The following is a 72,089-nucleotide window of genomic DNA, read 5'->3' on the forward strand; positions in this document are numbered from 1 at the left end:
GTGGCTCACATCTGTAATCCCAGCACTTTGGGAGGCCAAGGCAGGTGAATCACTAGAGGTCGGGAGTTAGAGACTACCCTGGTCAACATGGCGAAACCCCGTCTCTACCGAAAATACAAAACGCCGGGCATGATGGTGCATGCCTGTAATCCCAGCTACTTAGGAGGCTGAGGACTTGAGCCAGGGAAGCGGAGGTTGCAGTGCGCTGAGAAAGCGCCATTGCACTCCAGCCTGGGCAACAGAGGGAAACTCTGTCTCAATAAATAAATAAATAAATAAAATAATAATAATAAGTTTATATAATCTCATTTTGAAGTCAGATTACATGTTCTAAAATCATTATTCATTTTAATTTAATCCTCTCTATTGTTCCTAAACTACTCTTATTTAAATTAATGTACCATTATATGTGTATATTTAAACACAGACCCAAATACACACACATAAACACATATCATAGAAAGGTGTAAATATGAGCTTTAAAATACAATTAACCTCTCAACATATTAGTAGATGATACACATACAATATTGATTTTACTGTTTTATTTTGAGCTTTATAAAAATACTTTTATATGTAAGTAAGAATCTAAATAAAAATTGTTAATTGGAATTTGGTATGTTTGATGCTTTGTGTTTATGAATTCTGATTTTCTTAGGAATTGTCCAGATATCCAAAAAAATTTACTCATTATTTTCAAGGTCTCAAAGTCAATTACAGAACTAAGAAATTAAATTTAGGTTGACGTTAAAGAAAAATACACTCACTGTTGGTATTAGAATTTTGGTTTTATGCAAGCCGGGCTCAAAACCTAGGTGATAGTTTGACAGGTGCAGCAAACCACCATGGCACACATTTACCTATGTAACAAACCTGCACATCTTGCACTTGTACCCTTGAACTTAAAACAAAGAATTTTGGCTTTATAATATTACAGTGAAAACACTTACATAGTCCAAATAGAATAACTGTATACCCACATATTTTGTGGCTTTACCTGAAGTTTGAGAGAACCAATCATTTTGCAAAGACATGGCTTACTGTAATTCAGTTTCTCATGATTACCTTAAACATTTAATGAGAGTAACGTTAGCTTACCTGAGCAGTGAAAACAGTATACAGGAAATTTAGCAAGTTCAGCTTAATTAGTCTTTTATGAGAAAATAATCCCAAACCATGCAAATGGTTTGGGAAAGGACAAGTGGGAAGGCTATGTGGGGTGTGAGTGCCATAAAGCAGGGATGTCCACATATATTTTTATCACCATTGTAAAAAAAATTTGACACCTCCCAATTGTTCGATATTTTTATAAAGTATGTAATACATTATAGTATTTATTATGTGCATTTAACATATTTATAAGTAGAAGCTTATAAAATAAATCAAAATGAAAGAAATTGAATTTTAAACATTTACTTTCTATGTCCCACTGGATCATCTGGGTACCCATAGGTCTCTGTGGAGACCATTTCTCTATTACCAATTTAGATATTCCACTCTGCTACTTAACGCACTAGATGGTTCTCTCTTAACCTCTATAATGCTCAGCTTTAGGCAAATAGTGCCAAAACAGTTCCCAAAATGTGAGTTCCAATTTACATTTCTGTAAAAAGTGTATGAACCTTCCAATTGCTCCTTATCCTTACCAATATTTGGTATTTTCAACATTTTATACTTTGGTATGTTTATGTTCTACAACCACTGGTTTTTTTTATTTTTTATTTTTTATTATTTTTATTTTTTTTATTATACTTTAAGTTTTAGGGTACATGTGCACATTGTGCAGGTTAGTTACATATGTATACATGTGCCATGCTGGTGCGCTGCACCCACTAACTCGTCATCTAGCATTAGGTATATCTCCCAATGCTATCCCTCCCCCCTCCCCCCACCCCACAACAGGCCCCAGAGTGTGATATTCCCCTTCCTGTATCCATGTGATCTCATTGTTCAATTCCCACCTATGAGTGAGAATATGCGGTGTTTGGTTTTTTGTTCTTGCGATAGTTTACTGAGAATGATGCTTTCCAATTTCATCCATGTCCCTACAAAGGACATGAACTCATCATTTTTTATGGCTGCATAGTATTCCATGGTGTATATGTGCCACATTTTCTTAATCCAGTCTATCATTGTTGGACATTTGGGTTGGTTCCAAGTCTTTGCTATTGTGAATAATGCCGCAATAAATATACGTGTGCATGTGTCTTTATAGCAGCATGATTTAGAGTTCTTTGGGTATATATCCAGTAATGGGATGGCTGGGTCAAATGGTATTTCTAGTTCTAGACCCCTGAGCAATCGCCACACTGACTTCCACAATGGTTGAACTAGTTTACAGTCCCACCAACAGTGTAAAAGTGTTCCTATTTCTCCACATCCTCTCCAGCACCTGTTGTTTCCTGACTTTTTAATGATTGCCATTCTAAGTGGTGCAACCACTGGTTTTTTAGAGCACTTTTTAATACCAAAGAAAATAAAACTGATGTCAACAATAATAAAAAAGCGACACTTTAGAGTAGAGTCTTTTCATTCTGGATAGCAATGTTTCTCAAGGTCTTGTGACTTTATAGAACACAGTTTATCAGTTCTCTGTTCTTGATGTTGTTATATTTCAATAAACTATTATTCTTAGTATTATGTCCTTGTTACACATTAGCAGAATTTGTCCCACAATTTTGCAGAATGTTTCATGAACAGAAGCGGTTTTTATAGAGCTGCAATACTGAGAAGCTTTGAGCTTTGAAATTATATCAGAGCTTTTGAGATAACTTGCTATTAGAAATCACATGAATAAACAAGTGGGACTACATCAAACTAAAGTTTCTGCACAACAAAGAAAATAATCAACAGAATGAAAAGGTAACCCATGGAATGGGAGAAAATATTTGCAAACCATGCATCCAATAAGGAGTCAATATCCACAATTAGAAACTTATAAAATTAATACCCACAATAAGAAACTTATAAAACTCAATGTCAAGAAAAAACTAGCAAGTAACCTGATTTTAAAAATGAGTAAAAGACACTGGGTAGTTATTTTTTCCAATGAAAATGTGCAAATGGTCAAAAGGTACATGAAAAGGTGACTGTAGTTAATAATATGTAATGTATATTTGAAATTTGCTAAGAAGGTAGATCTAAAGCGTTCTCATCTCACACGAAATGGTAACTATGTGAGGTGATGGATATGTTACCTGGCTTGATTGTGGTAATCATTTCACAGTGTACACATATATCAAATCATCACATTACCCATCTTGAATATATATAATTTTTGTCAATTGTACAAAAAAATCACATTCCAAGACCAAAATAAACAGACATTAATCTGGGAGAGATCAAAGTACTTTGTAGGTAAAAGAGCCTCAGGAGGAGGCACTGACCACCAGTTCCTTTTACTTCTATAAGAGCTAATCAAATTTTTCTTACTTGCCCAATAATGTATTTCTATCCATTTTTGCATTATTATACATTTTGAGGTAATCTCGTGGGTACAAAAAGTTTACAATTGTCATATCTTAAAAATAATGAAGAAAATGTGGTAAAAATAAGTTGAATAGCAGATGAAACCAAAATTGTCAGCTTTATTAAGAGGGGAAGATAAATTGCAGGACTTTGCTTGTGAGAGTGAAATGAGACTAACAGAACTCCAGACTTAAGGAAACCTATCCATCAGCCTAGAAGCATATTTCTCTAGTCTAGAAGACGCAGAGAGCCTTCAAGTTACACTGCTTTGAGATTTCTTCACAGTGAAGTGAATATCAGGAATAGGGAAGGACGTTGGGAATTCTCTGCTTGTGTTCTTTGCCCCTTTCTCTACTTTGTTGTTCATTTCTTTCTTATTGAAATGAAAGAACTAGCTTGGGTATATTTTTGTTTATCTAATCATATGGACAAACAAAAGCACTTGAAAAGCACTCCTAAGTTTGCGGCTGATTTTTTAACTTGGCCTATGGTGATTTTACGCTTAATACATTTTTTTTTTCAATTTCAGTATAATCAGATTTTGTCTGAGGATTTTTCTTTGGAAATGACCTAAGGAAAGAAGTATAAGAAACTTGAATAAAAGGAGAGATATATTATGTCCCAGGTTCAGATTCAAAATTGTAAAGAATTAATTCTACCTAAAATAAAGTATTAATTCACTGTAATCCAAATCAAAATACTTAGCGTATGTTTTTTTGTGAAGTTTGGCCAGTAGGTCTTAAATTTACCAGAAATAAAGTACAAAAGAGGATCAGAAAAAATATATGTAAGGAACGTTTTAACCACATCTTTATTATATGAAAAAGAGATTTGCTGTTGCTTCTCTTTTTCCATTAAAACACCTATCCTAGGGGGTTGAATGGAAATTGAACAGACATAGGTTACCATTACACTTTAAAGTACTTTAAGAGGAACATTTCTTCCCTTTAACTGTATTTCGGTTTAAGTTGGTCATTTTTCTCCTAAGCGAAGGAAGAACCTCGTGCTTTCCCCATCACGGAGAGGGGGCGGAGCATCCTCTAGGAGCTTGGAAGAAAGCTGCGCCCAGCCAGTCTTCGGGGAGGAGCTGCATTACACACAGGCTTCGGAGGCTTCCGTGGAGAAGCTTGGAGGTAATGGCTGTCGTAAATGCTAGTTATTTTCAGAGAGTTCTCGAAGATTTGGAATAAAGGTGAGAAAAGAAGAGAGTGCTGCTTAGGAATAACGGGAAAGGAGTGTCGTTCTGTGAGGGTCGTTGTTTCTGTGAGGGAATTAATATCTGTGTTTTGTGTTCCTTCAGATTATTTTAAAAGTCCACAGTCGGGGAGGTGGTAATCAACATTACACCTGTGGAAAAATATTCTTAAAGAGGTAGCAAAAGCTAACTTTTTAATAGAGCATTTTATGTTTCCATCAAAAGGCAGTGGTGGCTGAGATAAATGATGAAACAAAACTTGGGAGTTTAATCTTCCTTATTTTGAAAAAGGTTGTAATAGTCTTAAATGAAAAATTAAGTTGTTGGGGATGTTGGTTTTTTATATTACTTTGAATGTGTTGTGTTTCTAACAAATCTTACTGTTTTGGTGGAGTATGTTAGTAATTTAAAGTAATGCATAACTGTGCAAATTCGAGTATCTCTGAGAATTAGTTTGGTTATTTGTCAAGGGATACACAATGACTTAATATAATAGCTTTTTAAATAATGTGCAAAATATGATCTTTGTCTGTACTTCTACCTATCTCTCAAGAGAATTGTACATTCCTATTTGTACTGCAATGGAAAAAATCTAAAAGATCATAACAATAACAGACGTGCATTAGTATAATAAAACACAACAAACAATATACTTAGTAATAAAGGATGCCTGATAAAAAAGGATGTCAGGGGAAAAAGGAGGAAATTTTCCACTTCTTTCTTCCACATTTTACTTAGCATGTAGTTTCTATGTCGGCATAGAAACTGAGATGAGAACTTAAAATCATGGGGAAAAGCTACTTTCCCCAAAATAGCGTAAACTCATATATAAACAGGGAAAGGTGTTCAAATATGTGGCTAAATAAATGTAATTTTAAATAGTATATTCAAACATGTATGTGATGAGGAAAAAAATAAAAAGGATTAGACATCAAATGTATGCCGTGAACAACTCAGGGTTTGAGTACTGATGATGTGTATTTTCATCTTTAGATTTTTATGTACTTTTAGATTCTTTTGGAAACGATAATGGAGCTGAAAAGGGAATAATCACTTTTGTTACAGACACTTGAGCAAATAGCCACACACACATTCCATTGTCTTTAGCTGCAGTAGGATTTTTCTATGGGTCTGAGAAGGCTCATTACCTGATTGCTTGTGCTTTTCTTGCAATTCAACTATTGAGGCTATAGTCCAGACTCTGGTTCAAGCAGAACATATTTATCTTTATACTCCTGAGGAATAATTCGTAAAATGTTTTAAACATATTATGACATAGTCATATAGGATAGTATATCTATAATGTTGAATACTACGCAGCTGTAAAAGGAATGAGTTAACTCTAAATGCAATGATTAGAGTAAATGTCCAAGGTAGTTTCTAAAAATAAGCAAATTGAAGAATGGCCTGTATCATGTAATCCTATTTGTTTACCAAAAAGAATGTGCATGCATTCGTACAGTGTATGCAATAAAAACCTGGAAATATACATGCTACTTTATTAATTGGAGAAATCTGGAAATAATACATGCCACTTTATTAATTGGAGATATAAGTGTTCTTATATCTCCACACATATCTCCAATTAATAGACAGAATATTTTAACCTTCTATGTATTACATTTCCCCATTTTAAAAATTTCATTTTGAAAAGAGCAAGCCTGAATAATTTTCATCATGAGAAAAACATAAAATTTTAGAAATGTGGAAAAAATTTTGTAAAGCAATTCACAAAAAGATGATATGGAAAATAATTATTGATATGGAAAGATGTTCAAATATATTACTGGAGGAATAAAGGGTCTAGTTTCAAAAAGCTTCCACATTGGTAAGTCTCTACAGAAAAAAATCTAGAAATATACAGAGCAAACCATTACATTTTGACCATTGTTGTGGAGATTTCCTTTCTTCTTTGGAAATCCAAAAGATGTAGAAAGATATATACAATTTGCATGAGAGATATTATGATGAAAAATATTAAAATGAGAACATTATGATCCCATTTTTGTATAACACATGCACAGAACTCTTAAACTGAGAATGAAAAATTCTAGAAGCCTGAGTGTCTGCAGTTCTGGTTCTGGTCACAAGATGGTGCTTGCCAGGTTTACTAAGCTTTGTCCAGGCAAATATTTTTATGAAGTGGACAAAGCAATGAAATATGTTTTGTATTAGCCGACTATGAGACAGCATGTAGAGTGTGATTGAAATTCCATTCAAAATATTATAAATATCTAGAAGAAAAATCCCCACCAATAACTGACATGAAGACTCACACAGAAATCATAAAAAATGCTGCTACATAGAGTCTGGCCCATAGTAGAAACAAGTCAATTGTTCTTTCCCTTCTCTCTTTTCTCCACCTCATAATTTTCCTGAAGGATATGATTTTAGCATGAACGAAATAACATAACTGACCCAGAGAGCATTTCATATTATAATAACATGAAGGAAAATAGATGGCATCTACATCACAGATGAGATTTTGCCTCATTCCTGTGTTTTGGAATGACAGCCTGTTAGAGTTTAGGTAGGGAAATTTATTTACACCTTTTCCATTTCATTGGTTTGATTCCCTGCCAGCCGAGCCCCAGAAAGACAGGTCAACCACAGAAGTGCTGAGCCAGGTAAAGACCCTGCTGGACAAGCAGCTGGAGTGAGAATCAAGACAGCTGGACCACAGGACCAGACCCAGCAGTATCCATGTAACAGTGAGTAAGACTCTTCCCATTTCACAAAACATTTCACGGTATAAACATGTTGAGAACTTGGAGAACAATGTATTTTGCTTCCGGCTCTACAGTCATCATAGCATTTTAAATTAAAAGCCACATTTCATGTAAGGATTATGTTAGGTTGAGAATTTGGGGTGTACTTCATTTTGTTTCCTGTTCTACAGCTATCATGTTTGTAATTAAAAGTCATAACTTCTAGTTTTTGGAAAGAATCCATATATTATACCACTATGAAGAAATCATGCAAGAGGCTATGCAGGTGTCTCCCTGAGGCCTGACTCTGTAGTCCTTGACAACTATACTAGGTTGTCATACCATAAACTAGATAACATAGTTATAAAGGTTTCTTAGAACCTGCTTAAGGTCTTATGACCTTCTTGAATCACCTGTACAGTCATGCATGGCTTAACGATGGGGACATATTCTGAGAAATGCTTCAATAGGCGATTTTATCTGAGAACATTATAGAGTGTACTTGCACGAACTTAGATGGTATAGCCTACTACACACTTAGGCTATATGGTATAGCCTACTACACACTTAGGCTATATGGTATAGCCTATTGCTCCTATACCACAAACCTGTATACCATGTTACTGTACTGAATACTATAAGCAGTTGCAACACAACTGCCTACAGTGGTGAATACTGAATACTGTAGGCAGTTGCAACACAACTGCCTACAACATGGTGCTGTTGTCTCCTAGAATAACAATGCCCTTTTCTGGAATACCTCCTGAAAGACCTGCTCTGTGCCTATTTTACGATTAACATTTTTTTTTCTAAGTTGAAGGAATATACTAAAATAAGATTAAAAAGTATAGTAAGTACATAAACCAATAACAGTCATTTATTATCATTATAATAGTATTTGTATATCCAAACATATCTAAATATAGAGAAGTTACAGTAAAAATATGACATAAAAGACAAAAAATGGTATACCTGTATAGGGGAATTACCATGAATGGAGCTTGCAGGACTGGAAGTTACTTTGGGTAAGTCAGTGAGTGAGTGGTGAGTGAAAGTGAAGGCCTAGAATATTATGTATACTACTGTAGCTTGAACACTTAGGCTACACTAAATTTATAAAAAAAAATATTTTTTTAATAATAAATTAACCTTAGCTTATGGTAACATTTTACTTTATAAATGTTTAAATTTTTAAATCTTTTAACACTTTTGTAATAATACCTTAAAGCACTAACACATTGTACAGCAGTAAAAAAAATAAAATAAAATAATTTCTTTCTTTATATCCTTGTTCTATAAGCTTTTTTCCTATTTTAAAAAATTTTTTATTTTTTTTCTTTTCAAACTTTTTTTTGTTAAACACCAACACACATATTAGCCTAGGCCTACACAGGGTCAAGATCGTCAATATCACCATCCTCCATTTACACATCTCGTCCCACTGGAAGGTCTTCAGGGGCAGTAACACTCATGGTGCTGTTGTCTCCTAGAATAACAATGCCCTTTTCTAGAATACCCCCTGAATCAAGACCTGCTCTGTGGCTATTTTACGGTTAGCATTTTTTTTTTCTAAGTAGAAGGAATATACTAAAATAAGATTAAAAAGTACAGTAAGTACATAAACCAATAACAGTCATTTATTATCACTATCAAGTATTAGGTACGTCACATAATTGTATGTGCTATACTTTTATGCCACTATCAGTGTAGTAGGTTGTTTACACCAGCAGCACCACAAACAGGTGAGTCATGAATTGTGCTTCAGTGTTACAATGGCTGTGACCGACATCACTAGGCAACAGGAATTTTGCAGCTTTATTATAATCTTACAGGAACGTCGTCATATATGCAGTTTGTCATTGACTGAAATGTCACTATGCACGACATGACTATATTCTCTTAAATAATATTTTGTAGTGGTTTAACAAACTTAATTCTTTCCCAGCAACCATCACAAATCCGTGCCTCATAACGTTGTGCTGTCAGTGAGATTGTTGATGCTGAGCCTCATTGTGTCCGTGAGCTCTCCTTTGGTTGCCTTGGATAGACAGGGCAGTAGTGGCAGCTTAGAAAAGATTAGAACCCAGCATTCACTTACGATAACTCAGAGGGTTGCAAAAGGCCAAATTATCCAAGAACAAAAACAATGTCCCCGATACTGCCAAAGCTCCTCCCACACAATTCCTTTTTTATTACACAACAGAGAAAATAACGATGGGATATTGGGTTTGTGTTATAATACTTCTCTTTTTTGTACCCCCCCAAATATATTCCACACATCTAACCCCACCTATCTGATACCCATTATTCGTTCTTCTGACTTGTGTCTTGTCTATATTCTCATCGTCTACCTTCATCCTACTTAGTAAAGTAAATTTTTTATCTGATCTCTTTTCTTCTTTGCCATGTTTTAATGCAATCCAATTATCACCCATTGAAAATACTTTATTCAAGCTACTTTGTGAAGGTTCAGGGGGATAAAAGAGGCTACAACAGACGAGAACCATTTACTATCCCCAGATAAATAGAATGAGGCTTCTTAAAAAACAAAAACAAACAAAAAACAGCTTTTCTAGACAACTAAGTAGCTAAAACTCTTTTTATTATTGTATTTTTAAATATATTAATGGCTTAATATTTAATATTTGGACAATCTAGGTTAATATAGAGATACAGGTGACCCATGCATCCTTGCTGACTATGCTATCTAGGATATGGGAGATGACAACCTAGCATTGTTGTCAAGGATTGGACAGTTTTTCTCCGCTGAGCTAATAAAGGTTTCAAACCCACACTGTCTGATTTTTTGGCTGTCTGAAAAATTCAGAAACATAACCATGTCATAATGCCTTGGTGATAAACTCTTACAAGCTAAACATTGGGTCCTGCCAACAGAAATCCATATCTCACCAAAGAACTCTGTGTCATTTTAAAGTTGCTTACCAGGAAAATTTTGACCCAGGCTGACCCTTCTGTTATGAGTCTCTGGAAGAATGATGGCTTCTTTCTTTAGAGTCCCCAACGCAGACAGTTTTCTTTTATTCCATTTGATCATTACAGGAAGAGATGTGTCAAATGCAGCTCTGTGTCTCTAACCTGAATAGCGAGAATGTGGCAGGAGATGTGTTTACCCACTCACTGTGATAACAAATGGGGTTGTGAGGGCCTCACCAACTTTACCTAGTTTTATGATTTTTTATAACATTATCTTAAGAGACCTAAACCTCAGAATCATTATCCATTAGCAATGTGTAGGTTCTAATGCTTCCTGGGAAACAACACCTGAACATTAAAGGCAATAAAAATCTAAATTTAAATCTTAATTTTGTGAATATTTTGTGAATAAAAAAGCTCAGCAAAAGAGGATAAAAATGCAACTTTCCCATACTGAATTGGCAGCTGCAAACCGCAAAGCACAGGAGCAAGGAATTGCCAATTGTTAATGAGGGTAGAATGAAAATGGCAATTCTCTGTATAACGAATGATTTTCAGCCCCTGTCCAGGAATCACCATATCTGAAAGGGAAGCTGCTGCCAGGCCCCTATAACACAAAAGAGACTTCTCATAACTGATCTAAGGCCAAGTTAATGCTATCATGCAGATACGGTCAGTGCAAAAGCATAGTGCAGGCTGGGAGCGGTGGCTCACACCTTGTAATCGTAGCATTTTGGGAGGCCGAGGCAGGCAGATCACCTGAAGTCAGGAGTTTTAGACCAGGCTGGCCAACATGGTGAAACCCCATCTCTACTAAAAGTACAAAAATTAGCTGGGTGTGGTGGCACATGCCTGTAATCCCAGCTACTCAGGAGGCTGAGGCAGGAGACTCACTTGAACCCAGGAGGCAGAGTGAGCTGAGATCGTGCCACTGCACTACAGCCTGAGCGACAGAGCAAGACTCTGTCTCAAAAAAAAAAAAAAAAGAAGAAAAAAGCATAGTGCATGAAAATACTTTTTAATTTGTGTGGGAATGTAGATGGATGTAAGAGATAGAAAGAAGTCAAGGATAGTAAGCATGGTAGTTGCTGAAGATGGTTGTAGTTCACCAATATGTTCACCATCAGAGACATGAGACTAAGCAACACTCACGCTGGGGTTATTTCTTTTTTTTTTTTTTTTTTTTTTGAGACGGAGTCTTGCTCTGTCGCCCAGGCTGGAGTGCACTGGCGCGATCTCGGCTCACTGCAAGCTCCGCCTCCCGGGTTCACGCCATTCTCCTGCCTCAGCCTCCCGAGTAGCTGGGACTACAGGCGCCAGCCACCGCCCCCTGCTGATTTTTTGTATTTTTAGTAGAGACGGGGTTTCACCGTGTTAGCCAGGATGGTCTCGATCTCCTGACCTCATGATCTGCCCACCTCGGCCTCCCAAAGTGCTGGTATTACCGGTGTGAGCCACCGTGCCCGGCCACGCTGGTGTTATATTCACCAATTTCCTCACAGTTTGAATGTGAGCGACATCATCTTTGGTTCTACCAAAGAAACATGATTCCAAGCCCAGGAGGGAGTGAATAGTGGTGGAAAGAGGGCATACCTCCTGTTTTGGAGTCAGACTTTGGCTCCGATTTTGTCTCACCCTCTTCCTAGCTTTGTGACCGTGGCATTAGCAAGAGTGCCCTTGTTTCCTGGATCTCTATTAGTTGTATCATTTATTTGCTTCTTAGTCAATTTAAGTAGAAAAATGCCATCTTATTGCTGTTTTATATTTGCATCTCTTTGATTATTAGGGAAGGTGAATATCTTTTATGTATTAGTTTTAATCTTTATTTTGAATATTTGGGTTTTGAGGAGTCCCGATATATAGCACCTCCCTTTCTCCACTGAACAAACTGGATAGATAGATATAAAACAAATGGAGTTGCAGATGGAAGCCAAAATGTCAACATTACAACAGTACAAGAGGAAGAGGAAGTTGCGGGGTATTGATTATTGTGAGAATCAAATGGGCTTATATATTAACTATTATTTTATTTTATTTTTTTGAGATGGAGTCTTATTCTGTTGCCCAGGCTAGAGTGCAGTGGCGCGATCTCAGCTCACTGCAACCTCCACCTCCCGGGTTCAAGTCATTCTCCCACCTCAGCCCTCTGATTAGCTGGGATTACAGGCACCCACCAACACGCCTGGATAATTTTTGTATTTTTAGTAGAGATGGGGTTTCATCATGTTGGCCAGGCTGGTCTCGAACCGCTGGCCTCAAATGATCTGCCCACCTCGGCCTTCCAAAGTGCTGGGATTACAGGCTTGATAACAGAACTCCAAATTTAAGCAAACCTACCAAAATAGCCTAGAGGTTTGTAGCTGTACAGGAAGGGACAGAGATTCCTGTGGTGGCACCATATGAGCTTGCCCTCAAGGAAGTAAATATTAGGAGTGGGGAAAAATTATACTCTCAGAACATTGTGAATTGTCTATTTATGTCTTTTGCCCATTTTTACTCTGCCATTTATTTCTTATTAATATGTAAGAACTACTTTAGTGATATTTTTGCGTTGAAAACAGTTTTGTCAATTTTGTTCTTATATTTTCAAATTTGGTTTATTGTGTTTTTGCCAATAAGAATTTTTTTGTTTCCAATTTCAGGATATTCAGATACCTACATATCTCTTTAAGGATTTTGGTTGATGTTTTATGTTTAGAAATGACTTTAGTTGAAAAAAACGATGAAACTTTCTGAAAGATGAATGAGAAGACCTGAATAAAAAGAGAGATATACATCATGTGCCAGGGCCAGAAGAATTAAAATTTCAGGGAATTGCTTATCCACAAAATAATGTATTAATTCATTGCAGTACAAATAAGGATGTAGAGGGGCTTTTTAATAGAGCTTGACCAGTCGGATCTTGAAATCGTTTTTAGAAATAAGTTGCCAAAGTAGGCAAGAAAAATATGTAAAAGATGTTCTTTACTGAGTCTTTATTATATGGTAAAGGCATTTCTACCTTTGTTTTTCCCAGAAAATCACACACTCTTGTAGTTTGAATGTAAATTAAACAGACACATGTTGCCATTCCGCTTTCAACTGCTTTAAAAATGATGATCTTTTCGCTTTAAGGGAATTGCAGTTTAACTTGGTGATCCTCTTCCCTTTGAGGGAAAGGTCCCCTTGCTATTCCCATCACTGGGAGGGGGCGGAGCCTCGTCGGAGCCGCTCGGAAGGGAGCTGTACCCGGCCAGTATTGGGGGAGGGGCAGCATTTCAAGAGGCTGCAGCTGACAAGAAGCTTCAAGGTAATGGCTGTCTTAAAGCCAGTTATTTTCTGGGAATTTCTTCGGGCCTTGGTGTTAAAGTAAAAAAAAGGAAAGAAAAGAAATAGAGATTGTTGCCTGAGAGAGGTGGGAATGGAATGGTTTTGTTTGAACTGCTGTTATTGGAACGGAATTAATCCTCTGAATTTTTGTTTCGCCCGATATTTTTAAAGTCCTCCGTGTGGGAATGGGCGATCAAATTACAGTTTCTAAATTAAGACTTCGGTGAGACGTGCTGTTCGTGTTAATTTTTTACGTGGCACTACATATTTCTATCTTTGTTACAGATTTTATTATATTTTGACTTAAACACATTATTCTACACAAAAAATGATAGAAAAATGTAAACACACAAAGAGAATGACATATAGGGACACAAATATAAATGTACATGAACATGGAAAGGGATTCAGATATGCCGTCGAGTGGTAACACTTGTAAAGATGTATATTCGTTTTCCTTAGGAAGGGAACTAGACTCCCGAGTTAACAGTCAGCATCTCTGAGTGTTCATCTCTGAGTGTTCAGATTATGGAAGTTTTTTTAAAATCTATTTTTCACTACTTCCAGCATTTTTAGAATTGTTTCTATTTGTGCTTGTTTTCATAATAAGAAGAGCAAAATAAAGCCAAAACAGTATACCCATTTTGTTTCAAATACATAAACACACATAGACACCACAGACACGCTCCCATACTCCCTTGTCTTTTGTGAATAGTGGAATTTTTCCTGGACCTGATCAAGTGGGTAGCCTGGTTGCTGTGTCAACTACAGCCTTGCATGTGTCCTCCCTGCAGCCCGCTCTTTCAGTCCACAGGTACAGCCATGGTCAGCAAGAACCACTTTTCTATATCATCTAAGTGTAAGAGTGAGAAACGGATAGGATTTGGTTTATTTCTATGAACAGTTTTAAACGTATTATGTACTATGGTGCATCCATACAATGGCACGTTATATAGCTGACAAATGAAAGTATGAACTTGTAGTGACTTGAAAAGGTGTCTGAGAAGTAAAAAGAGCAAACTGCAGAATGGTAAGCACCATATTATGTCATTTAAACATAAAAGACTACATTAATACATGTGTAACCAAATCAGAAAAAATATAAACCAGCCTGCTAATGGAATTATTTGTGCAGTTGAAGAGATAGGGCAGGCTTTACTATCACTATTTTTGAAAAATTCTTAATACATATTTAGCCTTTTTTTAAAACAAAATCAGAAAAAAGATTGAGGTAAAATGTTGCAAAGTTGGGGGAAAATTGCATTTGAAGTGATTCACTAAAAAATCACATTGAAAACACTTAGTAGTATGCAAAAATGTTTAAACCATGAGCTTAAGCAGGACAAAAAGCTGATTTGAAATAATATGCATTCATACGTTTATGTAAAGAAAAAATATGGAAAGATATACAGGAAATAGTATCTTTCCAGAATTATACTTTCTTTTTATATATCTTTCTCATATTTTCAATTTTCAGTAACCATGCAATTATTTTTCTGCAATCCGACCATTGGAGGTGAAGAGATTCGGATTCCATTTTTTACGTAATGCATAACAAAACTAAATTTGAGGATGGTATATTCTAGAAGCCTGAGAAAGCTGCTTGCTGGCAGGATGTAGTTCCCACCGTTCTCCCACAAGGATGTTGTAGTAACAGTTCTGTTTCTCGTCACAAGATGGTGCTTGCAAGATATCCTAAATTTTCTCCAGACAACTATTTTTATGAAGTGAGCAAACAAAACAATGAAATGTATTTTATTATCAGACTATCTGACAGCATGTAGAGTGTGATTCAAATTCCACTCAAAAAATTGTATATGTCTAAAAGAAAAACCCCACCCAAGAACTGATGTGAAGCCTCAAACAGAAATCATTAAAAATGCTGCTACATAGTCTGCCCCATAGTAGACACAAGTCAATTGTCCTTTCCCTTCTCTCCTTTCTCCACCTTGTAATTTTCCTGAATGATATTATTTTAGCATGAGCCAAATAACATAACTGACAAAGAGAGCATTTCATATTATAAGAACATGAAGTGAAAATAGATGGCATCTACATCACAGATGAGATTTCCCCTCATTCCTGTGTTTTGGAATGACATGCCTGTTAAAGTTTAGGCAGGGAAATTTATTTACACCTTTTCCATTTCGTTGGTTTGATTCTCTGCCTTTATCAGAGATGCACTTGACATGGGAAATCTGCATGTGATGCCAGGTGAGCCTCTGAGAAACAGTGGAACCACAAAAGTGCCAAGCAGGGTAAGGGCCCTGCCAGACAAGCAGTTGGAGTAAGAATTAACACAGCTGGATCTTAGCGCCAGACCCACTACTATCTGTGTGACAGTGGGTAAGGCTTTTCCCATTTCACAAAGCATTTCATGGTAAAAACATTCTAAGTTGAGAATATGGGATACAACTGATTTCACTCTCGCTCAGTAGCCATAACATTTTAAATTAAAAGCCACAGATTCTAATGTTGGGAAAGAATTATATATGCTAAACTCCTGTAGGAAAAGTATGCAAACAGTCATAATGATGTCTAATTATGGAAGACTTGGATGCCCCAGCCATCTGCCTGACTCTCACGAAACCCTTAAAAACAATCCTTTCCAATGGGTGGCCGTGGCAGCCATTATGAATCTCCGACTTCTAAGTTTTTTCTCTTAAGAAGGTCGTTGTTGTCTGGATTAGTCCAGGGGATGCAGACCCCCAGTATCTGTGTCTGGCTGCCTTGGGTATACAGGGCAGCACCGTTAGCTTAGAAGAGTCTAAAAAGAATTCCCCTAGAATAAGCCTTGAGAGACTCCAAAGTACAAAAATATTCATTAATAGGAATAGTGTCCCCAACATATTCCCCAGCTTTCCCTGGGCATCTCTCACCACCCTCTCATACACACGTATATTCATTCCTTAGATGTAATAACTATAATAAGGGCTACAAACTGGGGCATTATAGAACTACTCCTTTTCTTAGATTTTTAAATATTTCCCCCCCAACCACAATATGTTTATTTGTCTTGTGCCCAGTATTTATTCATCTTTTGTCTTCTCCATTTCCATTGTCCATCTTCCTACTCCTTTGAGAGAAGAAATCCGTTTGCTTATTCTCTTTTTTCTTTGCCTTTCCTTTAAATGTATACCCTCTAGTATTGCCTATTTGAAATTACTTATTCAAGCTTCCTTGTGAGTTTTCAGGGAGGCATGAACAAGCTACAGAAGAAGAAAACTCTTTAGTAGCCCTAAGGCAATAGAGGCCTCTAAAACCACTAGTTTTCTGGTTAAACCAGACAAACGCAGACCAGTGACCTAAGAATTTTTGTTAGATGATTGAAAGTTCACTGACTGATTTCTAACCTATATCCAGATAATAATTCAGATCTATGGTCTATTTGAAACCTTTTTCCTGTCCCCTTCTTTTCTATGTCTATATCGACCTCTTGCTTCACACTTAAATTGTCACTGAACTTTAAAAAATTATTCTAACCTTGTAATATATTTTGATATCTGGTAGCACTAGTTGTTCCTCCAGTCCACTAATAAAGTCAGAACTAGGTCCTAAACCCATGTCTCTATATCTGTTTATGAATTTGGAATACGTAAAAACTTTGCCATAATACTTGCCTGAGGAACTCTGAGGTTTAGATATTGGATCTTCAACAGTGTCTCATATCTCCTTACTAAAGAACTGATAAGTACCTTTATTTAGAGTGGTGGTGTGTCCAGAGTTGGTTCCTTCCGATGGGTTCTTGGTCTCGCTGACTTCAAGAATGAAGCTGTGGACCTTCGCAGTGAGTGTTACAGCTCTTAAAGGTGGCACGGGCCCAAAGAGTGAGCAGCAGCAAGACTTATTGTGAAGAGTGAAAGAATAAAGCTTCCACAGCGTGGAAGGGGACCCGAGTGGGTTGCCACTGCTGGCTGGGGTGGCCAGCTTTTATTCCCTTATTTGTCCCCGCCCACGTCGTGCTGATTGGTCCATTTTACACAGCGCTGATTGGTCCATTTTACAGAGTGCTGATTGGTCCATTTTACAGAGTGCTGATTGGTGCGTTTACAATCCTTTAGCTAGACACAGGGGGCTGATTGGTGCATTTTTATAGAGTGCTGATTGGTGCATTTACAATCCTCTAGCTAGACACAGAACATTGATTTGTGCATTTACAATCCTCTAGCTAGACAGAAAAGTTATCCAAGTCCCCACTAGACCTAGGAAGTCCAGCTGGCTTCACCTCTCAATCCCCGCTCTAAACAGGACACCCGAACTGCTGTTAGGAATTGGGCAATGACCGCTCTAGCTACTTCCTGCTGGATAGGGGTGAAGAAGGGGCCCTGCAGTTGTAGTGTCCTCCAGAGGGGAACTCTTTAGGCCAGTCAAAGGGCCGGCAGGTCGGTCCATGGGTCCTCAGTAGAAGTTGCTAGTTGAGCTCATTTGGGGTTCCATTTGTAAGACCATCTGTAGCTTGATGGCCTTGATCCTAGAAGAAATAAATTTGACAAGGAGGTTAAAAATATAGGGCCCAAAGGCGAGTAATAGCAAGATGGCTGTCACGGGACCTAGAAAGGGGAGAAGCCATGTCGCCCAACTCCAGAGGTTGGTATAAGAGTTTGAAAGTTGTTGTCTGATTTCAGAAGCCTTTTCCTGTAAACACCAGGCAGAATCTCATACTATCCCTGACTGGTCAGTGTAAAAACAACACTCTTCCCCTAAGAAGGTGTAGTCCTCCTTTCTCAGCAGTGAGGAGGTCTAGGCCTTGGCGGTTTTGGAGAGTCACTGCTGCCAAAGAGTCTATTTGGGATTGTAGTGTAAGGATAGATTTCATTATTTCTTGCAAACTATCTGAGAAATCCTTTGAGAGTGTGTGGTAGTAGGATAATTAAGTAGATAAACTGGCTATTCCAGTTCCTGTAGCAGTAGTCATTCCTAACCCTATAAGTAGGGGTATTAGTTGTATGGCTCTGTACTGACGGACTTGAGCTTTGAGGGGCACTGATAGGGTCTGATTTCCTGGGGCAGTGTTAATGTTGGGACTTAGGAAGATTAAAGTGCAGGTGCCTGTCCAGTTAGTGGGGAGGCAGATATAGGTTGATGTTCCACATAAGAAGAATATGTCTTAGCTGGGTAGACAGAACTGGTTGTGTATGTTAAAAAGGTGTGTGAGTCTGTTGTTTTCATTTTCCCATACTAATAGAGTACTTGCCAAGGTAGCTCTGGTGAGTGGCTGGAAAGGGGTGTTGGGAGCAAACTGAGTGGCTCCCTGTGTTCTATTTTCCCATTGGAGAAAAAACTAGGAACCATTCGAGAGGGTGATTGAAAGAGGGGATGAAAAGCCATTCACTAGTGGTGGGGGCACTGCTGCAGGGGGGTCTGGGGTGAATGGTCACGCAGGGAGTATGTTTGCCATTACAAAACCTGGACTGTTTGTTAGTAAAAGGATTCCATTAAAGGGGCAAGGAGCGGTGTTAAAGATAAAGCTTATGTAGGTTTTCACTTATCTTTTTTAAGGAGGAAGGGGTTTTTCCTCAGGATCAGCAGGAGGAGCCTTTTTAGTCTGGGATGTTTCCTTCTGAAATAGGAGACACAAATCCTCCAACGGTTTGCAGGTGTATCAAGGCTGGTCTGGCAGATCCTGGGACTCCTGAGCTGACGGTCCTGCAGGTTCCTCAGGGGATGTCCAAAGTTTAACTCGGGTGTGGTGAATCCAAGATTCCACTCCTGCCACCTAAACTGCAGTGGGGGTAGAGAGGATTACTGAGTATGGTCCTTCCCACAAAGAATCCATAGATGGGGAGGTAGAGGGGAGGGATTTGACCAACAATAGATCTCTTGGTTGAAGCAACTCCATTCCCTTTTCTCTGTGACATCCTTCAGGTAGGTTTTTGTACTCCTAGAATTGGGGTGTTGCAGGGACTACTGCATTTTCTTACTAAGCCTTGAGCTTTTAAATGTCTAACAATATCCTGTAATACTTTATGAGCTTCAGGTCTTAAGGGATATTGCTTTTGATAAGGAAAAGTGGTGGGGTCTTTTAGCCTGATTTGGACTGGGTGGGCATTTTTTGCCCTTCCGAATTGTCCTTCCAATGCCCAGACTTCAAGGTTGATTCCCTCCTCAAATAGGGGACAACAAATGGGTAACTTGTTCCCCATATTCATGTAGATCATAGCTTCAGCTTTGGCTAATATGTCCCTCCCTAATAAGGGTGTGGGACTTTTAGGCATAAGAAAGGCATGTGAAAAGAGCAAAGTCTCCCAGTTACAAATGAGGAGGTGGGAGAAATACCTGGTTACAGGCTGTCCCAGGATTCCTTGGATGGTAACGGGCCTTGAGGACAGCTGTCTAGGATAGGAGATAACACTGAGAAAGACACGCCAGTGTCCAGGAGGAAGTCAATTTCCTGGCCCTCAATGGTTAAACATATCCGGGGCTCAGTGAGGGTGATGACATGAGCTGGCGCTTGTCCTGGTCACCCTCAGTCCTGTTGTTGGATCATCTGTTTGGGGCTTCTGGCCCAGAGAACCTTTGTCCTTTGGGGCAGTGTGCCTTCCAGTGATTGCCTTGGCATAGTGGACATGGGCGAGGAGGCAGCTTGTTTCTTGTTGGACAATCTTTTTTAAGGTGTCTTTGCAAACCTCACTGGTAACAAGCCCTACCGGGTGATTGGCCTGCTCCATTTTCTGTCCTCTCTGAACCACCAAGGTTTGTTTGTCTGAAGGCCATGACTAAGGCTGCAGCCTTTCTCTGATCTCGCTTTTCCTTTTTGGCCTGTTCCTCTTGGTCCCTATTATAGAACACCGAGGTTGCCAGGTTTAATAATGCCTCCAGATTTTATTCAGGGTCCAGGGCTCACTTTTGGAGGTTTCTCCTGATACCTGGGGCTGATTGGGTAATAAAATTATCTTTTTGGATCAGTTGACCCTTGAGGGAGTTGGGTGACAGGGGAGTATATTTTCTTAAGGCCTCCCATAGCCGCTGGAGAAAGGCAGAAGGATTTTCTTCCTTTCCCTGAGTTATGGTGGACATCATTGAGTAATTCATGGGCTTTTTCCTAATTCTCCTTAGTCCTTCTAGAACACAGGTCAACAGATGTTTGCAATTCCAGTCCCCATGATCTGAGTCGAGGTCCCAGTAGGGATCCATTACCGGGGATGGCTTGCTGACCAGTAGGGAATTTGTCCCTTTCTTCAGCTGTCATTCTATCATTTACTTGACTAAGATACCAGATATCTTCAAACTCTTGGGCTGCAGCTAAAACTGCATTGTTTTCATTAAAGGCCAGGGTTTGATCTAACAATAGCATGACATCTCTCCAAGTGAGATCAAAGGTTTGCTCTAGGCTGTGTAGGACATCTATATACCTATCGGGATTGTCTGAAAACTTCCCCAGGTCTGCCTTGATCTGCTTTAAATCAGAGAGGGAGAAGGGGACATGTACCCAGGTTGGGCCAAATTCCCTTCCCCCTACAGCTTGAAGGGGACATAACCGATAGCCCAGGGGTTTTTGTGGTCCCTTGGAGATTTCTTTGCTTGCTTCCTTCTGGGTGGGGGAGATTAGAGGAGGCTTATCATTAATAGGAAGGGGAGCTGTAGAAAGGCTAGTATATGGAGGTAAGCTGAGAGGTTCTGCTGTGGGATGTAAATTGCATGCTTTGCATAGTTGTGGATTCTCCTTCAATGAAAAGAAAGCTTGGGCATAAGGTATTTCACTCCATTTGCCCTCCCTGTTACAGAAAAGGTCAAGCTGCAGGATAGTATTGTAATTTATACTTCCCTCAGGTGGCCATTTTTCCCCATCAGACAGAGAATATTGGGGACAGGCCATAGTGCAGAAAAAACATGAGCTACTTCTTTGTCAGGGTTTGCAGGTCAAATTGGTCCCAATGGCTTAGGATACATTTCAAGTGTGAGCCTGTTGATACCTGAGTGTTTCCCATCTGAAAGACAAAACTGCCCATGGTTTTGGGTTGTTTGTTCCCCCCACAGCCCAAGAACCTGCAACGGTACCTGGACCCTGCTGATCGGAATAGTTGGGCTCACTGACACAGCAGCAGATCCCCCTCTTGCCCAAGAACCTGCAGCAGTCCCTGGAACTTGCTGATCAGAGTAGTTGTGCTCACCAGTGCAGCAGCAGAAATACTAGTTTTCCTCCTAGACCACAAGGAGGACCAAGGAAGGTCAGATTTAGTGGCCCTTACTGACACATTCTCAAAAACCTGCACCCTTGCCTGTCCTCATAGAACACAAAGAGGACAGAGAAAAATCGGATATAGTGGCCCTGACACATTCTCGAAAACCTGTTAGAGTCCTATGCGCTCTCCTGTTAGTATTGGGACCTTACCCCTGTCCTATAAAGATGGTATGCCCCAAAACTGAAGTGGAGGGCCATGCCCTGAGGGAGGGAAGGGATCTCCAGGGTTAGAAGAGTGACACCTTTTGTCCTCACTTCTCATCATATGAATAGGAAGGATATAATTTCTGAGGCTCCCCATATCCTAGCTTCAGGAATAGCTTTTGTTAGGCCTGCTAGTCTGAGGATGGATCCTAAAATTCCAGATAGTCCCCCACCATGGGGCTTTGGGCAAAAATTATGTCTTTCTGATTGGTGAGCCCAGGTGCCTAAAGAAGGGAACAGAGTCCTGAGGTTTATACTAGAAATTATTCTTATAGGAGAAACTAGAAAAGCACCAGAGATAGGAAGTGGTTTTTAGAAGTGGGACTAGCCTTGGAGAAGAGAGGTGAGAGGAAATTTGTCTGACAGGCGTTAGGACCCAAGAGGCAAGGGTCAGTATAGATAGGATAGATGGGTGAGTCTCGCTTGGACGACATGACTTTGAGAGTTCTGCTCATAGCCTCAGGGTCAACCAACTTGTTGTCAGGACCCCAGAGCTGAATGGCTTTCCTCTCTGTTGACCTTTGGCTGAGCCCGGAAGTACAGGAAAAGCAGAAGCTTGTTCCAGGCAAACCAACACTCCCAACTCCGAAGCATTGGGGTTTGTTAGAGAGCCCTTTCCCAAAAATCCTGACACCCATGTCTTTAGTCCGGCAGCCACGCTAGTTGCTTTTAATTGGCCAACAGGTGCCTGGTATTTAGCCCCCAAATTCTAAGGAAAAATAGAACAGAATAGCAAGAGAAAGGGGTCCAATGGTACTCACCGCTTAGTGATAGGTGATAGTCCCTTCGTGTTTGCCAAGATGTGTCCAGAGTTGGTTCCTTCTGGTGGGTTCCTGGTCTCACTGACTTCAAGAATGAAGCCACGGGCCTTCATGGTGAGTGTTACAGCTCTTAAAGGTGGCACGGACCCAAAGAGTCAGCAGAAGCAAGATTTATTGTGAAGAGTGAAAGAACAAAGCTTCCACAGTGTGGAAGGGGACCCAAGCGGGTTGCTGCTGCTGGCTGGGGTGGCCAGCTTTTATTCCCTTATTTGTCCCCATCCACATCCTGCTGATTGGTCCATTTTACAGAGTGCTGACTGGTTCATTTTACAGAGTGCCGATTGGTGCATTTACAATATTTTAGCTAGACACAGAGCACTGATTGGTACATTTTTACAGAGTGCTGATTGGTGCATTTACAATCCTCTAGCTAGACGCAGAGCGTTGATTGGTGCATTTACAATCCTCTAGCTAGACAGAAAAGTTCTCCAAGTCCCCACTCGACCCAGGAAGTCCAGCTGGCTTCATCTCTCAGTGGCAGGAATAATTTTTGTCCTGTCCTGGTTTTTTTTCTATGGGTGTCTCAGAGAATGGTGGGATTAAGGGAGGACTCCTTTTTTCTTTAAATTCCCCAGGGCAAACCCCAGATGGGTCTTCCTTCTTGCTTGTTTATGCCAGGAAGAACTCTGAAGTTTACTCTGTCTACTGGAACATGCAGAGTGCAGTAGAGGTTTATTTGTCTATGCACTGTAATGATGGGGTTGTGAGGTCCTCGTCAAACTTGTTTCCATTTTATTCCTTTAAAAAATGTTTCCCATTCCATCATCCTGTGTCTTGACTCCTAATAGTTTTATTTATTGGCATGTGTAAGTTTTGCCTGGGAATATCTACACATTGCCTGGGAAGTATAAAATCTCCAATGTGGCAGGTTTATCCCTTTGTCCCTCTAAGTCACTAGTTGGTAATTTTTCTTTTTATTCATATACATTTTACCAGGGATTATGGAGTCTCTTTGACCCTGGCAGTGAATCACTAAATCTGGCTTACCTTTTTCTATACTTGGGTTGATCATTATTACTAAGGTTTTCCTGATGTTCTTCCTCTTCAGGTGGGCTGATATTCAGTCAGTTGACATTAATAGGATTGAACTCTTTTTTTGCAGTGAAATTCAGTTGTTACTTGTCTGTGCTTCTGCCTTGGGGGTCATTGAATATTTTGAATATCTATGAAATGTCTAAGATTCCTTGCTTTACCAATGTCTGTGGCCTCCTCATTGTCTTTGGGAGTGTTCTAACTGGACTATTTATAGTTGTTATATGGACCTTATGCACTAAAATAATGACATTTATTTATTCTATGACCACTCTGTTTCCCTGTCATACGTTACTCAGCTTCTGCTTTTAACTGGGTACATATTCTTAACTATATCATTATCTCCAGATTGTAGCATTTTGTTTTCTACTTCTTTCTTCCTCCCCATTTCCTTCCTTCCTTCCCTCCTCTCTTTCCACTCATATGGTTTAGTGGCATGTGAGAACTTCAGTGTGGTTAGAGACTCTGCCAATGGGGATAAATTTCATGTACTGTACAATGCTGATGTCATCTGGTTTCTTGACATATGTCCTGTACTAACTAACTCTCAATGAAAGAGATAATTAATGAAGACATGTGTTTTAACAAAGTTATATAACTGCATCAAAAGTCACGTGTTGTAGGTGCCCCCCCCATGTTTTAAAGCAATTCAGAAGTACAAGTTAATAAAAATTAATAAAAGAGATCAAAATAATTTACATTTTTAACATATTATTTCTACACTACAGAGGGTATTTTTAAACATATCTTGTGGAACCCACAGCCTTCTTTGGCAATCATTGATTCAAAGTACAAATCAAAATCCCTATATGTATGTATCCGGATTACTCTCACAGTAAAATACAAATGTCTTATATTGGTCGTATTCTGATTGAATGACTTTTTAAGACCCGGGTTTAAAGAGGTATAGTTTACATAGAGTTAAATTCACTCTTTTAGATGTACAGTTTGAAGAGCTTTGAGAAAAATGTACCATCATGTAACTACCAATACAGAAAGCTGTATAACCTTTCCTTTACTCCAAAATGTTCCCTCCTGCCCCATTGTAGTCAATCCATATCTCTGTCAGTTCCTGACAACCACTGATTTGATTTCTGTCCCTATAGTTTTTCATTTTCCAGAATGTCATACAAATGGAATCATAAAGTATATAGCCTTTTACTTCTGGCTTCTTTCACTTAGCATATTTTTAAAATATTCACCAATGTTGTTGCATATATCAGTAATTTATTCCTTAATGTAGCTGAGAGGTATTCTAACATATGGATGTTCTGCAATTTGAGTATCCAATTACCAGTAGATTTGTAGTTTTTGGCAATTATGATTAAAGTTGTTAAACATTCTAGAATAGGTCTTTGTGTATACATAAGTTTTCATTTCTCTTGAGTAAATACTTAGGAATGGGATTTCTTGGTTTTATGGTAGGTGTGTGCTTAACTACATTAGAAATTGTCAAACTGTTTTCTAAAGTAGCTGTGACATTTTGCATTTCCACCAGCAATGTATGAGAGTTCCAGTTGATACACATCATTGCTAGAAGTCGATACTGTCTGTATTTTATTTTATTTTTAATATTAGCTATTCCTTTTTTTAACTTTGAACCTTTTTTTAAAATTTTATTATTATTATACTTTTAAGGTTAGAGTACATGTGCACAACGTGCAGGTTTGTTACATATGTATACATGTGCCATGTTGGTGTGCTGCAACCATTAACTCGTCATTTAGCATTAGGTATATCTCCTAATGCTATCCCTCTCCCCTCCCCCCACCACACAACAGTCCCCGATGTGTGATGTTCCCCTTTCTGTGTCCATGTGTTCTCATTGTTCAATTCCCACCTATGAGTGAGAACATGCAGTGTTTGGTTTTTGTCCTTGCGATAGTTTGCTGAGAATGATGGTTTCCAGTTTCATCCATGTCCCTACAAAGGACATGAACTCATCATTTTTTATGGCTGCATAGTATTCCATGGTGTATATGTGCCACATTTTCTTTTTTTTTTTTTTTTTTTTTCTGAGACGGAGTCTCGCTCTGTCGCCCAGGCTGGAGTGCAGTGGCGTGATCTCGGCTCACTGCAAGCTCTGCCTCCCGGGTTCACGCCATTCTCCTGCCTCAGCCTCCCGAGTAGCTGGGACTACAGGCGCCTGCTACCACGCCCGGCTAATTTTTTGTATTTTTAGTAGAGACGGGGTTTCACCGTGTTAGCCAGGATGGTCTCGATCTCCTGACCTCGTGATCCGCCTGCCTCGGCCTCCCAAAGTGCTGGGATTACAGGCGTGAGCCACCGCGCCCGGCGCCACATTTTCTTAATCCAGTCTATCATTGTTGGACATTTAGGTTGGTTCCAAGTCTTTGCTATTGTGAATAGTGCCACTATAAACATACATGTGCATGTGTCTTTATAGCAGCATGATTTATAGTCCTTTGGGTATATACCCAGTAATGGGATGGCTGGGTCAAATGGTATTTCTAGTTCTAGATCCCTGAGGAATCGCCACACTGACTTCCACAATGGTTGAACTAGTTGACAGTCCCACCAACAGTGTAAAAGTGTTCCTATTTCTCCACATCCTCTCCAGCACCTGTTGTTTCCTGACTTTTTAATGATTGCCTTTCTAACTGGTATGAGATGGTATCTCATTGTGGTTTTGATTTGCATTTCTCTGATGGCCAGTAATGATGAGCATTTTTTCATGTGTTTTTTGGCTGCATAAATGTCTTCTTTTGAGAAGTGTCTGTTCATATCATTCGCCGACTTTTTGATGGGGTTGTTTGTTTTTTTCTTGTAAATTTGTTTGAGTTCATTGTAGATTCTGGATATTAGCCCTTTGTCAGATGAGTAGATTGCAAAAATTTTCTCCCATTTTGTAGGTTGCCTGTTCACTCTGATGGTAGTTTCTTTTGCTGTACAGAAGCTCTTTAGTTTAATTAGATCCCATTTGTCAATTTTGGCTTTTGTTGCCATTGCTCTTGGTGTTTTAGATGTGAAGTCCTTGCCCATGCCTATGTCCTGAATGATATTGCCTAAGTTTTCTTCTAGGGTTTTTATGGTTTTAGGTCTAACATGTAAGTCTTTAATCCATCTTGAATTAATTTTAGTATAAGGTGTAAGGAAGGGATCCAGTTTCAGCTTTCTACATATGGCTAGCCAGTTTTCCCAGCACTGTTTATTAAATAGGGAATCGTTTCCCCATTGCTTGTTTTTCTCAGGTTTGTCAAAGATCAGATAGTTGTAGATATGCGGCATTATTTCTGAGGGCTCTGTTCTGTTCCATTGGTCTATATCTCTGTTTTGGTACCAGTACCATGCTGTTTTGGTTACCGTAGCCTTGTAGTATAGTTTGAAGTCAGGTGGCGTGATGCCTCCAGCTTTGTTCTTTTGGCTTAGGATTGACTTGGCGATGCGGGCTCTTTTTTGGTTCCATATGAACTTTAAAGTAGTTTTTTCCAATTCTGTGAAGAAAGTCATTGGTAGCTTGATGGGGATGGCATTGAATCTATAAATTACCTTGGGCAGTATGGCCATTTTCACGATATTGATTCTTCCTACCCATGAGCATGGAATGTTCTTCCATTTATTTGTGTCCTCTTTTATTTCATTGAGCAGTGGTTTGTAGTTCTCCTTGAAGAGGTCCTTCACATCCCTTGTAAGTTGGATTCCTAGGTATTTTATTCTCTTTGAAGCAATTGTGAATGGGAGTTCACTCATGATTTGGCTCTCTGTCTGTTATTGGTGTATAAGAATGCTTGTGATTTTTGTACATTGATTTTGTATCCTGAGATTTGCTGAAGTTGCTTATCAGCTTGAGGAGATTTTGGGCTGAGACGATGGGGTTTTCTAGATATACAATCATGTCATCTGCAAACAGGGACAATTTGACTTCCTCTTTTCCTAATTGAATACTCTTTATTTCCTTCTCCTGCCTGATTGCCCTGGCCAGAACTTCCAACACTATGTTGAATAAGAGTGGTGAGAGAGGGCATCCCTGTCTTGTGCCTGTTTTCAAAGGGAATGCTTCCAGTTTTTGCCCATTCAGTATGATATTGGCTGTGGGTTTGTCATAAATAGCTCTTATTATTTTGAGATACGTCCCATCAGTACCTAATTTATTGAGAGTTTTTAGCATGAAGGGTTGTTGAATTTTGTCAAAGGCCTTTTCTGCATCTATTGAGATAATCATGTGGTTTTTGTCTTTGGTTCTGTTTATATGTTGGATTACATTTATTGATTTGTGTATGTTGAACCATTCTTGCATCCCAGAGATGAAGCCCACTCTATCATGGTGGATAAGCTTTTTCATGGGCTGCTGGATCCGATTTGCCAGTATTTTTTTGAGGATTTTTGCATCAATGTTCATCAAGGATATTGGTCTAAAATTGTCTTTTTTGGTTGTGTCTCTGCCAGTCTTTGGTATCAGGATGATGCTGGCCTCATAAAATGAGTTAGGGAGGATTCCCTCTTTTTCTATTGATTGGAATAGTTTCAGAAGGAATGGTACCACCTACTTTTTGTACCTCTGTTAGAATTTGGCTGTGAATCCATCAGGTCCTGGACTTTTTTTGGTTGGTAAACTATTGATTATTGCCTCAATTTCAGCTCCTGTTATTGGTCTATTCAGAGATTCAACTTCTTCCTGGTTTACTCTTGGGGGGATGTATGTGTCGAGGAATTTATCCATTTCTTCTAGATTTTCTAGTTTATTTGCATAGAGGTGTTTATAGTATTCTCTGATGGTAGTTTGTATTTCTGTGGGATGGGTGGTGATATCCCCTTTATCATTTTTTATTGCATCTATTTGATTCTTCTCTCTTTTCTTCTTTATTAGTCTTGGTAGCGGTCTATCAATTTTGTTGATCTTTTCAAAAAACCAGCTCCTGGATTCATTGATTTTTTGAAGGGTTTTTTGTGTCTCTATTTCCTTCAGTTCTGCTCTGATCTTAGTTATTTCTTGCCTTCTGCTAGCTTTTGAATGTGTTTGCTCTTGCTTTTCTAGTTCTTTTAATTGTGATGTTAGGTTGTCAATTTTAGATCTTTCCTGCTTTCTCTTGTGGGCATTTAGTGCTATAAATTTCCCTCTACACCCTGCTTTGAATGTGTCCCAGAGATTCTGGTATGTTGTGTCTTTGTTCTCGTTGGTTTCAAAGAACATCTTTATTTCTGCCTTCATTTCATTATGTACCCAGTAGTCATTCAGGAGCAGGTTGTTCAGTTTCCATGTAGTTGAGTGGTTTTGAGTGAGTTTCTTAATCCTGAGTTCTAGTTTGATTGCACTGTGGTCTGAGAGACAGTTTGTTATAATTTCTGTTCTTTTCCATTTGCTGAGGAGTGCTTTACTTCCAACTATGTGGTCAATTTTGGAGTGGGTGTGATGTGGTGCTGAATAGAATGTATATTTTGTTGATTTAGGGTGGAGAGTTCTGTAGATGTCTATTAGGTCCGCTTGGTGCAGAGCTGAGTTCAATTCCTGGGTATTGTTAACTTTCTGTCTCATTGATCTGTCTAATGTTGAGAGTGGGGTGTTAAAGTCTCCCATTATTATTGTGTGGGAGTCTAAGTCTCTTCGTAGGTCACTAAGGACTTGCTTTATGAATCTGGGTGCTCCTGTATTGGGTGCATATATATTTAGGATAGTTAGCTCTTCTTGTTGAATTGATCCCTTTACCATTATGTAATGGCCTTCTTTGTCTCTTTTGATCTTTGTTGGTTTAAAGTCTGTTTTATCCGAGACTAGGATTGCAATCCCTGCCTTTTTTTGTTTTCCATTTGCTTTGTAGATCTTCCTCCATCCCTTTATTTTGAGCCTATGTGTGTCTCTGCACGTGAGATGGGCTTCCTGAATACAGCACACTGATGGATCTTGACTCTTTATCCAATTTGCCAGTCTGTGTCTTTTAATTGGAGCATTTAGCCCATTTACATTTAAAGTTAATATTGTTATGTGTGAATTTGATCCTGTCATTATGATGTTAGCTGGTTATTTTGCTCGTTAGTTGATGTAGTTTCTTCCTAGCCTTGATGTTCTTTACAATTTGGCATGTTTTTGCAGTGCCTGGTACTGGTTGTTCCTTTCCATGTTTAGTGCTTCCTTTAGGAGCTCTTTTACGGCAGGCCTGGTGGTGACAAAATCTCCCAGCATTTGCTTATCTGTAAAGTATTTTATTTCTACTTCACTTGTGAAGCTTAGTTTGGCTGGATATGAGATTCTGGGTTGAAAATTCTTTTCTTTAAGAATGTTGAATATTCGCCCCCACTCTCTTCTGGCTTGTAGAGTTTCTGCCAAGAGATCAGCTGTTAGTCTGATGGGCTTCCCTTTGTGGGTAACCTCACCTTTCTTTCTGGCTGCCCTTAACATTTTTTTCCTTCATTTCAACTTTGGTTAATCTGACAATTATGTGTCTTGGAGTTGCTCTTCTTGAGGAGTATCTTTGTGGCATTCTCTGTATTTCCTGAATTTGAATGTTGGCCTGCCTTGCTAGATTGGGGAAGTTCTCCTGGATAATATCCTGCAGAGTGTTTTCCAACTTGGTTCCATTCTCCCCGTCACTTTCAGGTACACCAATCAGACATAGATTTGGTCTTTTCACATAGTCCCATATTTCTTGCAGTCTTTGTTCATTTCTTTTCATTCTTTTTTCTCTAAATTTCTGTTCTCGCTTCATTTCATTCATTTCGTCTTCCATCGCTGATACCCTTTCTTCCAGTTGATCACATCGGTTACTGAGGCTTCTGCATTTGTCATGTAGCTCTCGTGCCTTGGTTTTCCGCTCCATCAGGTCCTTTAAGGACTTCTCTGCATTGGTTATTCTAGTTATACATTCGTCTAATTTTTTTTCAAAGCTTTTAACTTCTTTGCCATCGGTTTGAATTTCCTCCTGTAGCTCGGAGTAGTTTGATCATCTGAAGCCTTCTTCTCTCAGCTTGTCAAAGTCATTCTCCGTCCAGCTTTGTTCCATTGCTGTTGAGGAGCTGTGTTCCTTCGGAGGAGGAGAGGCACTCTGATTTTTAGAGTTTCCAGTTTTTCTGCTCTTTTTTTTCCCCATCTTTGTGGTTTTATCTACCTTTGGTCTTTGATGATGGTGACGTACAGATGGATTTTTGGTGTGGATGTCCTTTCTCTTTGTTAGTTTTCCTTCTAACAGACAGGACCCTCAGCTGCAGGTCTGTTGGAGTTTGCTAGAGGTCCACTCCAGACCCTGTTTGCCTGGGTATCAGCAGCGGTGGCTGCAGAACAGCGGATATTGGTGAACTGCAGATGCTGCTGCCTGATTGTTCCTCTGGAAGTTTTATCTCAGAGCAGTACCCGGCCGTATGAGGTGTCAGTCTGCCCCTACTGGGGGGTGCCTCCCAATTAGGCTACTCGGGGGTCAGGGACCCACTTGAGGAGGAAGTCTGCCCGTTCTCAGATCTCATGCTGGGAGAACCACTACTCTCTTCAAAGCTGTCAGAGAGGGGCATTTGTCTCATTCTGGTTTTACTTGCATATCCTCAATTACTAATGCTGTTGAGCATATTTTCATGTGTTCACTTGCTATTCATATGTCTTTTCTGATGAGGTGTCTGTTTAAATTCACTATTTTTATTTGGTTATTCAATAATAATCTTATTATTGAATTTTGAGAGTTCTTTATATATTTTGGATAAAAGTCCTTCATCACATAGGTGTTTTGCAAGTATTGTCTCCCAATCTGGGTTTTCTTTTCATGTTATTTTTTGAAAAGAACTTGTTTTCAAGTCCAATTTATTAATTTTTTATGGTCCATGCTTTTTAAATCCTAATAAATCTTTGCCTAGACCAAAATCTTAAAGATTTTCTACTTTTTTTTACAAGTTATAATTTTTGGTTTTATATTTAGGTCGCTAACCCATTTTGAGTAATTTTGTATATCTTCTTAGCTGAGGGGTCAAGAAGAATATTTTGGTGTGTGATGTCCAGTTGTTCCGTACCATTTGTTGAAAAGACCGCCATTTCTTCATTTAATTACCTTTGTCCAAAATCTGTTGGCTATATTTGATGGTCTCTTTGCATTCTATTGATCTATAGGTCAATCCTATGTCAATAAGAAACTGTCTTAATTACCATAGCCTTGAAATCAGGTAGTATGAATCTTCTAACTTTTGTATTTTTTTCTCAAAATTTGTCTGGCTGTTCTGGTTCCTTTGCTCTTTCCACATACATTTTGGAATTAGCTTCTCAATTTCTATGAAAAACCTACTGGGATTTTGATTGAGATTGCAATAATTCTACAGAAATGTTGGGGAGATATAACATCCTAAAAATTAGTATTTCAGTTATTCAGTCAAAGAACATGGTATATTTCTCTATTTATTTAGGTCTTATTTAATTTATCTCATCAGTGTGTTGAAGTCTTCAGCATTCAAATCTTGTACATAGTTATCCTCCCTTAGTATTTCCCAGTTTTTGATGATATTACAAATGGTACTCTTTAAAACTTGAAATTCCAAATTTTATTGTGTAGAAATAAAATAAATTATTTTATATTGACTTTGTGTCTGGCATTATTATTAAACTTACTTATTAGGTCTCATAGCTTCATAGCTTTTTTTTGGTAGCTCCATTGGGATTTTCTACATACATCATCTTGTCTGTAAATGCAATTTTACTTCTTCCCTTCCAATCCGTACATAATTTATTTATTTTTCAGGCCTTATTGTAATTGGCTGGGATCGCCAATGTAATGCTAAATAAAAGTGGTGAAAGCAAACATCCTTGCCTTGTTTCTGATTTTAGGGGAAAAGCATTCTATGTTTTACCATATGATGTTAATCATAGGCTTTTTATTTTTTGTTTTTTTGTAGATGTCTTTAATCAGGTTGAGGAAGATCCATTAAACTCTTACTATGCTAAATGTCTTTTATCATTATTTGTGGAATGTTGTTAATGCTTTTTCTGTAAAAATTGAGATGATTTTTTTTCTCCATTTTAGTCTGTTGATATGGTGAATAATATTGATTGATTGATTTGCAAATGTTGAACCATCCATACATTCCCAGGATAAACTCCATTTGGTCATAATGTATTATTCTTTTTCCTTATCATCAGCTTTGATTAATAGCATTTCGTTAAGGACTTCTTTGTCTATGTTTATGAGAGATATTGATCTGAAGTTTTCTTTATTTGTTATTTTCTAGTTTGGGTATCAGGTTAATGCTGGTATTATAAAATATGTTGAAGAGTTTTTCCTCCTTTCCTCACATAATTGTCATCTGGCTTGCATAACTTATATTATTTGTGCTTCAGTTGGAGCCTGGAGTGCTACAAGATTTTTTTCAACGATTTTCCACTCTAAATTTTCAGTAGTCTCTTCATACTTGTGCCACCAGCAGAGAGTCTCTCTTCTTACTCTTGTTCACATGACAGCAGTTGACTGCTGTTATTATCAGGTGCTAGGCTCATGGTGAGGTAGGAAGTACTGTCTGTTGTCCTGTCTAGCCACAGCCTTAGCGGGGCTCTATGAACATGAACCTTTAGGGCAAGGCTTTCTCATCATTCTTTCCTCTCCCCATGGCAGCTAACCTCTGATTTGTATATGTAGTTGGTCTTTGGTCAGATATATTTTCTTGCCTCTTTCTCAGGCTGCTTTTCATTCATGTAAGAACTGGGTTAGAGAGGGTTCCCTCCAGGGCAGAGGTTTTTCCCTTCTACTTCTCCCTGAGCAGCAATGGATCTCTGCCTTTGTCCTGGAAATTAGGGGGTTTCCTATCTCTCCCTCCCAGGCAAGTAAGTTTTGCTTCTACCCTTCCACCAGAAGCAAGGGATTTTTGCCTGGGTTCAGGAGAGGGTTTGCTGCTTCTCCTCTAGTGTCTTAAGGCTTTGCTTCTCATGACAGAAAGGTTCTGTGGGGTTGTATGTCTGTCCCCCAGCAACAGCTGATTACCTTCTGCATACCAGAACCAGTGACATGGACTCTTTTAGGTCTCCTGCTTTGTCCTGAGTCATTTTTCTGAGCTTCTGGTTAAAGACTGTGAAAAAGAACTTGGCATTAAGTGTGTACGTGTTGGGGTTCCAGATATTCCAAACTGACAAAGCTAACGCATGCTTTACTTTTAAAAGTTCATTAAAATTTCAGCTTGTATGACAGTCACTTCTGTCTCCATGCTTGGACAGAGGTTCATATGTTTTGTCTTTCTTTAAAGGGGCTGATTACCCTTTGGAATTCACTTTAACTCAGTTCCCTGATAGGCTCAAGGAAAGTTATGATTTCATATGTTATCTAGAGATTTATCATTATTAAGTTATGAATGACATTCTCTTACAGCTTTTTATATCCTAAGTGGAAGTGTAACTGGTGCTTTTGAAAAAATATACGTATGGGTCTTATTTGGGGAATTTTTGTTATTAAGTATGCTTTAGGAAGAAGCAGATGCTTTCTAAGGCATACTTGCAAAGACTTGCTTTTTATATAATGGTTATTACTACATTTTTTCATTTAAATTTTTATTATTTGAATTGCTATACATTAAAATCATACTTTAAAGTATAATACACTATACTTGACCATTTTTTGTATACGGTTCTCTGGATTTTAACATATATAAAGATTCATATAACCACCACCACAGTCAGAAAAGTTTCATCACCCTCACAACTTCCTTGGTTTGTCCTTTTATAGCCACACCCTTCCCCACCTGTAACACCTGGCAACACTGATCTTTTCACCACAGCTATACTTTTGTCTTTTTGAAAATGTCATATAAATGAAATCACAAGGTATTGTAAACACACCCTAGATGACCCACCCCTTATATAATCCCCATGGTAAGAAAACACTTTTGGCTTCTATCATCATTGTCATTATTAATAATAATACTAATGTTGTTATACAGAGTGAGTTGGTTATGGCCCTCTCTTCCAGGAAATAACCATCTAATTATTAAATAAGATCATATGTCAAGTGCTTGAGAACATTGCCTGGCACATAGAAAACTTGTGTAGGTATTAGATATTATTATATCTGTAATGTTATCTATCTTTATCATAAAAATATTAATATTGCAGTATTAGCATTTGCTATTATTAGTTATCCTTTTTGTCCACCTCCTTCTACAAATTGGTGAAATAGAAAATATTGTTCATGGAATTAATCTTTTCCTTTGCATTTCATTTTGAAAATGGTGCCATAGTATAGCATTTCCTGATTTATGTGCAATCTAGAAAATATCCAAAATAAAGCAAAAAAAATTTTAACATAATTATCATACTCTGTGGGCATTTGTTTTTTTCCAAACATGTGAAATGAAGGCAGAATGAAAAATACTGCATTATAAAATATATAATAAAATAAATCTCTTCATTTAAATAAAGCCATATATATATTGGCCTGATAATCCTCTTTAGATTATGTATTAATACCTTGAAAGCATTGAAAGGATTAATTGTATAATAAGAATTTTGTTATTTTCATTGTAATTTTTTTTTTTTTTTTTGAGACAGAGTCTCGCTTTGTCGCCCAGGCTGGAGTGCAGTGGTGCTATCTTGGCTCACTGCAAGCTCTGCCTCCTGGGTTCATGCCATTCTCCTGCCTCAGCCTCCCAAGTAGCTGGGACTACAGGCACCCGCCACCAAGCCTGGCTAATTTTTTCTTTTTTTGTATTTTTAGTAGAGACGGGGTTTCACCGTGTTAGCCAGAATGGTCTTGATCTCCTGACCTCGTGATCCACCTGTCTCGGCCTCCCAAAGTGCTGGGATTACAGGCGTGAGCCACTGAGCCCATCCTTTTCATTGTAATTTGTATAAGATCAACTATTTTGTTCTAGTACTAGAAAAAAAGACTGGAAAACAGAGAGGCTTTGGTAAGATAGAAGTTTAATGTTCCACTAACTTAAAGAGATTGGAATGAGGTGATCCCCATTATTGAGTGGTTTAGGGTCACACGTCCCTAGTGAGTTGCATCCTTTTCCGAAGTCACTTTGTGGTCCAGAAAGGCTGCCTGAACTCTCTATCATGATCAAATTCTGGAAAGCAAGAGAAAGGGGGAAAGTGGAAAAAAAAAGCCCAAGCTGGTTATTTATCCCCCTTTAGAGATGCCTTCTCTAGAATCTTCACAGCAATTTCTGCTTGCATTCTTTGGCAAGAAATTCCATCACATGACCATGGCTTGCAGTGAGGGAGTCTGGGAAAGACAATATTTTAGGAGATTAAACTGCCACCTTCAATACAACTGGTGTTCTGCTAATGAGGAAGAATGCAAAGAGTGGATCTTGGGTGAGCAACTAGAAGTTTCTGTCTCATTCATTACAAATATGATATACGATTGTAAAAAAAAATTAAACCAGTAACAGAAGTCTATAAAAGATTGTAAGGGAAAATTTCCTGTGACAGAGAGAACGCTACATGTTTGTCAACCTCTGTCTCATTTTTCTCCTGGGGTCACAGGGAGATTACATTACCCAGCCTCTATGCCAGTTGGGGATCCATGCCTAAATTCTGGTTAGTGGACTGTTAACTAGCAGTGATGTTTGCCAGACCTGACCACTAAAACCTTCCATATGGCTCTCCATCCTCCCTCTTGTTTAGGCTGTTAGCTAGATGCAAAGAATGTAATGAAGGTCTTTAAGACCCAAGTAGATGGTAGAGCCACAGGATGGAAGAAGATTGGGTCTCTTAATGACTGCTTAGAACAGAGAAACTTGCCCCTATTTGGCCACGTGATGCCTTACGTTGAACCTTGACATCAGCAAAATAAACTTTTGGGGGATTGAACCTCTGAGATTTAGGGGTTGTTTATAGCACACAGCATTATATACTCTAATTATTAGAGTCCCCAGTAATACACCAGCCTAGAGATGGCTTTCATTGATTTATTGGTATTTTTATTTTAATATTAATGCTTATATAAAGGTGAATGTTAAAATTGTAATTATATATATATGAGTAATACTACATATTATATGATACAGAAGCCAAATAAAATACTTTATTCCCCAAATCATCACTAGTGATAATTACAATTGACTTTCTGAGTTAAATCAGAAATCTATACTTAAATTTAACATAGAATTTTGATGAACAGAATGTACAAAGTATATTTCGGACCTGTAAATAAAGACATAAATTTTTAAAAATTAATTCCCCTCACATTGAATCACCCAAGTGAAAACAACAAAACATAAGAAACAGAATTGCCGGCCGGGCGCGGTGGCTCACGCCTGTAATCCCAGCACTTTGGAAGGCCGAGGCAGGCGGATCATGAGGTCAGGAGATCGAGATCATCCTGGCTAACACGGTGAAACCCCTTCTCTACTAAAAATGCAAAAAATTAGCCAGGCATGGTGGCGGGCGCCTGTAGTCCCAGCTACTCGGAAGGCTGAGGCAGGAGAATGGCGTGAACCCGGGAGGCGGAGCTTGCAGTGAGCCGAGATCACGCCACTGCACTCCAGCCTGGGCGACAGAGTAAGACTCCGTCTCAAAAAAAAAAATAAAATAAAATAAAAAATAAAAATAAAAAAAGAAACAATTGTTAATTATCGATGAGGGCATATGAAATGAGTGCTTTCCTGGTAAGCCAATGATTTTAACATCTAGCAAGAAATAATCACATATGTGAAGAAATCTGTGAAACTTTCCTGAAGGGTTTTAGAGAAGAACTGAATAAAAGTAGAGACGTACCATGTCCTGGAAACAGAAAGAAAAACAAAAGAATTATAAAGAAATAAAGTCTCCCTCAAATAATGTACAGTTTTTGTGTAATCCAAATCAATATCCTTAGCGGTCTATTTTAATGGACTTGACCAGCTGGGTTTAAAATTCACCTATGGGGTTAAGATGCCAGAGATGGCAAGAAAAAAATATGTAAGGAATATTAGTAACTGTGTTTTGATTGAAATATGATAAAGTGATTTGCTACCTCTTTTCTTCAAGAAATCACACACCCTAAGGTTTTGAATAGAAATTAAGCACACTTGTTGACATTTCACTTAAAAGTTTTTTAAAAAGGAACATTACTGCAGTTCAACACTTCAGCGGTTTCTCTTGGCAATTCCCCCTCCCCTGATCCAGGCAGGGGCTTTCTGTTCTTCATACAGCCAGGGGGCGGACCCTCCTCTGAGCCTCTAGGAAAGGACTGTGCCTGGCCAGTCTTGGGGGAGGAGCTGCATTTCACCAGGCTGCAGCTGACAAGAAGCTTCAAGGTAATGGCTGTCTCAAAGCTACTTATTTTCTAGTGACTTCTCAGGTTCTTAGAGTAAAGATAGGAAAAATAGGGATGGCAGTCTTGCAGTGGTGGGAAAGGTGTGTGGTTTTGAGAATTGCTGGCATTTTGAAGGAGTTAATCCTCTGGAATTTTTGTATCTTCCAATGCTTTAGAAGTCCACAGTGGGAGAAGGGGTGATCAGATTACAGCCTCTAAATTAAGGCTTCAGTGCAGCATGACTGTTCCTGCTAATTTATTGAGTTGGCATCCCCTGTTTATATTGTTAGACACTCCGTTATTGTTTGAATATTTAGGCATTTATTAATTTGCACAGAAAAATAACTTAGAAGTATTTGACAGTATGGGGGGAAATACACCTATAAGTTGATTGATACATAAAAAGACTGTATGTGTCACATGTACATGAGCATGGAAAAGGGATCAAATATGTAGTTGAGTGAAGATACTTGCACATAATATATGCATGTATATATGTGATTTTTAAAATCTGGAGGAAAATAATCTCTCATGTTAACAGCATTTCTATGTGGCCAGGTCACCATTTTAATATTATTTTTTAAACTATTTCAGCATCTTTAGAGTAGATTACTCAGTGATTATTTTTATAATCATGAAATAAAAAGGAAGCTGAAACAGCATACCCATTTTGTTTCAAATACATAAACACACATAGACACACAAAGACATGCTCCCATATCCCCCCTGTCTTCTGCCAATAGTGGAAATTTTCCTGGACTTGATCAAGTGGGTAGCATAGTTGCCGTGTCAACTACAGGCCTGCATGTGTCCTCCCTGCAGTTTATTCTTTCAGATCACAGATACCAGCATGGTCAGGAAGAGCCATGTTTCTGTATCATCTAAGTTTAAGAGTGAGAAACAGAGGATTTGGTTTATTTCTATACGCAGTTTTCAAAATATTATATGGCATGGTACATCTGTACAATGAAATACTATGCATTTGGCAAATGCCTGAGAAACAGTATAAGGTGAAAAAAATTATATAATAGAACATACTATATGTTCTCACTTAAGAATAAATATGTATGTTAGTATACCTATGTATGTTACTACATACAAATCAGGAAAAACATATCTATGAAAGTTTTAACAGGATTACTTGCATAGTTGTAGAGACAGGGATAGCTTTACCATTTTCTACTTTTTAAAATTATTAATATATATTTATCTGGGGTTTGTTACATCTTCGGGGAAATATTGAGATAAATGCTACAGGCTTGGGGGAAAACCTCATTTAAAGTAATTTATATCAAATTATGTGGAAAATATTTAGGTGAATGATGTTCAAGCTATGCTCTTGAGTGGAATCTGAAGCTGGTTTCAAATTTTCAAATGAGATACATTTATCTTTATATGTAAAAAAACTTCTAGAAATACATATAGTAAATATTGATAGTGGTTATTTGTCTAGAGTTGTACTTTATTTTACATATACCTTTTTGCATCTTCTCAATTTTTAATAAGCTTCTGGATGTTTTCATAATCAGAAACACTGTAGTTGAAGACATTATGATCTGGTTAGAATCCCACACAACAAAACCTTTAAATTTAACATAGAAAATTCTAGAAGCCTGAGAAGACTCCTGGCTAGCTGTATGTAGTCCTTATGGAATAAGGATGGAAACTACATCTGATAGTGAGTGAAGTCCCCTTCAACTCATGAGCAGTTCTGGTTGTCATCATAAGAGGGCACTAGACAGATTTTCTAAATTTTTTCCAGCCAACCATTGTTATGAAGTAGACAAACAAAGCAATGAATCTATTTTGTATTAGTAAACTATGAGACAGCATGTAATTGCAATTCCATTGAAAAAAAATTGTATGTGTAAAGAAGAAAAATTCCACATGATAACTGATGTGAGCATTCAAACAAAATCTACATTCTGACTCATAGTATACACAAGACAATTGTTACTTCTTTTTTGCCTATCTCCACTCCACCATACTTTTTTTCAGAGATGATTTCAACATAAACAAAATAGCATAAATTTATCCCAGAGAGCATTTCAAATTATAAAAATAAGAAGGAAAATAAACATGGCATCTACATCACGGATGAAATTTTGCCTCATTCCTATGTTTTAGAATGACATGCCTGTTAAAGTTTAGGTAGGGAAAATTCTTGACACTTTTCCCATTTCGTTGGTTTTATTCCCTGCCTTCCTTTTGAACAGCATAGGTTAATATCAGAGAAGCACATGACCTGGGCAATCTGCATGTGATGCCAACCAAGCCTTGGAAAGACAGTGCAACCACAGAAGTGCCGAGCTGGGTAAAGGCCCTGCTGGACAAGCAGTTGGAGTGAGAATCAAGACAGCCGGACCACAGGACCAGACCCACCAGGATCCACATGACAGTGGGTAAGACTCTTCCCATTTCATAAAACATTTCACGGTAGAAACATGTTGAGAACTTGGAGAATAATGTATTTTGCCTCCTGCTCTATAGCCATCCTAGCATTTTAAATTAAAAGCCATATTTCATGTTAGAATCATGTTAGGTTGATGATTTGGGGTACAATTCATTTTGCCCCCTGTTCTGCAGCCATGACACTTTATAATTAAAAGTCGTAACTTCTAGTTTGGAGAAGAATCTCACTTTTTAAACGATTATAAAGAAATCATGCAAGAGGCTATTCAGGTGTCTCCCTGAGGTTCAGGCCAATGGCCTGACTCTCCAATCCTTTATAATGATCCTATCCAAGAAGTTGTCATAGCAGTAATTCTGAATCTCTGCCTTCTAAAATTATGCTTTTAGAAGAGTCATTGTATTTTTGTTTGGGTCCAGGAGATACAGACCCTATTGTCTTTGTCTGCCTGCTCCAGGTGAACAGTGGAGCACTTGCAGCTTAAAAAATACAAAGCTGTGTTTTCAACTAGAACATTGCTCCTCAAAGAGTTCTTTTTAAACATGTAGCATTAGAGGCACTTGAGAACTTTTTAGAAATACAAACTTTTGAGCACAAGCCAAACCTTCTGAATAAAACTCTCATGATGGGGCCTAGAAATATAAGTCCTTCAGATGATTCTGACACATGTTAAGTTTGGAGACCCACTGCTATAAGTATGACATTAGGGACACAAAAGTACCAAAGTATGTAATTACATAGAGTTCCTGACATCCCATCACAAGCTCTCCCGCCTCTGCTGCCATGTACATACATTCACTCCTTAGTAAGCATGTTCAATAATGAGGGCAAGTTCTTCAATCTGAGGTATTATAAAACAACTTTTCTGGTTTTTTTCCACCCCTCCCCCCCGCAATCTTATATTATGCTGCCTCCTCTGTCTCATGCCCCACTGCACATTGTTCTTTTATCCCTTCTCCATTTGTAATTGCTCACCTCCCGTTTTGGCGAAATAATCGTATTTGCTGATACTTTTCTTCTTTTCCTTTTCCCTGTTTCAGTATCTTCCGGTATCATCCTATTCAAACAACGTGTTCAAGCATCCTTGGAAAATTGAGGTGGAGAACAGGCCACACAAGCTGTAAACCCTTTGTAGTCATAAGACGAAAGAGGATTTGTTAAGAGTATTGTTTTGGGTAGAACTTGCATTAGCAGTGACAAAGATAGCCACCTCAACCTTTGGTAATAACCCTTGGCACACAAATATAAACCATAATGGAGTCTGAGTATGTCCTATGCAACTGGAAAGACCAGTTGTGGCCAGCAAAAGTTTTGTCCAGATCTGAAACTTCATCAAACAGTAAGAGGAAAAAGGCATTTTCTCTAGAAGTTCAAATACTCTCACTAGATGAAAAAATTAAATTGGACAGCACAGAAACAAAGATCCTAAATAAATCTCAAATTGAAGCCATTGCTGCCTCATTAGGACTACAGTCAGAGGACAGTGCTCCACCTACAGAGGAAACTGCCTATGGAAGATCACTAAAAGTGGCACTGGGTATTCTGAATGAGAGAACAAATTTGAGTCAAGCAAGCACTTCAGATGAAGAGGAGATCACTATGCTGTCTCAAAATGTACCACAAAAACAGTCCGATTCACCCCCTCATAAAAAATACCGGAAGGATGAAGGTGACTTACCAGGGTGTCTTGAGGAAAGGGAAAACTCAGCATGCTTGTTAGCATCTTCAGAGAGTGATGATTCCCTGTATGATGATAAATCACAAGCACCCACAATGGTCGATACTATTCCAAGTGAAGTGGAAACAAAGTCATTACAAAACTCTAGCTGGTGCGAGACTTTCCCTTCACTTTCGGAAGATAATGATGAAAAAGAGAACAAGAATAAGATTGATATCTCAGCAGTTATGTCTGTGCATTCTGCAGTCAAAGAGGAAAGTGCATGTGTTAAAGATGAAAAGTTTGCTCCACCTTTGTCACCTTTGTCATCAGATATGCTCATTATGCCCAAAGCTTTGAAAGAAGAGAGCGAGGATACCTGCCTAGAGACCCTGGCTGTTCCCTCTGAATGCTCTGCTTTCTCAGAGAATATTGAGGATCCTGGAGAGGGTCCCTCAAATCCATGCTTAGATACCAGCCAGAATCAACCTTCCATGGAATCAGAGATGGGGGCTGCAGCATGCCCTGGGAGTTGTTCAAGGGAATGCGAGGTTTCATTTAGTGCCTCTAACCCTGTCTGGGATTATTCACATCTTATGAGTAGTGAAAGAAATTTTCAGAGACTGGATTTTGAAGAACTTGAGGAAGAAGGTCAAGCCTCTGACAAGTCATTGCTTCCAAGTCGCATTAATCTTTCTCTATTAGATGATGATGAGGAAGACGAAGAACTTCCACGCTTCATTTTACATTATGAGACACATCCGTTTGAAACAGGAATGATAGTCTGGTTTAAATATCAGAAATATCCATTTTGGCCAGCAGTGATAAAAAGTATCAGACGAAAAGAGAGGAAAGCAAGTGTGCTTTTTGTTGAGGCAAACATGAATTCTGAAAAGAAGGGCATTAGAGTAAATTTTAGAAGATTAAAGAAATTTGATTGTAAAGAGAAACAAATGCTAGTGGACAAAGCCAGGGAGGATTATAGTGAGAGTATTGACTGGTGCATCTCACTAATTTGTGACTACAGAGTTAGAATAGGTTGTGGTTCTTTCACGGGCTCTTTGCTTGAGTATTATGCTGCTGATATTAGTTACCCAGTTAGGAAAGAAACAAAACAGGATACTTTCAGGAACAAATTTCCAAAGCTGCATAATGAAGATGCCAGGGAACCGATGGCTGTAACTTCCCAGACCAAGAAAATGTCCTTCCAAAAAATTCTCCCTGACCGGATGAAGGCTGCTCGGGACCGAGCCAACAAGAACCTGGTGGACTTCATTGTGAATGCAAAGGGAACAGAGAACCATCTTCTGGCCATTGTAAATGGCACAAAAGGATCCAGATGGCTGAAATCATTTTTGAATGCAAATAGGTTCACACCCTGTATTGAAACATACTTTGAGGATGAAGATCAGTTGGATGAAGTGGTGAAATATTTACAAGAAGTCTGCAATCAAATAGATCAAATAATGCCAACTTGGATAAAAGATGATAAAATTAAATTTATCCTAGAAGTTCTTCTGCCAGAAGCAATTATTTGTTCAATTTCTGCTGTTGATGGGTTAGATTACGAGGCAGCTGAAGCAAAGTATCTAAAAGGACCATGTCTAGGCTACAGGGAAAGAGAATTATTTGATGCAAAAATAATATATGAAAAGAGACGAAAAGCACCAACAAATGAAGCTCACTAAATGTGCTGAAAGTTGAAACCATGACAGGGAGCTCTCATAGATACTAGTTGAAAAAAGTCTCTGAACAATTCTCTCTAATACATATTTTCTGCAAATGGGAGCATGGATAATGTGTTCACTTTTTTTTGAGATCTCTAGGATCTGTGGTTATAATTACATCTTTATTTCCTTTTCTTGCGCTTCTTCAAAGTTAATTTTGTCAACATATTTCAGCAGTTCTACTTTCCCGTACATTTTTTAGAAAGCATAATTCCTAAATGATTTTGAAGGGAAAGTACTATTTTGTTTTATGACACTTTTGAGTCTATGCTGTATTGTTAAATATATTGTGCACAATTATTTTAATGTTAAAATTGCACTGGTGTTAGATATTAACGAAGATGATTGGAAAAAAGTCTGAAAGATACATCATTTCTATATTCCTTGCTTAATTTTTATAAAATATTGGGTTTTCCCTTAAGATAGTTGAAGTATTTTTCTTGCCATGCCTATTTATTTTTGCAAAAAAATTATCTGCTATATAGAACCAAAGATAGATTCGCTTTGCTATATATTATAACTATACTTGCTTTTGCAATAAAACAACTTGTAATTCAAAAATGAAGATTATCTGCATATAGTATTTATGTGTGTGAATAACATCTTGGCATGCAGAAAATAATTTTGGCTGCTTTGAACAGGATTGTTCATTCTACACTTCCCTGAAATTCCATTTTTGGGAGTGTCTATCCTTCAATGGCTGAATAGTTCCTTAAATCAGACAAGCTCCTGGCTATCTTCATAACCAGCAGTGAGTAGATCTTCTTAATATAGCTGTCTGACCACATGTGGAAGGCAGCTAGACTTATTGTATTTACAGCCTGGCCACTCTAGACATATGAATCCAGGCTGACTGCTTAAGTGCCCATCTCGTTTGATATAAACTGTAGAAAAGGCAAGCACTTTGTTCTGAGTCTTTTATCTCCAAATACATAGTTGTCTCAAACCAAGCAAGCTTTATCAAAATGGCTTATTTGCAGAATAGTTCCAATGATATAAATGCCAACTGGCAAGTCATTCCAAACTGCTTGAAGGAGTAGATGAACCAGAATCTGAGAATTTGGAAATAGGTCACAGAAAAAGCCTCCATTTGGCTAAATATGACAATTATCTGAGTATGGTTAAATACATACAATTAAATGTCTGAAGCCAATGAGTTGTTTATTCTAACTTGAAATATATTTTTGTGAGAATAAATGTTAGAAAAGTTAGTTTATTTTGGAAACCTGCCGTGAAAGGAAATTCTAAAGGCTTAACATGAAACTGTCTGCATTTCTACCTGTTAGACAATGGTTGCTCTTGGGCTCTTGTTATACAGTCATATGGCTACACGTTTATGTAAAGTTTGCAAAAGTTTGGTGTTTTGATTTATAATAAAACTGTTATATTATTCACCTTGGATTTTTACTTCATCCTACTTGAAATTGTGCAGCTACATAAGTGGTGTTTCTCCAAATTTAATACACACACACACACACACACACACAATGTATATATATGATTTGTTTGGAATTTTTGGTTCTTGTAGTTACCATCATTTTAACACCTGCTATAAGTTGTCATTCTAAATAAGTATTCCCTTTCATGTTGATTTTGTATTACTTTAATAGAAAGCCTACCGAATTTTATAAGCTGCATGTCCCACAAAACCTTCTTTGGACCCTGACTAAAAAAGACCAAGACTTCTTGGACATACAGCCTCTATCAATCCACATACCTTCCCCATTGCCCTAAGAAGTAATTTACAACAAACCATCATCACACTGTATGTGGATTTTATACCCTCGATAAAACACACTTTATTTGCTCTATAATTAGTCCATTTTCACACTGCTGATAAAGACATACCAGAGACTGGGCATTTTACAAAAGAAAGAGGTTTAACGGACTTATAGTTCCACATGGCTGGGTGGGGCCTCACAATCATGGCCGAAGGCAAGGAGGAGCAAGTCACATCTTCTTACATGGATGGCAGCAGGCAAAGAGAGAGAGAACTCATGCAGGGGAGTTCCTCTTTATAAAACAATCAGAATTCATGAGACTTATTCACTATCACAAGAACAGCATGGGAAAGACATACCCCCATGATTCAATTATTTGCCACTGGGTCCCTCCCATAACGTGGGAATTCAAGATGAGATTTGGGTTTGGACAAAGCCAATCCATATCATTCCACCCCTGGCCCATCCCAAATCTCATGTCCTCACATTTCAAAACCAATCTTGCCTTCCCAACAGTCCTCCAAAGTCTTAAATCATTTCAGCATTAACTCAAAAGTCCACAGTCCAGTGTCTCATCTGAGACAAGGCAAGTCCCTTCTGCATATGAGCCTGTAAAATCAAAAGCAAGTTAGTTACTTCCTAGATACAATGAGGGTATAGGCATTGAGTAAATACAGCCATCCCAAATGGGAGAATTTGGCCAAAACAAAGGGGCTATAAGCCCCATGCAAGTCTGAAATCCATCAGGGCAGTCAAATCTTAAATCTCCAAAATGATTTCCTTTGACTCCATGCCTCATATCCAGGTCACACTGATGCAAGAGGTTTGTTCCCATGGTTTGGGCAGCTTCGCTTCTGTGGCTTTGCAGGGTATAACCTCCCTCCTGGCAGTTTTTATGGGCTGGCATTGAGGGTCTGCGGCTTTTCCAGGTGCATGATGCAAGCTGTTGGTGGATCTACCATTCTGGGGTCTGGAGGACAGTGGCCCTCTTCTCACAGCTCTACTAGGTGGTGCCCCAGTAGGGACTCTGTGTTGGGGCTCCGACCCCATATTTCTCTTCTACACTGTCCTAGCAGAAGTTCTTCATGAGAGCCCCACCCCTGCAGCAAACTTGTGCCTGGGCATCCAGGCATTTCCATACATCCTCTGAAATCTAGGCAATGGTTCCCAAACCCCAATTCTTGACTTCTGTGCACTGGCATGCCCAACACCACATGGAAGCTGCCAAGGCATGAGGTTTGCACCTTCTCAAGCCATGGCCCAAGTGCTACATTGACCCCCTTCAGCAATAGCTGGAGTGGCTTGCACGCAGGGCACCAGCACTGCACACCTCATGGGGATCCTGGGCTGCACACAGCACGGAGACCCTGGGCCTGGCCCCTGAAACCACTTTTTTCTCCTAAGCCTTTGAGCCTGTGATGGGAGGGGCTGCTGTGAAGACCTCTGACATGTCCTGGAGACATTGTCCCCATTGTCTTGGGGATTAACATTCTGCTCCTCGTTACGCAAATTTCTGCAGCTGTCTTGGATTTCTCCTCAGAAAATGGAATTTTTTTTTCTATCGCATTGTCTGGCTGCAAATTTTATGAATTTTTGTGCTCTGCTTCCCTTATGAAACTGAATGCCTTCAACAGCACCCAAGTCACCTCTTGAATGCTTTGCTGGTTAGAAATTTCTTCCACCAGATACCCTAAATCATCCCTCTCAAGTTCAAGATTCCACAAATCTCTAGGGCAGGAGCAAATTGCCACCAGTCTCTTTGCTAAAACATAACAAGAGTCACCTTTGCTCCAGTTCCAAACAAGTTTCTTATCTCCATCTGAGACCACAGCCTGGATTTCATTGTTTATATCATTATCAGCATTTTGGTCAAAGCCATTCAACAAGTCTAGGGAGTTTCAAAGTTTTCCACATTTTCCTGTCTTCTTATGAGCCCTCCAAACTGTTCCAACATATGCCTGTTACCCAGTTCCAAAGTTGCTTCCACATTTTCAGGTATCTACAGCAGCACCCCACTCTACTGGTGCCAATTTACTGTATTAGTCTGTTTTCACACTGCTGATAAAGACATACCAGAGACTGGGCAATTTACAAAAGAAAGAAGTTTAATGGACTTCCTGTTCCACATGGCTGTGGGGGACCTCACAATCATGGCAGAAGGCAAAGAGGAGCAAGTCACATCTTACATGGATGGCAGCAGGCAAAGAGAGAACTCTTTGCTGGGGAGTTTCTCTTTATAAAATGATCAGATCTCATGAGACTTCACTATCACAAGAACAACATGGAAAAGACGTCCCCCCATGATTCAGTTATCTCCCACTGGGTCCCTCCCACAACACATGGGAATTAAAAATGAGATTTGGGTGGGGACACAGCCAAACCATATCAATAATATTGTGTCCCTCTGATTCCAATATAATACCCACCTTTAGTTCTCTCAGTGGAGCTATCTCTGTCTCCTGGTTCTAATATTTTCATTATTACCTTATTCATTCATTTATAGCATTGTGAGTCAGGAGAGCAAGTGATCTGTAGCTAAAGCTCTGCTCTGAGGGTAGATTTCAGGCTCCAAAGAAAGGAGATGTTACTTCTGTGATCCAGATGAAAATCTAATTTCTAAGATGAGTAGGATGCACTACATCATCATAGTGAGAAATATTGATTAACTTTTTGCACAGACTGCCTGTACTTGAAAACCAGAGCCCAAGTTTCCTCATATTTGGGAATTCCCAAGTGTCTGTTTGGTTTGTAGTAAAGATTGGACACCTGATCCCTCTTAAGATGTCATTTATCTTGAGGCATAGTGAAGTAAGGGAGGAATGCCTCAAACATGCATCCATTCTCCTCTTTGAATGAATCATTGAATGGCATTTGAGATGTGAAAATGGATGAATTTGGCTTCCAACACATTGTGGACTCAGATCCCTTGCAGCCTGAGTAGCTGTTAAGGCAACTCTAAGATTGCCCTAAGCTGGATCCCTAATGTAGGTTTGTGTGTCTGATCGGAGAGCCTGACTTGTTATCCACCCTAACCCACTGGGTTAAGGAAACCCTCATCTTTTCTAGTCATAAGGCAGACTTCTGAATATCAGGCCCAGATTCTAATCTGGCCCAGGTCTACAGAGCTGCAAGAACACCACATACATAATGCTTACAGATTTAGATAGATCGATCGATAGATAGATGATAGATGATAGATAGATAGATAGATAGATAGATAGATAGATAGATAGATAGATATAGATAGATACATACATACATACATACACACATAGAAATAGAGATATCCTGATAAGGAAAGAATAAAACCATGAGTCTGGTAATAGCCAAGTGTAAGAATAAATCCCCTCAACCCTCAGCCTAGCAGAAGCAGCCCCCTTAAACCCATGCTATTGGAGAGCAGCCTCCCTGTTCCTGGAGACAAGCCAATAACTTCATCTAAGACACCTACCTCAAAAGAAATTGCTGGTGTCAATATCCAGCACTGACATTTTTAATTGCTTCCAACCCATGACAAAAGTAAGTTGTTACACAGCACAAGGAGCAAGATACAATCTCTAAATAGGTGGAAAATACCCTATATTTAGAAGGAAATACAGGAACTGGCTAATATGCATTAGCATCAGCTAGGATAATATATGTTGGAACAGATATTGAGGTTGTAAAACTAACAAGGAAAGGGAGCAGAATATGCAATCATAGGGGGAAACTTATTGGCATGGGATCACACACCTGTTATTCAGAGTTCACTGACTTGGAGCTGGCCTAATAACGCTGCTAGGGTGTCATCTTTAAGCCTTGACCATGACAGCCCACTCAAACTTTCTTGCCAGAGTACTGAGGAATTGGTGAGAAGGTCAAATGAAGTAGCAGTATTAGAAGTGACTTATTGAGTGAGACAAGAGGACCTATCTCTGAACTATTTTCCCTAAAAGGGCAGAGAAGATATTTTGATAAGGAATGTGTTGATGAGGAGGAACACTAACATTTTTTAGAAGCTTGATGTTGGCTCTCCTTTGCAAATCATGGTTGGAAGTAAACTATGTTGCAATGGAGATGATATGATTCCAAAATGGTAGGGCCCAGGTGACAGCATGAAACCTCAGTGGCATGGTAGGTATCATTACCTTAATGGAAAGCAAGGTCAGAGTGGAGTCTGGCTAACTTGACTGACAGAAATGTCAGAAGCTGTGACAATGCCTTATAGATAGTAGTATTCCAGGGCTAGATGTACAGACAGCTGGCTGATGTATTACTTCTTTTGTACAAAAATAAAAGATGTGACTTTGGGAGGCCGAGGTGGGCGATCGCAAGGTCAGGAAATCGAGACAATCCTGGCTAACATGGTGAAACCCGGTCTCTACTAAAAATACAAAAAATTAGGTGGGCGTGGTTGTGGGCTCCTGTAGTCCCAGCTGCTTGGGAGGCTGAGGCAGGAGAATTGCTTGAACCCAGGAGACGGAGGTTGCAGTGAGCTGAGAGCATGCCATTCCACTCTATCCTAGGCGACAGAAAGAGACTCCATCTCAAATTAATAAATAGATAGATAAATAAATAAATAAATAAATAAATAAAAGATGTGACCTGGCAAGCCAAAGTCTGATGTTAGCAGCTGCAGTGGAAAATAATGGCTCCCCACCAAGTTTGCAGATCTGCAGTGCAAATTGCCCTGCTACTCAAGCCATATGACTCAGCATAACTGATAATGCTTAAGGTATCTATGGTGGTTAAGCATGAAGTATCTAGCCATTATACGGGTGCTATAACACATAATTCTGAGGTTCTGAAGAAAACCCATATCTCCTGTAAACTACTTGCCATTTAAAAACATACCCTCATATGCTATTAAGGCATAATAGAAATAGAGTGCCTAATCAAGAGACAGCAAGTGACAACATGACATGAGCTGCCCATCATAAGTTGTACATTTAGATTCACCAAGTGATAAGGGCTGACGGGGTAAACAGCAATTCACCCCATGACGGAAATGCCATATATGAGATCCAGCATGAGAAGGCATCAATAAATCAGCAGATTACACAAAACTGCCATGACATTGACCATTGTTGCAATAATACCTCCTCTCAAAACACTTCTATGACCATGGGTCAGGAGGTTATCTATGACCAGCTGATGGAAGAGGAAAATATCAAGCTGAATGCACAGATGTCAGCATTACAGATAGCTGTAAATGTACTGCTCCTACACTTTAGCCTCAGTTGGAGTAGCCCTGAAGATTAGTGTTGGAGGAGAAACTCTTAGTTGGCAAAGCTGTGAACAGTACACCTGCTACTTCACTTTACAAAGGGACTAGTGGCCTGAAGTTGTTTCCTGGACTGTGGAGAACAACTTGGCTGGTGTGTCTGAGTCTTGGAATGAGAAGGGCTGGAAACTGAAAAAAAGAAAATGTGGATTAGAGGCACATAGATGGAATTATGGGAATGGAAACAAATCATATGTATCTTTGTGCCTCATTTTTAATGGCCATGCAAGAGAACTGACTGTAGAGAAGGCACTCAACAACCAAGTGGACCTAATGACTCATGCCATGAATGTCAAACAACTTCTTTCCTCAGTTATCTTATTTCTGGCACATAAATCCATGAATTGTCTTGGTGGCAGGGATTAAGCCTAAGCACGAGCTCAACAGCATTGGTTCTCTCTTGTCAAAGGTGATCAAGCTACTGCCACTGCTCAATGTATATCTTTGCAAGAGCAACATCTGATGCTCTGCCCTCAATTCTATACCTTCCTTCAAAGACACCATCCAGCTACTCGGATCCATGTTGAATGCACTGCACCCATAGTAGTTATTCATCCTAACAAAAGTGGATACCAACTTCTATCCCAGAAGACTGAGCGCGACCTGCCTGTAGTGATGTCCAATTTAATAACACATCCTTGTTTGAATTTTCTTCTTTTCTTATTTCACCACTAATTTTTCTCACTCTGACTCACTAAAACCACTTGGCAAATAAACTATTTGCATGCAAACTCTTGTATCAGGCTCTGTTTTGTGGACACTCAGGCAACGACAAACAACAATAATGATGCATATATTTTAGAAAATATAACTAGGTACCACAGTATAGTAACATCATAAAACATTTTAAACATTCATAAATGAAAGCTGTTAAAAGTTAATAAGTTTTCCATTTCTGGATAAGACAAAGTATACACATTTCTACCCCATTCCCACTACTAAAATCAGTAACCTAACTTTTCACCTTAGGAATCTAGAGAAAGTAGAGCAGATTAAATCTAAAATGAGCAGTAGAAAGAAAATAAATACTAGAGCAGAAATCCACAAAGCTAAAAACAGGGAAAAATAGAATAAATTAGTAAAATCTAAAGGTGTTTCTTTGAAAAGATTAATAGATTTGATAAGACATTAACCAGGGTAACCAAGAAAAGGGGAGAGAGAAAGAAAAGTCACAAATTATCAATAACAGAAATAAAACAGGAGACATCACTACTAACCCTATGGTTGTTAAGGATAATAAAATATTATCAACACCATTATGCACACAAATTTAATAATTTAAGTGAAATGGACCAAGTCCTCAAATATTTTTAAAGAAAATATCATTTTATTTTATAACATTTCATTGAAATACACTTGATATTTTAATATGGAATTCACATTTTTTACATGAAAAGGCACCGGTGTCAGATATTAAGCAACAATAATTTTTAAAATTCAATGTATTTTTTTCAGAAATATTAATTGAATTTTTTACCTTATTAATATAAACTCTTAGATTTTCTTTTTAAGAAAATTTCTGAAAATTCAAAACAATGGCAGAGAAACTTTCTTATATATTATCCTTAATTTCAACAGTCTTTGCAAGAAAACAACCTGCAATTAAAGGATAAAGTTGATGCATTATCTGTATGCAGTCTATATGTGTGTGAATAAAATCTCAGCATGCAATAAATCATTTGGGCAGCCTTCAGGAAGATTGTTCATCCACATTTTCCTGAAATTCCATTTTTGGGAGTATCCATTATTTAACAATTGAATTGTTTCTTAAAACAGACAGTCTTTTTGGCTGTCTTCCTCACTGACACTGAGGGAGATTCTCTTAATATAGCCATCTACTCCCATGTGGAAGGCAGCTAGCATCATTGTATTCATGAACTGGCTGCTCCTGACCTATGACTCCACACTGACTTAAGAGTTCCTGTAGTCTAATATAAGCTGTAGAAAAAGCAAGCACTTTATTTTGAGTCTTTTAGCTCCAAATAGTCATTTGTCTCAAACCAAACAAGGTTTATCACCTTGCTTATTTGTAGAATAGTTTCAATTGGTTCCAGTAATACAAATGCTGACTAGTAAGTCATTCCAAACTGCTAGAAGGAGTATATGGACCAGAATCTAGAATTTTGAAAACAGCTCACAGAAAAAGCCTTCATTTGGTGAAATATGACAATATCGTAATATGGCTGAATATACACAATTAAAAAGTTAAGATCTGAAATGAATTGTTTTTCCTAAGGAAATACAGTTTTTGTGAGAATAAATGTTAGAAAGTCTAATTTATTTAAAAAACTGAATGTGAAAACAAATGCTAAGGTCTTAACCCAGATCTACCTGCATTTTTACTTCGTAGAATGTCAACTGCACCTCATTTGTGATGACATTGACACATATTCTTTTTTTTCACAGTAATGACTATGATAGTTGAAGTCTATCCTCCTGGATTTATAGGGGGAATAAGACATCTTTCATAATTTCCCTTTCACTTTGCAGAAGCTCCCTTAATAAAAATTATATCGCATTTCCTGTTGGATGGGAGATTACCCACTTACCTGTCACTTAGTAAGTTAATGTTTTAATAGAGAGACAGACATTCATTCAAGATAATTGCAAATAAAAATTGTAATACATTATACACATTTACAATGTGGATTTCAATATGTGATGTAGAAGATTAAAAATTATTTATTGGAGGCTGGGCACAGTGGCTCACGCCTGTAATCCCAGCATTTTGGAAGGCCAAGCCAGGCGGATCACGAGGTCAAGAGTTCAAGACCAGCCTGACCAATATGGTGAAACCCCATCTCTGCTAAAAATACAAAAATTGGCGGGGCGTAGTGGCGCACACCTGTGGTTCCAGCTACTTGGGAGGCTAAGGCAGGAGAATCACTTGAACCCAGGAGGCAGAGGTTGCAGTGAGCTGAGATCACACCACTGCACTCCAACCTGGATGACAGAGCGAGACTCCGTCTAAAAAAAAAATTTATTGGAATCACTGAAATTGTGGAGTAGGGAACTCCAAGGATCTGTCAACCCACAGGGGCAATAAAGATGCTAGCAAAAACTGTCAGAATCAACATTTTTTTGGAACTCTAGAATTGAATCTCGCACTGAATTGATTAGGTTTTATCATCAAAACAACTTGGCAATAATAAAGCCAATATTTTGCCCGTGTACCCCCCTTTCATCATATAACATTCAGTTGCTGCTATGGTCTTTGGCAACAACCATGTACTATGTTCTGGGAACATAATTTGGCATAGGATAATTGTCTTAAACTCTGGAAGTTGCTTCTCTTTTTTACTCATACCCATGAAGAGCTTTCTAGAATACCAGCTTCAGGACCATAGAAATTTTTTCTTTTGTTCTGTTCCATCTATAGTGCCTTGAACAGTGCCTGGCACATAAGAGGTACCCGGTAAGTATTTGTTAAATGAATTGAAAGAATGAGTAGTATAGATATCAAATCTCTTGGGTCCTGCTCTGTCTTGTATGTGAAAAAAAAGTAAAATTCCTGTGATTTCTGAGACCTTAAAAGCACTATCCAGTTCTAACAGCACACATCTCAGAATGTAGCTGCTGAAGCAAGCTCAGCACCATCCAAGCATCAGGGACACTTTTGGCCAAAAATAAATAGAAAAAAAGATACAGTGCAAGACTTTAAGTTTTTTTGGGTTTTAATTTAATTTCACACAAAAGCAGAATAATGTTATTAATTTTTGGAATTTATTTATTGGAAATTCATAAGGAAAAATAGTCTTTTTTTTCAAATTTGGAGCATCTCCATATTGTTGCCATTTTATTATTGGTCTATCTAAATGTGATCTTATAATCTTAGAACCTCTAATGTACCACATTGAGAAGCATAGCTGGACATAGGATGGGAAGTAGAACAGGGCGTAAACTTACAGCAAGAGACTGAAACTACAGAGACAGAAAGACTATGCTTGTAAATGGAGAGTCTGCTGCTAGAGATGTGGGAAATCTTGCTTCTGAGAGTGTGGAGAAGTGGCTAGATGAAGTTTAAAGTCAATTCAGGACTGTAGTGCCAGAAACACAAGGTTCAACAGACAAGTAGGAAAGTTTAAATATGCTGGATAGGAAGAAAAGTTACCTCTAATTGTATCTGGTGACAGGAGGGTGCAGCTACACACTTCGTTTACCAAAAACTTAATTAATGGTTAAGATATGTGTTAAAATAACAAAAACCTGGTGGAACATTGGAATGAGAGTGGGTTGGAGATCCTCCATGTTCCTTACTGCTTGCTTCACTGTTGAAGGAAACTGATTTCAGAGTAACGCTCCTAATCTCTCTCCCAACTTTCCTTCCTTAGGAAGGATGATTGAAGAGCTTGGTGAGCTTTGGGAGAAGAAATTAAGTATGACTGGATCAGACCCTTCTTTTGTTTTTGGCTGTCTGCAAGGAGGGTCCATTCTGGTTTTCTCTGTGCCATAATTTAAAATGGACCTGTCCTGTGCTGCTGAAAGATGGTGAAAGCAGTGATTTTCTAGCAATGCCAGAGACTGGATAAGTAAATCTGTTTAGTTCAGGGAGCAAGTATTTGCAAGCATTTTGGGTACAGATTATTAGCAATAAAGCTAACATTTTAATGTCTATCTCTCTGTCACTCGTCTTATTTTTTAGTCGATTCTGACCTAGAGAACACAAAGAAGTACTTAACAAATCTCTGTTGTATTAATCTCAGACAGAAAAAAAAGGTAGTTTAAATCTCTGAGGTTTCTAGAAGGATTTAATATAAATATAAATAATAAGCATGAAGAGGAATGTGAGAAATACAATTTTTGTGGATTATTACATTTTAGAAACTTTGGGGGATATTTCAGACAAAGTTTGAAATATAAAAATCATTCTACCGGACATGAGAGCATATTCCTCTTTCTGTGGGATTTCCCTTGAAAGGCTTTTGTCAGTTCTATTCTTTAATGAGCAAGATGAAACAATTAGTCTGAGATAGTTCTAATCCCAAAGTGTAATTCAAAAGCAATTACCTTCAGATGTATTTACACATCATTTAATATAAATATCATTTAATATAAATGGAACATTTGATTTTATTTGGGATTTTAGGATACAAAGAAGTATTAAATGAGAAGTTTAAAAAAACCTTTATCTAAATTTGGAAAGTTTGTGGTAAGTTATTGGCATGGACTGATATAAAATAATAAAATATTTTGCTTCTGGATTGAGAGTCCAGCTGATAAATATGTGGTTGAACTACTTAGTATAATAAAATGTGAGGGTTTTGTTTTTAATGCAAGGGAGAGTTTTATGTAGCACATTTGTGAGAAACAGAATTCTTCCATTGTATTACTGGGACTGTTCATTGAACAATGGAGAGTATTTTACATATCTTTACTTGCCAGGGTTTCTGTCTTCTAATGCCAGCCTTGGTTATTGGCTTCTGGGTATTCGCAACACTGATATTTCATTCTCTTTGGAAAGAAGGCATTGGTTTGTTGGTTGTGTGTGTGTTTGTGAGATCAAAGTAGTGGTAGAAATGTTTGGAAATTAGAATATCAGTTCTGGTTCCAGGTAATATAAAATAAAAACACTTCATTCATCTCTGCCACTGAATACAACCATAAAACTGGAATAGAATGCATAGAGCAGTTATGTAAGGACTCTGAAATGTAAATAGCAGAAGGCAATTTGGGAAAGAACACCCACATTCAAAGTATCCTGAACTGGCAGCAAGTTTAATGTTTTCTTGTTTTGGCATCCTCCAACTCAAATGTAATGCACTCGGAAACCCAGAAGTGAGCATTGTGGCACAGAAAAATGAGAACTCCAGAGAACGCCATCTAGTTCTGGCTGAAGGAATTGCAAATGCCTAATATTCTGAGAGCACAGATAATCTCCCTTTTTCTTTCCTTCTTTGATACACACCTCACACCATATATGAAAAATTTTGACAAAATACATCATCAAATTAAATGTAAAACCTAAGACTGCAGAACATCTAGAAGAAAAGATAGGCCAAAGTTTTCTTAGGTGTAACACCAAAAGCAAGATTCATAACAGAACAAATAAATCAACTGGACATGATAAAAATTAAAGCTATCCTCCTCAAGAGACATTGTTAAAAGAATGTAAAGACAAGCTACAGAGAGAAACTACTTTTAAATCAGATATCAGATAAAGGTCATATATCCAGAATATATTTTAAAAACCTCAGAACTCAATATGAAGATTAAAACCCTAGCATAAAATATCTAAAAACTCAATAAGATAAACAACACAACATAAAATGAGAAAATTTTCAACAACCATTTTGTTAAGGATGATATACACGGTAAGTTAGCACGTCAAAAGATGCCTAACATCATTAATTACTAAGGAAATGCAAATTAACACCAAACTAGTTCAACCATTGTGGAAGACAGTGTGGTGATTCCTCAAGGATCTAGAACTAGAAATACCATTTGACCCAGCCATCCCATTACTGGGTATATACCCAAAGGATTATAAATCATGCTACTATAAAGACAGATGCACATGTATGTTTATTGTGGCACTATTCACAATAGCAAAGACTTGGAACCAACCCAAATGTCCATCAATGATAGACTGGATTAAGAAAATGTGGCACATATACACCATAGAATACTATGGAGCCATAAAAAAGATGAGTTCATGTCCTTTGCAGGAACATGGATGAAGCTGGAAACCATCATTCTGAGCAAACTATCGCAAGGACAGAAAACCAAATACCACATGTTCTCACTCATAGGTGGGAATTGAACAATGAGAACACTTGGACACAGGGCGAGGAACATCACACACTGGGGCCTGTCGTGGGGTGAGGGGATAGGGGAGGGATAGCATTAAGAGAAATACCTAATGTAAATGATGAATTAATGGGTGCAGCAAACCAACATGGCACATGTATACATATGTAACAAACCTGCAAGTTGTGCACATGTACCCTAGAACTTAAAGTATAATAAAAAACAAAAAGAAAGAAAAAACATAAAATAAAAAAATAAAACCACCATGAATTAGCACAGTGCACTTATCAGAATGGGTAAAAGTAAAGGATTGACAATGCTGAGTTCTGGTGAGGATATGGAGAAACTAGAACTCTCATACACTGCTGGTGGGAATGTAAAACGGTACAGACACATTGGAAGACATCTCGGTGGCTTCTTAAAAAGTTAAACACACATCTATCATATGATCTAGTCATTCTTCTCCTAGATATTTACCTGAAGGACATGAAACCATACATCCATAGAAAGATTTGTGCAGAAACGTGCGTAGCAACTTTATTTAAATTAGCAAAATACTGTAAATTGGGAACAACCCAAATGTCTATTAAGAAGTAAATGAATAAAATACAAACTTTGATATAGCTACATCTATTCAGCTAGCTAACTATCATCTATCAATATATCTGATTAATTCAAATGAATGGTTGGCGTATGCTACAACATAGGTGAATCTCGAAATAATTATAAATGAAAGAAGCCACACAAAATAAAGTAGCTACTATATGATTATATTAATATGACATCACAGTAAATGCAAAATGTATAGGTATCTGGGGAAGAAGACAGGAGTTGCAGGGACTAGAAACAGTAAGACAATACAAAGAGGAATGAGGAAACTTCTGGGAATGATTGAAATATTCACTATTTTGAGTGTGCTGATAGTTTCATGGGTTTATACCTGTGTCAAAAACTACATTATATAATTTTAATACATACAGTTTATTATATGTCAGTTATACCCACTTAAAGCCATTTAATAAAGTAATGAAAAATACATACCATGCAAATACTCAGCAAAAGAATTCTAGAGTGGATATATTAACATCTGAAAACTTAGATTTCAGAACAAAAAAACATTAACAGGTATAAAGATGGACATAACATTAGTAAAGGGTAAATCGATCAAGAAGATCTAAAAATCCTAAATGGGCATGTGCCTAACAACTAAGTTTTAAAATATATTTAGCAAAAAACAAAAATTAAATGAGAAATGGAAAATATACAGTTATAATTGGAGATTTTAATACAATTATCTTAATTAATAGAATAAAGCGTTTAAGCTTGAAGCAGATCTAGACAAAACTATTAACTAACTGATCTGATTAATACTTATAGAGCACTCCACACAACAACTTGCATAATAAACATTTTTTTCAAGTGCACATGCGTCATTTACCAAGATAGACCGTATTTGGACCACTAAACAAATGTCAACAAAATTAAAATAATTAAAATTGTACAAAGTACCTACCCTGACCAAAATGGAACCAAACTAGAAATATATTATAGAAATATATTTCACAATCCTCATCATTTCAAAATTAAACAGTACTCATAAATAACTCAATATGTCAAAGGGGAAGACTTAAGAGAATTAGAAAATGTATTACAGGGAAAAGATGAAACATAACAATTCTTGTTTTTTGAGATGCTTCTAAAGTAATACTTAGAGGGTAATAGAAAGCACAACATTTTCAGAATAACAAATAATAAAGATTTCAAATCAACTACGTAAGCTTCCAATTAAGAAACTAGAAAAAGAAGAGCAAATTATACCTACAGAAAAAAGAGGGATGAAATAGTAAAAGTAAGAGCAGAAGTAAAAGTAAGAACCAAAAAGCAGATCAATAAAGAAAATGAATGAAATCACAAGTTTATTGTTTTAAAAGGTAAAAAAAAACTATAAGAAAAAAACAAATTACCAATTATAAAAATAAAGGATGTAACATCACTACAGATACTACAGGCATTAAAAATACAATAAGGGAATATTATTTAAAAGTTTATGCTAAAAAATTTAACAACATTAATGATATGAACTAGTTCATTGAAAGAAACTACCAAAGATCACTCAAAAAGGAATTTATAGCCTTCATAGTTCTATACTTACTAAAGAAATTATATTCATAGTAAATGTCTTTCCAACAATAAAAACTACAGATCCCAGTATCTTCACTGGGGAATTCTATGAAATATTTATGGTATAAATATTACTAATTCTATAGAAATTTTTCTGTAAAACAGAAAAGAAAGTATTAGTTTACATCTTATTTTATGACAACAGAATTTCATTGACGACATAAAGACAACATTAAAAGAAATGAAAACTACAGACCAATAACTTATTAATGTAGATGCAAACATCCTTAAGAAAATATCAAGTGTAATTATTAAAAGGATGTATAAAATGATGATATATTATCAAAGATAAAAACTACCCAAGAATCCAAACTTGCTCAAACATTCAAAAATCAATTAATGCAATTTACTATATCCATACATATACAAGGGTGTCTCAACCAATACATAAGAAGCATTTCACAAAATTCAACTTCCATTTGTGATAAAATCTTCCAATCTCTTGAAATAAAAAGGGACTTCCTCAAACTTGTAGTGGGTACTGATGTAAAACGATAGAAGACTGAATGCTTTTTTCCTAAGTTTGGGAGCTATGCAAGGATGTCCGCTCTCACCAAATATATTTAACATAATACTGGTGTTCCCAGATATTGCAATAAGGAAAACAAAAAAGATTTAAAAACAAAGATTTGAAAGGAAGAAATAAAACTATCTTTATTTTCTGTGCCATGACTCCTTACACAGACAATGCCAAAGAGCTTATTAAACAGCTATTCTGTCTAAAAATTGAGTTTAGCAAGATTTCAGGATACAAGGAAAATATACAAAAATCAATGATTTTTTATACACCAGCAACGAAAATTGGACATTGAAATGAACAATAAGTAATTTAACAAGTGCATCAAAAGATGAAATACTTAGGTATAAATCTAACAGATTATTTGCAAGACTTCTATGCCAAAAAGTACAAAACCTTGCAGAGAGAAGTCAAAGACCTGAATAAAAAAAGAATTATAATGTGTTCACAGTTTATAACTCTGTGAGAGGAGTTATAATTGGAATTCTAAAAATGTCTAAAAAGTCTCAGACTGGAAGTCTAAAAACTAGATATCATTCTTCCCCAAACTGATCTATTGATACTTAGATCAAAATTGTTATCAAACACCTATTGTTATCAAATATCTATTGTTAATCAAAATTCCAGTAGGCTTTTTCTCTAGAAATGGGAGTGCTGACTCTAGAAGGCATATGGATGCCATAATTTGAATGTTTGTGCCCTCAAACCTCATGTTGAATTTGATCCCCAATGTTGAAGGAGGGGGGCCTAATGGGAAGTGTTCTGGTCATCAGGATTGATCCCTCATTAATAGATTAATACTGGGAAAGGGAGTAAGTGAATTATCACTCCTATTAGTTCCTGAGAGAGATGGTTGTTAAAAAGAGCCTCCCAGATGACGTGTTAGTGGGTGCAGCACACCAACATGGCACATGTATACATATGTAACTAACCTGCACATTGTGCACATGTACCCTAAAACTTAAAGTATAATAATAATGAAAGAAAGAAAGAAAGAAAGAAAGAAAGAAAGAAAGAAAGAAAGAAAGAAAGAAAGAAAAAGAAAAAAGAGCCTGGCACCTCCTTCCCCTCTCTCTTGCTTCCTATCTCACTAAGTGATCTCCACACAGCTAGCTCCCCTTTGCCTTCCATTATGAGTGGAAACAGCCTGAGGCCCTTACTAGATGCAAATGCCCAAACGTTAACTTTTCCAGACATCAGCATCATGAGCCAAATAAACCCCTTTTCTTTATAAATTACCCAGCCTCAGGTGTTCCTTTATAGCAACAGTAAACAAACTAAGAAAATGGAAAAGCAAAGAACTCAGAATAGCCAAAACAATTTTGAAAGTGAACAAACTTGGAGGACTCACTGTACCTGACTGCATGATTATATAAAGCTACAGTAATCAAGACAATGTGCTATTGGCAAAAATATAGGCATGTAGAACAATGGAACAAAAGAGCGTGTCCAGAAATATAACTGTATACATAATGTCAGTTGTTGTTCATCAACGATACCAAGGCAATTCAAGAAAGAAAAGATAGCCGTTTCAATAAATGGTGCTTGAACATCTTACATGTGAAAAAGAAGTGACCCTTGACCTATACATACCTTACATAAAAAATTAACTTGAACTTATGAGTGCAGGGACTATATATGGGAAATCTCTATACTTTCCACTCAATTTTACTTTAAACCTAAAACTGCTCGGAAAAAAAGTGTGTATATATACATTTATAAAACTTTAAAAAATTTTAAATTAACTTCAAATGGATCATAGACCCAAATATAACAGGAAAACTATAAAGTTTCTAGGGGAATACAAAGGTGTATATCACAGTGAACTTTGTTTAGGTAAAGATTTTTTAAATGGGACACAAAAATCATGAATATAAAAAGAAACAAAGTAAATTATATTTCATCAAAACCAAATATTTAAGTTTATTTTTTCAATAGACACAATTGGGCCACAAACTGGGATAAACTTGGGCAAAACATACGTTCACACACACACACACACACACACAAACACACACATAACTCAGTTACAAGAAGACAACATCCCAATAATAGCTTTAGAAAAGATTTGAGTAGACACTTCACCTAAGAAGATACAAAAATTGCAAAAAAACATATGTTATGGCAACATACATGACTTACCACTTTAGTCCTATTAGAATAGTTAAAAATCAAAGAAACTAACAATGGCAAATGATGATGAGGATTCAGAGCAACAGAAACTCTCATTTATTGCTGGTGGCAATGTGAAATGGTACATCCATAGTCACTTTGGAAAGCAGTTTGGCAGTTCTTAAAAGAATAATCATAAACTAAATACTTTTTGTTTTTAATGTGGTACGTGTGAGTTTTCTAGCACTTCTTGAACTGCTTGATGCCTTTTATCCTTTGTGGAAAGTTCTTGAACACATATCCTACAAATATTACATTTTCCAAATTATCTCTCCCCTCTCCATTTCACACTAATTAAATATCTCTTAATTTTTTGTCCTGTAAATCACTCATTAACTCTTCCACATTTTCCAACTTTGTTGTCACTCCATGTTGCTGTCTGTATTATATCTTACCTCTCTTTCAAATTGCTTTTATACCACTTACTGTGTCTAAGCTGCTATTGAATACAATCCTTGGGTACATTATTTTAAAAGTCGTTTTAGGTATTTCATTTCAAGAAATTTTCTTCTGGGATAAAGAACTTTCTTTTGGATCAGTTTTAATTTTTTTAGTTCTATCAGACTTTGCTCTCTAAATTTAAAGCTATGTGCTTGATACATAAATTTTCATATCTAACAATTCATTGAATCGATATGAGATAGCCCTCAAAAAACTTTTGAGAGTGGTTGTTCTTAAATTGCCTTTGGTCAGGTATAATTTATTACTGTTGTGGTGTGTCTATTCACTTATGTTCAATATATCATTTTATATCCCCTAAGAGACTTTAAAAAGTAAATTTTTAGGTGCCTATGTAAACACAAATGAATTCTCCATGTAAAATCTTACAATATGATGTGAACAATAATTTTTACTGTCATCATCTATGTCACCTGTTATCCTATATATATAAAAAGATTTACCATAAGGAATTGGCTCACACCATTATGGAGACTGAGAATTCCAAGATCTGCAGTAGGCAAGCTGGAGACCCAGAAAATCAGTTCTACTCCCAGTCCAAGGCTTGAGAACCAGGATAACCAATGGTGTAATTTCCAGCCCTGAGTCCAAATCTGCAGGCAGGAGAAGACCAGCTTCTTAGCTTGAACACAGTCAGGCAAAGAGAAATAGTTCTTATTTACTTAGAATTTTTTTTCTACTCAGGCTTTCAATGGATTGGATGAGGCCCACCCACATTGGGGAGTGCAATCTGCTTTCCTCAGTCTACAAATTTAAATGTTAATCTCATCCAGAAACACCCTCACAGACACACTCAGAAATAATGTTTAACAAACTATCTAGGGGATCTGTGGCCCAGTCAAGTTGACACATAAAATTAACAATCACAGGTCTACCGTTTATCAGCTTGGCACCCATACACATCTCCTTAAACCATACTTAATCTCCAAATAAAGACAACAATTAGGTCATAATTATCCCTAACAGGATGTACCTATCTTGTGTACAACCAAAAACACACTAACCCCTTCCCCAGAAAAGGATGTAAAGCCCTTGAGTGATGTTTACTCCTCTCCTTGATATCCCATAACTTAAATACTATAAAGTAAATTTAACAATACTTAAATACTATTATGTACAGTCAACATATCTTATGTTACATGATAAGGGAATAAGAGACGTACAAAAATAGATATACACATGCACATATTCATGAAATAAGGAGGAATAATCACATCAATTGCAGCCATTATTTCTGTAACTTGTCACATGGTCCTAGCTGGTCTTTATAACCCCCTTCTTCTGCTACCCCTTCTGTATTCCCTTTGCCTTTAGCAAGCACTTCAGCTGGTTGTGGCTCTTTATCTTGTGGGGTGACCCAAACCTGCATTTTTGAAGGGTCTGGGTCATTAATAGCCCTGTCTGGATTCAGTTGTTATAGTTTTCTATTCACTTAAATCACAGGGCTTGGTAAAACTAAGAGACACCCTAAGGGAGGGGTCCCCAATTCCCGGGCTGTGGACTGGTACAAAACTGGAAACGGTTTGTGACCTGTTAGGAACCAGGCTGCACAGCAGAAGGTGAGTGCGGCGCGAGTGAGCATTAGCACCTGAGCTCCTCCTCCTGTCAGATCAGCCTTGGCATTAGATTCTCATGGAAGTTCACAAACCGTATTGTGAACTGCTCATGCGAGGGATCTAGGTTGCATGCTCCTTATGAGAATCTAATGCCTGATAATCTGAGGTGGAACAATTTCATCCTGAAACCATCCACCCCCATCGCCTCCACCCCCATCGCCACCACCCCGTCTGCGGAAAAACTGTCTTTCATAAAACTGGTCACTGGTGCCAAAAAAACTGGGGACTGCTGCCCTAAGGGACTTCCTGTATTCCAGACATAGTCTTCCATACCTCTATTGTGAAGTGGAAGTCTAATTTCCTCTTAGTGGTCAGGATCAATCACCCCAGCCAGCACAATAGCTCACTTCTTTGTGTATTGATTTGGAGGCAGGAAGAGTTAAGAGTGGTCAGGTGGCAGTTGTTTTTTCCTGGCTGTATTCAGATATAATTGACAAGTAAACACTATATATATTTAAGGTGCAGAGCATGACATATTGATGTATGTATAAATTGTGAAGTAATTACGACAATCAAGCTAATTAACATATTCATCACCTCATATAGTTATCTTTCTTGTGGTGATAATAATGAAGATCACTCTAAGCAAACTTCAAGTATGCACTATGTTATTATTAATAAGAAAGTGATTTCATTTTCTTTGGATATGTATACAGAAGTGGGATTACTGTACTATATGGTAGTTCTATTTTTAATTTTTTAAGGAATCTTCATTCTGTTTTTCATATACTAGCTCTATAATTTACACTCCATTATTTTACTCTTTTTGATGCTATTGTAAATGGGATTGTTTCTTTAATTTCCTTCTTAAATACTTTATTCTTAATGTATAGAAATACAATTCATTTTTGGCTGTTGATTTTATATCCTACAACATCACTGAATTTGTTTATTCTAAATTTTTTTGGTGGAGTCTTTAGGGTTTTCTACAGGTATATATATGGTCATGTCATCTGCAGACAGAAACAATTTTACTTATTCCTTTCTAAGTTGAATGCCTTTTTTATTTCTTTTCCTTGCCTAATTGCTCTTGCTAGGGCTTTTAGAACTACAGTGAATAAAAGTGGCAAGAGTGGGCATAACATTGGTCCTGCAATTTTCTTTGCTGGGAGATTTTTGATTATTGATACAATCTCCTTATTCATATAGGTCTGTCGAGATTTTGTATTTCTTCATGATTCTGTCTTGGTTAAGTTGTGTGTTTCCAGCAATTTATTCATCTGATTTGGTTATCCAATTTGTTAGCATGCAATTGTTTATAGTAGTATCTTTGTATTTTTGTGGTATCAGTTGTGATGTCTCTTCTTTTATTTCTGATTTTATTTATTTGAGTCTTCTCTCTTTTTTTCTTAGTCTAGCTAAATTTTTGTCAATTTTTTATTAAAAAGAAAAGCAACTCTTTTTTTTTCTTTTTTTTTTTTTTTTTGAGACAGAGTCTTGCTCTGTCACCCAGGCTGGAGTGCAGTGGCATGAACTCGGCTCACTGCAACCTCTGCCTGCTAGGTTCGAGTGATTCTCCTGCCTCAGCCTCTTGAGTAGCTGGGATTACAGGCGAGTGCCACCATGCCCAGCTAATTTTTGTACTTTTGGTAGAGACAGGGTTTCACCATGTTGGTCAGGCTGGTCTCGAACTCCTGACCTCGTGATCTGCCCACCTCGGCCTCCCAAAGTGCTGGGATTACAGGCATAAACCACTGCACCCTGCTTTTTTTTTTTTTTTCCCGTGAATCCTGGCTATGGGAACAACTGTGAATTTTGTTGATCTTTTCTATTGTCTTCCTAATATCTATTTTGTAGATTTCTTCTTTGATCTTTGTTATTTCCTTTCTTCCACTAACTTTGGGCTTAATAAATCCTTTTTTTTCTATTTCCTTGAGATATAAAGTCAGTTGTTTATTTGAGATTTTTCATTTTTTTGCTTACTTCTTTCTTAGAACTGCCCTTGCTACATCCCATAAGTGTGGTATGTTGTGTTACCAATTTTATTAGTCTCAAGATATTTTCTGATGTCCTTTTTTATTTCTTCCTTCTCCATTGGTTGTTCAGGAGTGTGTTGTTTAATTTCCAGATATTTTTGAATTTCCCAGTCTTCCTCCTGTTACTGATTTGTAGTTTCATACTATTGTGCTCAAAAAAGATGCTTGATATGATTTCATTTTTCTTACATTTGTTAAGACATGTTTTGTTGCTAACATATGATCTATCCTGGAGAATGTTGCATGTGCACTTGAGAAGAATGTGTATTCTGCCGCAGTTGGATGGGATATTCTGTATATCTCTGTGTTAGGTCTATTTGTTCTAAAGTGTGGTTTAAGTCCAATGTTTCCTTATTGTTTTTCCGTCTGGATAATCTGTTCATTGCTGAAAGTCATGCATTAAAAACAACTATCCCATGATCATCTCAATAGGCTCAGAAAATGCATTTGACAAAATCCAGCATCTCTTTATGAATAAATCCTTCAGCAAGACTGGCATAGAAGGGACATACCTTAAGGTGATAAAAGCCATCTATGACAAACCCACAGCCAACATTATACTGAATGGGGAAAGTTGAGAAGATTCCCCCTGAGAACTAGAACACGACAAGGATGCCCACTTTCACCACTTCTATTCTGCATAGTACTGGAAGTACTCATCAGATCAATCAGACAAGAGAAAGAAATAAAAAGCATCTAAATCAGTAAAGAGAACATCAAACTATTGCTGTTTGTCAATGACATGATTGTATATCTAGAAAACCTTAAAGACTCATCCAAAAAGCTCCTAGAACTGGAAAATGAATTCAGCAAAGTTTCAGAATACAAAATTAATGTACACAAATCGGTAGCTCCGCTACATACCAACAGCGACTAAGCTGAGAATCAAATCAAGAACTCAACCCCTTTCACGTAGCTGTAAAAAAAAATTGAAGTTAAAATACTTAGGAATATACCTAATCAAGGAGGTGAAAGACCTCTACAAGAAAACTACAAAAAACTGCTGAAAGGAATCATAGATAACACAAGCAAATGAAAACATATCCCGTGTTCATGGATGGGTAGAATCAATATTGTGAAAATGACCACACTGCCAAAAGCAATCTACAAATTCAAGGCAATTCTCATCAAAATGCCACTGTTATTCTTCACAGAACTAGAAAAACAGTTCTAAAATTCATATGGAACCAAAAAAGAGCCCACATAGCCAAAGCAAGACTAAGCAAAAAGAACAAATATGGAGGCATTGCGTTACCCAACTTCAGACTATACTATAAGGCTATAGTCACCAAAACAGAATGCTACAGGTATAAAAAAAATAGGCACATAGACCAATGGAACAGAATAGAGAACGCAGAAATAAAGCCAAATACTTAACAGCCAAATGATCTCTGAAGAAGCAAACAAAAACTTAAAATGGGGGAAAGGACACCCTATTCAACAAATAGTGCTGGGATAATTGGCAAGCCACCTGTAAAAGAACGAAACTGGGTCCTCATCTCTCACCTTATGCAAAACATCAACTCAAGATGGATCAAAGACATAAATCTAAGACCTAAAACCATCTAGATTCTAGTACAGAAGACAGCATCAGGAAAATATTTCCAGACATTGACTTAGGCAAAGACTTCATGACCAAGAACTCAAACGCAAATGCAAAAAAAAAAAGGTAAATAGATAGGACTTAATTAAACTAAGACGCTTCTGAACAGCAAAAGCAATAATCAGCAGAGTTAACAAACAACCCATCAAGGGGGAGAAAATCTTCACAATCTATATATCCGAAAAAGAACTAATATTCTGAATCTACAAATAACTCAAATCAGCAAGAAAAAAGCAAACAACCCCCTCAAAATGTGGGCTAAGGACGTGAATAGACAATTCCCAAAAGAAGATATACAAATGGCCAAAAGCATACGGAAAAAATGTGCAACATCACTAATTATCAGGGAAATGCAAATCAAAAGCACAATGCAATACCACCTTACTTTATATTTATGTTATACTTTATAAATATAATATATGTAATATATGCTATATATTATATATAACAATATAATTATAATATAATATTTTTACAATATAATTATAATATAATATATTATATTATATAATATATAATTATATCATATATAATTATATAATATATAATATAATATAATATATATAATATATAATTATATAGTATATAATATTATATAATATATATAATATATAATATACTATAGTATAATATATATAATGTATAATTATATAATATATAATATACTATAATATAATATATATAATATATAATTATATAATATATAATATTTACATATTATATATTATATAATTATATTTATATTATATATTATATAATTATATATTACATTTATATATTATAGAAATATAATATAAATATAAATATAATATATTAGATATATTTATATATAATATATAGTATATATTAGAAATATTTATATATAATATATAGTATATATTAGATATTATATTTATATATAACATATAGTATATATTAGATATTATATTTATATATAACATATAGTATATATTAGATATTATATTTATATATAACATATAGTATATGTTAGATATATTTGTCTCTAACATATAGTATATGTTAGATATATTTGTCTCTAACATATAGTATATGTTAGATATATTTGTCTCTAACATATAGTATATGTTAGATATATTTGTCTCTAACATATAGTATATGTTAGATATATTTGTCTCTAACATATAGTATATGTTAGATATATTTGTCTCTAACATATAGTATATGTTAGATATTATATTTTGTATCTAATATATAGTACATGTTAGATATTATATTTATATGTAATATATAGTATATGTTAGGTATTAAATTTATATGTAATATATAGTCTATATTACATATAAATATACTATATATTATATAAAATATATAATATATACTATATATATTATATATTATAGTATAATATATAATATATATAAAGTATAATATATATTATATACTATATATTATAATATAAATGATATATATATTTTATATAATATATAATATAGATTATATATTGTAATATAATATAAATGGTATATGATATGTTACATATTATAATTATGTATAATATGTAATATAATATATAATTTAATTTATATATAATATACAGTTTATTAGATTATATATACTATTTAATATAATATGTATTATTAATATATTAATAATATGTATTATGTTAAATAGTACATATAATGCATTGTAGTATATATTGTAACATATAAAATATTACATATATATAAGCTGACTATAAGGAATAGGCTTATCTGCAGCATGCAAGCTAGAGACCTAGGAAAGCCAACTATATAGTGCTAGTTCTAATCCCAAGGCATGAGAATCAGAAGACCTGATATTGTAAGTTCTATTTCAAGTCCAGAGAAGGAGACTGGTGTCCCAGCCTGAGGTAGTAAGGCAGAAAGAGAGATAATTCTTTCATACACAGACTATTATTCCATTTAGTTCTTCAGTTGATAAGAGGAAGCCCACCCACATCAGGGAGGGCAATCTGCTTTATTCAGTCTATCAATTCAAATGTTGATTTTATCCACAAACACACCTATAAATAACGTTTAACCAAATATATGGCACCTCATGGCCCATTCAAGTTGACAAATAAATTTAACCATCAAAATATTTAAGATTATCTTCTTTAAATTTACGTTTTGGAGGCTCTGCCACCCTTGTCCTTTTAATGCTGAACAGAACTCTTAAATTAATAAAAATTTTGGGGGAGATTTTCCCTGAATGTAAGGAAATAGGAGTTGGAAAATGACATAACCTATCAACACCACTGGGATATAGCAAACACGGTGCTAAGAGGAAAGTTCATAGTCCTAAATGCCTACGTCAGAAAGAAAGACTGAAAGAGTACAAACTGACATTCTAAGGTCACACCTCAAGGAACTAGAGAATCAAGAACAAACCAAACCCAAACCCATCAGAAGAAAAGAAATAACCAAGAGCAGAGCAGAACTAAATACAATTGAAACAAACAAACAAATACAAAAGATAAATGAAGCAAAAAGCTAGTTGTTTGAAAAGATAAAGAAAATTGATAGATCATTAGCAAGATTAACCAAGAAAAGAAGAGAGAAAATCCAAATAACCTCAGTAAGAAACAAAGCGGGAGATATTACAACTGACACCACAGAAATACAAAAGATCATTCAGGGCCACTGTCAACACCTTTATGCACATAAACTAAAAAACCTAGAAGAAATGGATAAATTTCTGGAAAAATACAACCCTCCTACCTTAACTCAGGAAGAATTAGATACCCTGAACAGACCAATAACAAGCAGCCAGACTGAAATGGTAATTTAAAAATGACCAACAAGAACAAAAAAAAGTCCAGGACCAGACAGATTCACAGCACAATTCTACCAGACATTCAAACAATAATTGGTACCAATCCTACTGACACTATTCCACAAGATAGAGAAATAGGGAACACTCCCTAATTCATTCCATGAAGCCAGCATCACCCTAATACCAAAACTAGAAAGGGACATAACCAAAAAAGAAAACTACAGACCCATATCCCTGATGAACATAAATGCTAAAATCCTTAACAAAATACTAGCTAACCAAATTCAACAACATATGAAAAAGGTAATCCACCATGATCAAGTGGGTTTCATACCAGGGATGCAGGGATGGTTTAACACATGTAAGTCAATAAATGTGATACACCACACAAACAGAATTAAAAACAAAAATCACGTGATCATCTTAATAGATGCAGAAAAAGCATTCGACAAAATCCAGCATCCCTTTATGATTAAAACTCTCAGCAAAATCGGCATACAAAGGACATGCTTCTGTTGCGGGAAGTCAGGGACCCCAAATGGAGGGATTGGCTGAAGCCACAGTAGAAGAACATAAGTTGTGAAGATTTCATGGATGTTTATCACTTCCCTAATAATATTCTTATAATTTCTTATTCCTGTCTTACTTTAAATTCTTAATCCTGTTATCTTTGTAAGCTGAGGATGTACGTCACTTCAGGACCCTGCGATAATTGTGTTAACTGTACAAATTGATCATAAAACATGTGTGTTTGAACAATATGAAATCAGTGTACCTTGAAAATGAATAGAATAACAGCGATTTTAGGGAACAAGGGAAGACAACCATAAGGTCTGACTGCCTGAGGGGTCAGGCAAAAAGAGTCACATTTTTCTTCTTGCAGAGAGCCTATAAACATATGTGCAAGTAGGAGAGATACTGCTAAATTCTTTTCTTAGCAAGGAATATAATATTAAGACCCTAGGAAAAGAATTGCATTCCTGGGGGGAGGTCTATAAATGGCCGCTCTGGGAGTGTCTGTCCTATGCGGTTGCGATAAGGACTGAGATATGCCCTGGTCTCCTGCAGTACCCTCAGGCTTACTAGGATTGGGAAACCCCAGCCCTGGTAAATTTGAGGTCAGACCGGTTCTCTGCTCTCGAACCCTGTTTTCTGTTAAGATGTTTATCAAGATAATACGTGCACCACTGAACATAGACCCTTATCAAGAGTTTCTGATTTCGCCCTGGTCCTGTTTCCTCAGAAGTATGTGATCTTTGCTCTGCCTTTTGCCCCTTGAAGCA

The 72,089-nt window shown here is 37.2% G+C and overlaps 1 protein-coding gene across 10 annotated transcripts; it reads left to right on the forward strand.

The window, feature by feature from the left end:
* PWWP3B (PWWP domain containing 3B) lies at positions 4,540 to 45,191 on the forward strand. Of its 10 annotated transcripts, XM_047441823.1 has the most exons (6): positions 4,540 to 4,660; positions 7,247 to 7,374; positions 13,459 to 13,594; positions 37,874 to 38,004; positions 40,220 to 40,405; positions 41,454 to 45,191. In XM_047441823.1, the coding sequence occupies exon 6, from the start codon at positions 41,668 to 41,670 to the stop codon at positions 43,756 to 43,758; it is 2,091 nt and encodes a 696-aa protein (XP_047297779.1). In that variant the 5' UTR covers positions 4,540 to 4,660; positions 7,247 to 7,374; positions 13,459 to 13,594; positions 37,874 to 38,004; positions 40,220 to 40,405; positions 41,454 to 41,667; the 3' UTR covers positions 43,759 to 45,191. The 10 variants fall into 10 exon arrangements, with proteins under 10 accessions (XP_047297779.1, NP_689636.3, XP_016884758.1 ...); NM_152423.5 differs by lacking the exon at positions 37,874 to 38,004; XM_017029269.2 differs by lacking the exon at positions 37,874 to 38,004 and having other exon boundaries at positions 40,225 to 40,405.

This window comes from Homo sapiens, chromosome X (assembly GCF_000001405.40).
Source record: "Homo sapiens chromosome X, GRCh38.p14 Primary Assembly".
NCBI lineage: Eukaryota > Metazoa > Chordata > Mammalia > Primates > Hominidae > Homo > Homo sapiens.

Coding starts and splice junctions, on each gene's coding strand:
- PWWP3B (XM_047441823.1), top strand. CDS start 41,668: ATGGAGTCTGAGTATGTCCTATGCAACTGGAAAGACCAGTTGTGGCCA.